This window comes from Sinohyriopsis cumingii, unplaced genomic scaffold (assembly GCF_028554795.1).
Source record: "Sinohyriopsis cumingii isolate HCF-2022 unplaced genomic scaffold, ASM2855479v2 utg002845l, whole genome shotgun sequence".
NCBI lineage: Eukaryota > Metazoa > Mollusca > Bivalvia > Unionida > Unionidae > Sinohyriopsis > Sinohyriopsis cumingii.
Genome location: NW_028316316.1, coordinates 89,003 through 161,091, shown reverse-complemented (window position 1 = coordinate 161,091; position 72,089 = coordinate 89,003). Strand labels below are relative to the sequence as shown.

The window sequence follows — 72,089 nt, the reverse complement described above, 5'->3', positions numbered from 1 at the left end:
GACACGATCAAACAAACACAGCAAAACATCGTAGCGGGGATTCCTGAGATCGTTAATAAAACCAATTTGCTTAAAATTTCAGCGGGAATAACTCCCGGGCATATTACAAACATCGTATACACAGTATCATAGGGATTTGCAACCTGGTCGCAGCAAAATAAAACTAACAAATATACCGCAACAGTCACTGGTGTGTACAGGCTGTCTGTGTTCAGTGCTGCAAAATTTGAAACATTTACAACGTATCCATGGCGTCATTCAACTGATAAGTTTTCCTGGGTTGTGTCTGTTGTATTAAATAGCGGAAGCGAAGAAATTTTTATTCTGGAAGCAGCTGATAAGACATTAAACGCAACATCTTTCTGGTGGTGTTTGGAATTTGTAGCTGAAACACCTCAATTATTTACTGCATAAAATATAAATGAGTACCTCAATCGACGATGCATCTGAATACAGGTACAATCAAGCGCGTGAATGGCACGCAGCGTTAAAAGATCGAGTCGAACAATACACGGTAAAAGTAAAAAAATATCGTCGACGACTAGTTATCGTCGACGTAATCGTTTATTCAGCATCCGCTGTTGTTGCTGGAACCGGTGTGATATTATCAACAATGGCAATGATGATACCAGTAGCTGTAACTATTTGTATTTCAGCTACAACAACGATTGCAGGTGTGCTCAATATCATTGCAAAAAAAAAATATGTTCTTGCACGAATGAAAAATTATCAGATTACATGATAAGATTACATACAGCGACGGTCGCATACTCGAAGTTATCGTCGTTGTTATCAGCGAGTCTCAGTGATGGAATTATATATGATTTCGAGTTTTCAGAAATGATTAAAATATATAACAGTGCTGTTAAACGTACAAGTATTAATAATAACGGAAATTACTTCAGCAGATCGTGACAAACACAACCCCGCACAAGACCACGATGATCTCGATAAGCTCGATTAATCCTGAATTTAGTATCAATTTTCCAACTGCTATTCGCGCAAATGAAATTGCACTAGCGCAATTACGAGTATACCATAGTTGGCCAAATATCAGATCGAAATCATTTAATGGTACACCAGCAAATAATTCGCTTGTATTTGCTAATAAGAATAAACTCGATGGAACACCTGACTGGATTATTGTTGGAATACCAACTGGTAGTTATGAGATTGAAGAGATCAATGAGGAATTTGCGCGTAGAATAAAATCAATAACCGGAAAAGAATAAAAAATATCGATTAACGTTCATGAGCCGACGCTATCTTCTACGGTTGAGATACATTCTCCTGATTACGTCGTTGATATTTATCAGTCCACGATAAGATCCGTACTAGGTTGGCCGGATGTTCCCATAGTGCATGAAGGACCACCAGAACCAAAATTAATTGAATTTCTCACGGACGAAGCAAAACTTATAACGGTTCCAGGATATCGATTTTCTCATCAGTATCCAGCATGGAGAGATTCTGTTGCTGCTGCTGGTGGAAAACTTATCACACCAACATTCCCTCATTTTGTTATTGTTGATGTGACAGCTTCAGCCACAAATGTTGGTGAGGAATATGTCAGAATTATATCCGACGAAATTAAGGCCGAGTTTACAAATACATCAACAACATTAACACAGTTGTTTAAAAATTATATCCTGGAGTATCCTAATAACGATCTGAAAGGAAAAATTATTGAAATAATACAACATCTGAATCAAATTATATTAGATCTTAAATATGTTAATCGATATTTTATTGATGTTATAAATGAAAGCATTATTCCGCTTAAGACGGGTAAAAGTATCAAACAAATTTATCTTGATTATTATAAGATAAATGAAGCGGATTTATTAAATTTATACTACCAGGATTTAAAACTGACGGACTAAAAATATCTCTCAATGATCTTGTCGCGAAAAACTTTTCTGAAATACTAGCTGTGTGGAGAAAAATAGCCCCACCAGCAACTGTTCTTAGATATAATAATGATCGACACGGCGGCGGTAGACACGTATCTCCGGGAATCGTTGATATAACATCGACAATCGCGGTTAATCTAGTTTGTGATGTGATCGATGGTAGCTATCAAATAGATCTCGGAAAATCAAATCAGGCTCAACAAGGATACAGTTTATACACGTTCACACCACAAGTTCCCCTGGGGATTTGATCGTGCAAGTACCAACCAATCCTGTTTATCTATGTACACATAATCAGTATTTGTCACAAATAAATTTCAAACTTACAGACCACATAGGACGATTAATTGACCTGCGTGGGGAGGATTTGATTGTCAATCTGTATGTGAAATCTTAAGACTTTTATCGTAGATTTATCAGAAATATTGTATTTATTCTGAAATATTGTATTTTATCAGAAATATTTTATTTTATCAGAAATATTGTATTTTATCAAAAATATTGTATTTTATCAGAAATATTGTATTTATTCTGAAATATTTTATTTTATCAAAAATATTGTATTTTATCAGAAATATTGTATTTTATCAGAAATATTGTATTTTATCAGAAATATTGTATTTATTCTGAAATATTTTATTTCAGAAATATTTTATTTCATCAGAAATATTTTATTTCATCAGAAATATTTTAAATTGATATGGTGGTTAATACTCAAAATCATGCAAATCGATCAGTTTGTTAATCCTGATGGGTATTTAGGTACTCAAAATCATGCAAATGGATCAGTTTTGCAAAAAATACTACAAAAAATATCCTATTATTGTGAAATATTTTTTTTAATTTTGAAATTGATATGGTGATTGGTACTCAAAATTAATAAAATCAATCAGTTTTGCAAAAAATACTACAAAAAAATATCCTATTATTGTGAAATATTTTTTTATCAGAAACTGATATGGTGATTGGTACTTAAAATCGTGCAAATCAATCAGTTTGTTAATTTTGACTAGTAAATGGGTACTCAAAGTCATGCAAATCAATCAGTTTGTTAATTTTGACTAGTAAATGGGTACTCAAAATCGTGCAAATCAATCAGTTTGTTAATTTTGACTAGTAAATGGTACTCAAAATTAACAAAATCGATCAGATTTTATGAAAAAATAAAAATATTTCAGAATAAATAAAAACATTACACTTGTTCGGTCATTTCACGGTCTAACATGATCTTCTTTAATTGTTTTATACGAGTACTAATCGTTTTATTTGCCTCGTATTCGTGGGATAACCCGGATCTAATTTTTTCTACTGCGGCAGAGAGAGGAACAAAGTCCTTGATCTGATCATTTTTTACTGCAGCTAGTGACCGGATCATCGCTGCCTGAATTCGTTTTATGAACTTGTATTCAGACGACAGTGTAAAACCACCATCATTTTTACGTTCTTGTAAGATTTCAAAATCAGAAATAATCTTTTCAGGATTCAGTTCATCAGATATATTAATACTGTCTTTTTCTAATTTTTTTAATAGTAACAATTACATCATTGATATTTTTATAGTTCATTATTTAGTATATATATATATTTAAAAGAAGAAAAAATATCCCCTATGAACCTCTATTCGAGTCTTTTAGCAAGTTCAGGAAGGGGCACAGCACAACATATAGCATTTACAAGGACAGTATAACCCAGAACTCGTAGCTTGCCACCGCATTCTACCAAAGTTCAACGGGCACACGAAACACTACCCCCTATGAGAGCCCCTAACCCGTCAAACAATGGTCTAGAGGCCCAAGAGGGTGCGTTTGGTGAAGACAATCCCCATTAAACTCTAGCTTGCCACCGCATTCTACTAAGTTTAGAGGATACACGGAACACAACACGTAGTATTTACACATTTACAACCCCCATAACTTGTAGCTTGCCACCGCATTCTACTAAGTTTAGAGGATACACGGAACATATAATCTTAATTAAGGACAACACAACATGTAGTATTTATAATATATACAATGAATGAGTATATACAACGAATGAATGACGGCACAAACATACAATGAATGAGTATATACAATGAATGAATGACGGCACAAACATACAATGAATGAGTATATACAATGAATGAATGACGGCACAAACATATATGAGGCCATTTTCTACGCTCAACAGAATACCCCTCCCCCAATAATCAGCCCGTGGGTGATACAAAACATGTATCAACCACCAGTGACGTGGTTGGAGGGGTTCTGTTGAGCGGAGGGGGGGGGGGGCTGGCGGTGCCCCAATTAATTATAAAAATCGCTATTATGCGTACCACCGACAGTTGTCAACCATGGGGATTCGATCGCCGGACCACAAGTATTACGGTCCGATACCTTACCAACTGAGCTATCGAAGCAACTAACAATATATGTTTCAGAAATTATTATATAGCTACGGTTTCTGAATAGATTGTAAGTTATACATATTTCTACATTAAAACAGCGGTTTCTGAATATTTCTACATTAAAACAGTGGTTTCTGAATATATCTGCATTAAAACAGCGGTTTCTGAATAGACTGTAAATATATAAACAGCGTGTTCCGTCAAGATTTTTCGTAACAGATTGTGAGTATATAAACAGCGTGTTCTGCCCTGATAAAATATATATATACATGCTACCACTGCATTATCAAACGTTTTATACAGATCGGTTCAAATATTTATGCATTATAACAGCGGTTTCTAAACAGATTGTAAATATATAAACTGCATGTTCTGCCTCGATTTTTCATAACAAATCTAAAAATAACTCCTTACATTGTATGATGGGAAATACGTTTATATATTTATTTTGTAAGCTAAAAAACATAAATATCCTTCTACGAGTATAATTATTGATATTAATTACGACGTAGATAGTTAATTGACCAATTACGACCATAAAAATCAGAAATCTACAGATAAATATATACATACAGAAGTAATCTCCCTTTCGCACGAGGCAAAAAATAAGTAGTATATGGGGGAAATACTGCGACCCAAAATAATAAATGGTTAAAAAATACTTAATAAATATAATTCGAGATAGTGATGATAGTTTATCTCATTAACAATACTGGAAGATGCTTTTTTGTTTATATTTACTGGAAAAAGTGGATTTATATATATTTTCCGCTACAAATTGTACCGAACGCGGATTAATATCAAAGTATTTCGCAGCCGCGTTCATTGAATGAAATATAATCTCTTCGCCAGTTTCTATGTTTATAGATTTTACCGCCCTCTTTTCAATTGTTTTACATCTCCTAGTATTACCACGTGCAGAGTTTTCGCTCTGTGTAACAACTCGAAGGTTGGATAAATAATTATTTTGAGGATTCCCGTCAATATGATCGATCACAAGACCGTCTTTGATCAACCCCTTGTGACATTCATACACAAATCGATGACAGAGATAAGGTTTCTTCCCAGCAGTAAACAATCGGTAACCAGTATTATTAATATAACCAACTGGTACTTTTTTCTGACAATTTCTGATCACACCATCAATATTTGATTCGTAGTTTGTTATTGTAGGATGTGGGACAAATTTATTTTGCTCCATTATAAAATAATATCATTTGTTTAAATCATAATTTGCCTGAAAACTTAGTTAGATAATCCTCCACGGATGTTATAGCGTTGTTATTGACTCTGTCAGGGTCGTTATTTTTTTTTTTGTCATAATATCTTTTAAGCTCTCTATATCGTTTACCACCACAACACGCACACAACTGTGTTTTTCCTCGTACTCCAGCACCATATCGCAGAAATGGTATTGGTCCTAAGCTTCCACGGTCAACGTTTTGTATGTGTTGTCCGCAGAATTCCTTTCTGCAGGGTTTATTACAACGAGTTAATGATCCGATCATTAACCATTTGCATTGAGACATTGTATATATAATACTTTTTATTTAAATACTTGTCTGAAATATAATATGGATGAGTTTAAAAAATTATCCCAAATAATGCCTTGGAAAACAAGTAAATTCAACCTCGACAGGATATCTCATGACGTACCAATACGAGATCTGGTTGATCGGAAAAATAAAGGTTTGGTCAATAAAATTCACGACGCCAAGAAAGAATTTCACGCAGACGGCGCAGCTCATGTCTGGTCAACGTGCAAGATTATTCGCAATGACAAAGTCAACGCCAAAGGTGACGACGCTACGATGAATGACAAAAGACCAGCAGCTATTATTAAACAGCTCGATGATAGAAGTTATCTTTTCAGAATAAAATTTTCATACTTGCAGAAACAGATAACTGGATTATCCGTGACAAATATGATCCTGTACACAAGGGTGAAAAAACTGTCATACTAAGTAGAAATTCCAAACCGGGTCTATTGACCGGTATTGACAAACCGTATTATGAGCGAGCGTATCCTGTAACAGCAGTTATTTATGGAATCTATGTGATAAATGAAAAACCTAGCGTTGATAAACTGGCGCCAATGAAATTTTCAAAAATAAACTGTGTAGCCGAGCAAGTAATAGAACATTTTACAAACGCGGCCCGTGGAAACGGTTTAACAGATAAAAGACGTAAAATAATAAACGAGTGGGGCGAAACAGTTAAAGATACCGGAGCGTCTATCAAAGATGTCACTGAGTTAGGAAAAAGATTAAAATTTCCAATAACCGTAGCGAGGATAACAGGAGAAATTTTGTATGAATCAAAGTATAAATCAAAAGGAGCTTCGATCGAAATTATTGATCATAACGCGCATGCATGGACTAGCGCAGTAACAATATTTCCACGAGATCGAACTGTTAAATTTTATGATGATAACATGTTTGATTTTATTAACAAAATAAGTAAAAACGATCCTGTGTCAGTGTGGTTATTTAAGAGCTCAGATGGTGAAAAATATGATCAATTTGTGCGACCTAACGGTGAAATATATCGTAAAGAATCCCTTCATGAAGAAATGAAAAATCTTGCTCAGAGATATTCAAAAAACATTGATGAGTTGTCAGTAACTGTTTTACTGTTTCATCTGTTGCAGTTCATGTTGCTAGAGAAAAAAACTCGAGGAAACCAACCCGAAATGAATTTCTTTCGGATATACAATCAAGTTGTGTCGAGTATGGCCACGGCGGATTATGGAATACCAAATATAATTACAACGATATGATATCTGTTGATATGGTTGCGTGTTATCCAGGAAGTTTTCTCGGATACGGAGATTGTTCTAATTATTTTGCAAGGTTCGGTCATCCAACACATGAAATGACGCGAGTATCGATAAATGGACCATTGCCGGATTTTGATCTAACTGGATTTGCTTGTGTTGAATCATTCGAGTTTGCTATGGATCTTCATACGATATGTTATGTTTGGCTTGGTAGACATTTCTCAGAAGAACGCTGGGCACCAATAGTTTTATTACGATACATGCTCGATTGTGCGATATTGGTATCGTTGGTGGTTAGTGAGGCAATTATATCATATAAGAAACAAACCGAGGTTTGGTTACCACCGAGGGAAAATATCAGTCTCGATGAGGTCATTAAGGAATTTAAAGAAAAATGCCCTGATGCTTCCCTTGATAGTATTATCAAAGAAGCTCCTAGAATCCTCGAGATTAAACTCAATAATAGCGATAAAACAGCAAAGGATCTTGGAAGAAAAATAATAGGAAAGTTTACTCAAGGTGGTGCATATGATCATAAACAACGTCATGCACGATTAATACTGGATGATACCGAATACGATTTTATAGTTGCTGATGCAGCAGCGAGAAATATATTTATAAACCGCGAGGATGTTTATTTATCAAATGAAACACGATTAGGTACGATTGTAAGCAATATGGATGGAGAATCGCCTCAGTATACACATTTAAGATCATCGATGTTGGCCTACGTGAGCATAAACTTGCTATATATGATAAATAAATTCCCTGATACCGCATTTGGGGTTGCAACGGATTCGTTCTATATTGATAAGAAATATGCAACGTTGTTGGATGATTTTACGGATGATAATGCACCGTGGGGTTCATGGAGAATAAAGAAAGAAAATACTTGATTATTCAGAATCAGCAGATGTTACGATCAAAGATGATTATTATAAAAACCAGCGATCAAATGTATCATCGACAACTTCGTTGTTACCATCGGTATATGATCCAATAGCTAGATATAAAACGATATACATAAACGGACTGGGTGGCTCTGGTAAAACCACTCGGCGATCGAACTATTTCAAAACTCAGATATGATCGTGCTGACACCTACACACAGACTCGCTCGAGAAATGAAACAACTAGGAGTACAATCATGTACTTATCACAGCTTCTTCCGATGGAAGGGTGATACATTGACATCTTTAAGGATGGGTGAAAAATACATTCCAAAGATCATCATTTGGGATGAAATATGCACGGTGCCGTTAGAAACATTAAAAACATTTCTAGATTGGTTGTTAACAAGAAATACTGCTGTAATAATGTGTGGCGATCATGGTCAACCACCACCCATAGTTGGACCATCTCCACATGGATGTCTAAAGAACTTTGTCGATTATTACGAAGAAATGAATGATGATCATAGAGCACTTGATACAACGTTGAAACAGTTTAAAAAATTAATAAGACTACAACCGAATAAAATTCAGTGTGAAGTAATGCGTGGAATAATTTCAGAAACACCCATAAACTACTTTCTACAAACCTGGTGACCAAATGATCTGATAGTTGCAAGTAGAAAGATAGTTCGTGATACACTTCAACGAGAGTTGTTTCAGTTACAACGAGAAAAGTTTCCAATGTTGCCAGTTCCGTTATGTTATCGACCAGCAGATACACGGCGGCAGAATATTGACGTTGATATACCAGGACAGGGGAAACAGAATCTTGTGCTGAATGATATTGTCACAGTTGATGTTGATGTTGTTGAAGATGCTCTACGTGCTGATAAATCCCCGTGGACGCTTGAATACACAATGACGATTCATTCATCTCAGGGATTAACTATTACTGATACAGTTGTTTGGATCGTCGATGATCACATCGAATGGTCGAACTTAGTTTATCTTGCAGTGTCTCGAGTTAGAAAAATATCTCAATTGAGACGAATCGTCATGGACTCGTCAGTGATTAGTGATGATATTGACAATGATATAATAAGAAAAAAACTAGCTGGTTATAAACAATCTGATAAAAAAAATAATCGAGAATTTGATCTCGACGTCGAATTTATCAGCACATTGAAACAACAACAGAACAATCACTGTGCAAGTTGTAATTGTATAATGTTATGGCGGTATCTGAAAAATGATCCAAGACAATTTACCGTAGACAGAAAAGATAACAGTCGCGGTCATACACGAGAAAATATCATGTTGACCTGTCTTGAATGTAACCGACGTCGCGGCGCTAGTTAAGTGATCGCGGTGGTAATTGTGTATCCTCGGGAATTACTTGTAATTGTTCACGTACAAATCCACTTTGAGGAGCAGTTGAATCCAGCCTGTAGATTGCGGGTCTACCTGAGGATCTTGTCACGGTGGATATCTTGTGAGTGGTAACACTCCAAATAGGATCAGTCGCTCTTTTTTACCACCTTCGAGTTCACCGGGCTCGTATAAATACCTGACAGTGATATTACTTAATACTGGCTGTGCTGAAAGATCACGTCGTTGTGTAGGTATATTTTTTTTTGGTAATTGCATTAATAGGTTTCATGTTAGTTGTTCGAGTGATCTCATTATTTAATGCAGTTATCACACTCGGTAATCTTGCAACCCATTCACGAGATCTCGTATCCTGAATAAATTCCAACGCGTATTGATATCCAAATAACCGCTCAGCGAGCGTTCGATTAAATCGTTCAACAATTGCCTGATCACGATGAATTGCAGTATGCCCTCGTCGTATTTTGGTATTATGTTGTTTCATCAGCGCTGATACTGGACCAAGAAATTCCTTGCCAGGATCAACCAGTAGCAGCTGTGGCCATCGTAGACCACCTCGTTGATAAATTCGTTTAAAAGCATCGGCTACTTCAGATGCTGTCTTCGTAGATAGTGGTTCTGCATCTTTATATCTACTTGCAACATCAACAACGGTTAGCGCGTATTTGTACGTTTTTCTACGTACAGTATCATGTGGTAAAAACAGAATATCAGCTTGATGAACTTCATTAGGAACACTAACATCGAAATGTGCAAATCGAATTTGCTTAGGTGGTGGTAGGTAAATTTGCCATATTGCCTGTTTGGATAACCACGCTTTAGCAGTAGAATGTTTAACCGCTGCTGCATCAGCAAGTTTACTAATTGCTGCTTTACCTTTCCAGTATCCAATTGGTGAATAATAAATCGATTCCATTTTTATATATTACCAGCCCCTAGCGCTAATTTACCTTTCATCGCGGATCTTACTAACCAATTAGCTCATTTTTCTTTGATATTTTTATTTTTTACAGAATTTAACGCATGAATTAATTTCACATCTGCAATATGCCTATGTTGTAGATCATTACTTTTATACGCAACATCATGAGCATGACATGCTTTATCAATAGCATTTATTGGTTCCTCGCCTGGTTTTGGTTGATCCTGATTATCAAGCCTGATATCGAGTCGAGTACCAGGACCGCAATAATTATATCCTGGTAGATGTTTTTCTCCTGGGTATTTAGCCCATGGAGTTCCCGGTAACTTTGTTAATTTTGCTGCAATATCACCTCCGCGTTGCTTTTTTTTTTACTTGACTTTGGTTTTGGTTTTTCACCTGACTGCACTGACTTTTCAGTAGAGATAAATTTGAATTTCTTTGTACCACACCGCGTGCACTTACCCGTAACCGCTGATTTGTTATTTTTTGTGGTAATAGTTGTTAGTGTATTCGTCGGTGTACGCGTCCTGCACTTCACACAGTATAAATCCATAGATATTTTATACAGCATGGATATAATTGATTTCTCAGCGACAAGAAAACGAGAACCTGTCAAGCATCATCCTGCGTTACCGAATTCCATCAGAATGATAATAATAGGACCATCTGGAAGTGGAAAGACACAGCTGTTACTTAATCTTATAATGAGATGGTTAAAGTGGGATAAATTGTATTTGGTAGCCCCGTCTGTTGATGATCAACGATGTTATGATGTGCTCAAGGATTTTAATGAAAACGCGCGATTACTGGATGACGATGTTATCAAGTTTATAACCGATATTGATGAAGCACTATCAGTTGATTCCATAGATGGATTTATTAATAATTTGGTCGTATACGACGATGTGATGCTGGATAAACAAACAAACCCAGCTAGAATATTTTCTCGAGGTAGACATAAAAACATTCATGTCATTTACGTTACTCAACGATACACACAAATACCAAAAGTGATCAGAGATAACTGTAATATTTTAGTTGTGTTTAATGGAGTTGATACACACACGATGAGAAATATTCATCAAACTTGGTGCAGCGGTGACATGTATATAATTAAATTCAGAAACTTCTTTTCACGAGCGTAAGCTACTCCGCATGGATTTATAACAATAAATTTGCACGATCCTAGAACAAGATATCGTGTAGGTCTTGATAAAATATTTGGATGAATGAATAGCAGCAGAGAGGGTGTAAATGTAATTAAACAGATATCATTAATATATGCACAATTGTTCATGGCTGATTCAAGGAACAACAGATAAATGCAACAAAAGATGCCATGGAGAATATTGCAGGAGACATAATTATATTTTATCAAAAAATCCTCATGCTCGTTCACGACGCTGTGTTGGATGTAACAACGGCGTTAGAGGATTATATCAGATTTGTAAAAAATGTGGTGGAGATCGATATAGAAGTCTGTTGGCGTATTACAGAAAAAGAAAAAGAATAAACCCAAAAATAGAAAAACCACCAACAGAAATAGAATATTATTTAAAATTTAAAGATCCTCAAGATTTTGATAAAGATCTTCAGGATTACTCTGATAATTTCCAGGATTACTCTGATAAAGATTCCCAGGATCATTTAGAATAACACAGCAGCAGAGAGGGTGCAACCGCATCCTTTGTTTGGGTCAAACAATGATGCGGTAATGGTAGTTACCTCTATGAAGTGTCACTATTTTTGGGGGGTCTAAAAAACGTACGTGACCGATTAAGTGGTCTGTTCACCCTCTCTGCTGCTATGTCTACCCAAGTGCCGATGCAGACCTGTTTTCACCTCCATATACATTGAGATCCACATTTTGTCACTTTAGCTGGTGGATAATTCAGGATATATTTCTGGCCGATGTTCCTATATTTGCCCCAGAACCTCGTTCTTTTCAGTATATTGACGGATGAGATCCCGGCTTGGATGCTCATCTAAAAATGCATTGGGCAGTCCTTTGAGGTCTAGGCAGGATTCTTCTCAGCATATTAATAACATCGAAATGCAGAACGTTTTTCTAGCACTACATTGATGCGTCAATCTTGTCAGACACAGCTCTATGACAGCTGTCACGGATAATATGTGATTTGTGGCTCACCTTAGATGCCAAGGATATACTTCTGTCTTTTCTTTTTGATAGATGTCTGGAACTGCGTTCGATGGATCTACTATCACATCATAGAGGGTCTCTTCTGCACAACAATTCACATATGCTCCACCTTCACTCCTGACTCATATATACCTATCATTGTCTAAGTCAATTTCTGAGCAAAGTTGCAGATTTCGTCGCTCAGGCTATTAGGCAGTCGACTTTAAAGTTTTACGATACCTAGTGGAGAGTATTCTGTAATTGGTGCAGTCATTTGCATATTTATCCCATCTTTGACTTCACCTGCTGACTTTCTTCTCTTTCTTTATGAAGAAAAAAATTATTGGTTTCCACCATTATAAGCTTTTGAGCAGTCATCTGTGATATCAACAAGTTATCAATAGATTCAATATAAGGTCGGACCCTTTTCTTTCAGAATTGTTGAGTATTTTGAGCTCCAAAAAACTAGTTTCTCGCTGACTGACGTCCAGATGGAACCTTTCTTGTGTTCTTTGGTTGTTATCAAAACTAGCATATGAACCTCTGAGTGAGACTTCTTTCGAGAATCTTCTCTTAATGATGACCGTCCTTCCTTTCAGGTAAGATCAAGAATTAGTGACGCATTTTAGGTGGAAGACGGTTGTCTCCTGGTTGCCTGCACGACTTTCTAGACGAGGATCAGCTACCATCAGCAAAATCTGAACCAATTCAAATTCTAAGTCTTATTTTAGCATGTGTTACGAATGATCAAGATAGGCGTCTTTGTCTGGTGAGAGCCTTACATTTCTATTTATCTAAATCCAAAGGGAAAATAAATTGTTGGAAGCATCTCTTTCTCCCTCAGATCAACGTCCGATAGCTCTGCAGCCACTCTTTCTTAGTAGATTGGTTTGACTATCAAAAGAGTTTATGATTCTTTGAGAGAGAGAGAGAGAGAGAGAGGGAGGGAGAGAGATCATTCTTTCATGAGAATCAAATCCCGTGAGATTGCAGTATATTGGGCCTTGCTTTATTATTTCGCCATTTGGCCGCCACAATCAACTTCTTTATTGTTCTACATTTATTCCATGCCACACCAGAGTTAACGCATTTTTGCATTAGGCCTGATTGTGGCGGCCCATCAAGTTTTCAGCAAGGCATCTTCCTGTCTGCAGTAGCATCCTGCTGAACGGTTGAAAATTCTCTCTAAAAGCTGTTATGTGGACATCCGCCCGGAAACGTCAGTAAAGTAAAACTAGCAGGGTTTGTATGGTTATTATTAAAGTGTACTTACGGTAGGTAAAACTAATTCTGAATTTTAATTAATAAATACTAAGCCGCTAATGTTACCAAATTTTCGGTCCATGTATTTACTGCAGACCACTGCGAACCACCTTTAAAAATATATTGTTCTGTATATCTATATTTTTTGTAACTCCTGGTACATGATTTTATTATTTTTATTCAGTAGTACAGAATATCTTTAGTTAAATTTTACTTACGTGATCTGATTATCTAAACAGTTTGAGTATTGCATAAGATCGATAAATATAAGCTGATGTATGTGCTGACAATAATCTTAATAATAAGACTTAAATGGCGCTTATGGCTTAATTTCTCGGTGACTGGTGTGGTTTCGACGTTTCTATAATAATTCTGAAACTTTCCATTGGTTGGGGTAGGTCACATGAATAGGCCAATTCGACGCAAAATGAGAAGTGTATTCTGTCACGTAGGGTCTTTTGCGAAATATAGTTGCAATAGACAGTGTATGAAAAGAGAGCAATTAGTTTCATTCGGATTTGGAATCATTCACATTTCTTGTGTTCGTGTTGCATGTGTGCAGACGTGTGTTATGTTGTACTTAGATTTAATTCTATAGGAAAAACCTTTGTTTGGATTGTTCTAAAGAATAAGAAAGTATTCATTATTTGGACTATACTATTAGTCTGGAATTGTTATAGCTTTTCGAATGAATTCTGGGCTATTCCATCTTGACAACGTCATGGTTCTTGGAGGACCCGTACAATTACGGTTTTATAAGGAACTATTCATTCATACCTATATAAGGATTAGTTTGGATTCACTTTATAATACTGTAAGCTCCTCTCACAATTTCATTTATAACTTTGATAAAAATTAAATTATTTGTTAAGTTCCTATTATTTGTTTATGACGCTTTTTAAAACTGACAATCATGGACAAAATGAAACTATGTAAAACTTATCTCGCTTTGTTAAACACAAGGGTTGCTTTTGCTTCAGATTATAAGTATCTGGCAAACTCAAGCAACTCGTCTTTTTCATAGACTCTATCCTCCACTGGTCAGGACTTTAAACAAAATTCTCTACGTTAAGTAATATTGTGAATGTTTACTGGTTTCACTAAATACTCCAAAAACCTCCACCAGGTACAATGAAATTTCCGAAACAAAGTGAATTTAAATTTTAAAGAAAATGTTTAATGTCTCTGAAATGTGTTAAAGAAATTCAGATCCCGAAAGAATCCTCCGATTATTGGTATGGTTATACTATGTAGAAGGAAGTGAAATCTTGAATGTGAGTAAAATGCAACAAAATAATTATCGTCCATAGATTACAAAGTGAAAATTTAAGAGTAAATTTAATTATTGTGAATTAAACCAAAAATAATCCTGAATGTCCTATCACAAGTCCAAAATCATAAAATGTTCCGAATGAATTCCATTAGTCTTGAATGTCTTGATCTATCACACTGATACCATCTAGACTGTCTTTGAATCAGTCCTCTTTAATCCTAAAGTAGTATTTTTTTCCAAAATGTCAATGAGCACTTTGTGATACAAAGAATAACTTAAGTAAATAATTCCTTTCAAATTGTATCTGAACACAACCAAAACGATTCCACAAACGGATCTTAAGACAGGAATGAAAACTTTGTTTAGGAAACGTCAGTATATACAGCATGTTCTGGAAAACGGATCATATCTCATGGAAAAATCGGTATTTGGTAAACAAGGTCCAATCTTGAAATTAAATTAAAGTAAACATTTTATTTACTTCTTAGAACCATGACAAATATCGGGTAAGAAAAACATAATAATAGCCAGGTAGGCAATTTCACTACCCTTAGTCACAGAAAAAGATCAAGGACACAATATAAACTAAATATACATAACCATGATATACATAACAAGTGCCATTTTAAAACCTGGATTATTGTTAAATTTCCCTTGTACCCATTATGTCATTCTTATGTTCAACCTGTAAGTAAAATATTTTTGACATTGCATTTCTCCTTTTAATCCGACTCCGATGTTGTCAAGTGGCGGTCTGATGTTAATGTTTCTTGTATCCAGATCTCCGTGTTTGTAGCCTGTGTAACCACCTCAATTTTGATCCGTTCCAATGGTGGCCTAATGTTAATTTTCCCTTTATTAAGATAACTCGGTTTGTACTCAGCTAGAAATACGATGACCATCTTAGGTTGCCTGAACTTGACTAATTCAATACTTTATATGCGAGCCCGGCTAAAATATCATAATGTCGCGTTGTCAGTGAGAAACATTCTCTCTCTCTCTCTCTCTCTCTCTCTCTCTCATAGACACTAATAAATGTTGTCCAGTGACCAGAATTTCTATGTACAATCATGAACTTTGACGAAGGTAGATTCTGTCCAGTACCTGAATATATATATATATATATATATATATATATATATATATATATATATATATATATATATATATATATATATATACAATGAGTGTACAGGTACTGGCATTTGAATTTCTGTAAATATTAGATGCACATAAATTTATGCGTGGACAAAGATTAATATTTATAAGTGGCCCAGTATTCTGGTTCTTCCAATTCATGTGTAGATTGCACTAAAGTGTACTATGATCCAGGTACTCGAGGGTATTTCTGTTTTATAAAAATACGAGTGGTCGAGAAATTTTTTTTATGTAGGGATACGAAATGTTAGAAAGACAAAATTAAAATGTGCAATTGACTCAATATTGTCAATGTATACACTACTCGTAATCTGAATTACTTATCTACAGGGAAGTTGATTCTTCCGGATCAATTACTTTTAAACAAGGGGCCCCGAGTGGCCGAGTGGTTTAAAGCGCTCTCCGTTACGGATCACTGCCATCTCACCTCTGTCTGCGGCGGTTCGAGTCTAGGATTCAGCCAATGTGGGTATGTGAGAAAGCTTGCCAGTAACTTCTCGTGGGTCGGTGGTTCTTTCCGGGGTTTTCCCGGGTTCTTCCTCCACCATTAATACTGGCCGCCATGTATAGCCTATCGTGTGCTGAAAAATGGCGTTAAGCCCCAAAACAACAACAACAACAACAACAACTTTTAAACAAACAAAAAAAAAAAAAAACAGCTATAAGGGCCGACCTGGTTTCACCAACTATCAGTTAACAGCGACAGAGCTATGCAGTTGTAGTTTTATTACATGATCAACATTTAACAAAGTACTGGTAATGTTCTGTGATCAGTAGTTCCTGCTCTTCGTTTCCTGTCTTGATTTACAAACTGACTGAATGATATTGCAGACGTCGGCAGATCGGCTTCATCTATGAAACTTATGTATACGAGTCCTTTCCTTTGTCATCACCGCTGCACGTGATATATAGCATTGTAAGTATAATATTCATCTTCGCTTGTCGATGAAAGCTAGATAAGGAGAACTACACATACGTAGTTTTTCCAATAAAGGTTTGTTGAACATAGTAAACGTAGTACATTTATTGCGTGTGAGTGCTTGTACGGGGTGAAGGCATATACATCACACTTATAAGCACATTCCTGTAGATACACTCATGGTATTGTGTTGGGCATGGATGACTGCTAATTCTGTTGATACTGATTTGACTGATATTTAGAACATATTTTCACTACCACAGACAAAGTATAAGCAAATACAGGTTGTTTTTTTTATTTTTTTATTGGGAATCGCATACTCCATAGCGTCATCACAAAGATGTATGTAGGCATGAAATGTGGATTGCATAAGAGACGAAGAAACTTGCATGCTTCATGGTGTTTTAAATCGATTTTCCACAAATATTTATACAGTTGAACTAGACTGCTACTCAGCTACGGAGACCTTGATATTCTTTTTTTTTGTATGTAATCTTATCTGACTACCTTTTCGTCAGAATATTAATTTATATACGTATAGCAATGTATGTTGACTTGATTTCTTATGGTGGGGTGGGGGACTTGACGGTTGGAGAAGTGTAATGTTACTGTAACAAGAGATCGCTGTCAATGCATTGGATATTAGCTGTATTGTTATGTTTCGCACATTAGTTGCAGCTTGGATATGGCTATTGGAGAAGAAAAGTGCTTTATATATTCAGTTAGATACTAAGGAAGATAGGGGAGACAGTGTGGGTTAAGCTTTGTTAATTCGTAGTGTGTAGGAGTCTGATAAAACCCTAACATTGATGTTTTTGCTGCCGATCTTGGTTTGTTTGAGACGACGGCGTTCCTGCATCAATAGGTCATCTTGAATGTTGAGATTCCTGAGTGTGTGTGTGTGTGTGTGTGTGGCATTTTAACGTAGCTTTAACGATTGTTCAGTCATATCTCTACGATGTCTGCAGTGTGACAGTTTATAGTGATGTCTAGCACTGGGCATAATGCCGCAGACATGTATCCTGACACCAGATCGACCAGTCCTAACACTAACCTCTTAATGCTGAGCGCCAAGCGAGGCACCTGTTCGTACCATTTTTTAAGTCTTTGGTATGACTCGGCCGGGGTTCAAACCCACAACCTCCACATCCGAGGCGGACGCTCTAACCACTAGGCCACCGGAGCGGTCGAGATGCCTGAGTTATGACTCGGATAATATCACATCGTTATATTGCACCAGTAAGAGTTAAGTGCTTCCTCGTACAGATTTTACAAGCAATGCTCGCAAGAGCTTATCAAGGCTAATGTCATGCGCTGCTTATTGTAAAATACTTGTACAAACCCCGGCACTGGTGATTATTAGACCAGCAATCTCGACTCAGTTTAGTTCTCTGCATATGTGCCCCACCCCACCTCCTCTGCACTGGTAATGGTTAGGCAGGATATTTTGACATGTTTTAGTGCCCGGCAGCCATTGCAAAAAGTCCACAGCGATTGGTAAATTTCGTTCGGAAATTTTGTGTGCTGGCAAAAAAGATAAAGATCGCTCCACTATCAGGAATGAACTGAATTTCCTAAAATGACATTAACACACATTATTTCAGAACAACAATTCATATTTAATTTAATATAAATAAAGAATGACTTCCTTGACCTACACATTAATGCTACCTAGTCAGATGAAAAATTATAGAATTTAAACTATTCTAACTCTTAATGTTTCATAGGTTTAAGGCTAGTCCGATAAATCAACTCTTCTATACCCAAACCTTACTGATAGTGATGGGTGTTGTAGGGGCGGATCTCACCTCTTCATAAAATCATGCTATTGACACATAAATATCTGTCCATAAAATTTCAGTGTTTGTTTTCTACACTTACCAGTTTATCTCGCGGTTTTAAGTTAAGGTCAACTGCAGGAGCCTTTCAGCATTATACGCAGAATACGTTCGAATAAAGTCCTACGTTAGACCAATTGAAAATCCACGTGGAATAACAACCATACATCCTGTCACAATTTCCAATTTCAGCTAGGTGTGGGTGGGTGGGTGGGTGGGTGTGGGTGTGGGTGTGTATGTGTGTGTAAAATATAAGTTCAGTGAATCAGCTGGAGATATTGTAAACATAGCGACAAAAATTTGAAACAGTTCTGAAAACTGTTAGCCTAATTTAAGTATAATTTGAAATTAAGTCATCGAAACTGTGACATAAACATCAGTGCACTCGGTATTCACATTGATTCTGTACGATCATATGAACGAACACGTTTAATCCATATGGCATATTTGTATTTAGCACATAGTGTATAATTTTCTCGTGTAGAGGTTTCCAAATAGTGGGGACATATGTCATAATTTTTGGATCTTGAGTTCTGAAAGAAAATATTTAAGTTGTCGTCGGTAAATGACCTTAGCAAGGGCACGGCCAAAATCGAAAGCTGGGTTATTTTCATGAAATTACTTAAAAACTAAGATGTGGGTGTACTTATTGAAGCCTCAATTGTGGTACGTGTAACGTATGTGTGTACCTATTGAGGCCTAAATTGTGGTATGTGTAAGATATGGGTGTACTTACTGAGGCCTAAATTGGGGTACGTGTAACGTATGTGTGTACTTATTGTGGCCTAAAGTGTGGTATGTGTAAGATATGGGTGTAATTTATAAGGCCTAAATTGTGGTACGTGTAACGTACGTGTGTACTTATTGAGGCCTAAATTGTGGTTACAAGCTCTTAATTGCAACCAATCCAAAAGCTTGCAAAGAATTTCCTTTTGACTGATTGCTCGTCCTCCAGTACATTTTCAATATGTTGGACACATAAGGGTATTATTTTAAATTTAGTTCAGTTTCCTGTCCATTTTTGACACAAGTTTGGTGATAGACAAACCGGTGTGTGATGATTATTAAAGCACCATATTCTTTCTCCAGGATCCATATCTGGTGGATTTACAAATTTATCATGCAGATTACTGTATTGTTAGCCTATTGGACATCTTTTATAGCAAGGTCTCTTGGAACTGGTTTGGTTTTCAAGTAGTTTTTCCAGATGCCTTTGAGTAGATTTCCCAACAGACGGCTCCAGAGTAGTGGTATGTTCCCTTAGTAGGGATGGCATCAGAGTAATGGTATGTTCCCTCAGTAGGGATGGCATCAGAGTAATGGTATGTTCCCCTAGTAGGGATGGCGTCAGAGTAGTGGTATGTTCCCTTAGTAGGGATGGCGTTAGATTAGTGGTATGTTCCCTTAGTAGGGATGGCGTTAGATTAGTGGTATGTTCCCTTAGTAGGGATGGCGTTAGATTAGTGGTACGTTCCCTTAGTAGGGATGGCATCAGAGTAGTGGTATGTTCCCTCAGTAGGGATGGCATCAGAGTAATGGTATGTTCCCTCAGTAGGGATGGCATCAGAGTAATGGTATGTTCCCCTAGTAGGGATGGCGTTAGAGTAGTGGTATGTTCCCTTAGTAGGGATGGCGTTAGATTAGTGGTATGTTCCCTTAGTAGGGATGGCGTTAGATTAGTGGTACGTTCCCTTAGTAGGGATGGCATCAGAGTAGTGGTATGTTCCCTCAGTAGGGATGGCATCAGAGTAATGGTATGTTCCCCTAGTAGGGATGGCGTCAGAGTAGTGGTATGTTCCCTTAGTAGGGATGGCGTTAGATTAGTGGTATGTTCCCTTGGTAGGGATGGCGTTAGATTAGTGGTATGTTCCCTTACCTTAGTAGGGATGGCGTTAGATTAGTGGTATGTTCCCTTAGTAGGGATGGCGAGATTAGTGGTATGTTCCCTTAGTAGGGATGGCGTCAGAGTAGTGGTATGTTCCCTTAGTAAAGATGGCGTCAGAATAGTGGTATGTTCCCTCAGTAGGGATGGCGTCAGAGTAGTGGTATGTTCCCTCAGTAGGGATGGCGTTAGAGTAGTGGTATGTTCCCTTAGTAGGGATGGCGTCAGAGTACTGGTATGTTCCCTCAGTAGGGATGGCGTCAGAGTAGTGGTATGTTCCCTCAGTAGGGATGGCGTCAGAGTAGTGGTATGTTCCCTTAGTAGGGATGGCGTCAGAGTAGTGGTATGTTCCCTCAGTAGGGATGGCGTCAGAATAGTGGTATGTTCCCTTAGTAGGGATGGCGTCAGAGTAGTGGTATGTTCCCTCAGTAGGGATGGCGTCAGAGTAGTGGTATGTTCCCTTAGTAGGGATGGCGTCAGAGTACTGGTATGTTCCCTCAGTAGGGATGGCGTCAGAGTAGTGGTATGTTCCCTCAGTAGGGATGGCGTCAGAGTAGTGGTATGTTCCCTTAGTAGGGATGGCGTCAGAGTAGTGGTATGTTCCCTCAGTAGGGATGGCGTCAGAATAGTGGTATGTTCCCTTAGTAGGGATGGCGTCAGAGTACTGGTATGTTCCCTCAGTAGGGATGGCGTCAGAGTAGTGGTATGTTCCCTCAGTAGGGATGGCGTCAGAGTACTGGTATGTTCCCTTAGTAGGGATGGCGTCAGAGTAGTGGTATGTTCCCTCAGTAGGGATGGCGTCAGAATAGTGGTATGTTCCCTTAGTAGGGATGGCGTCAGAGTAGTGGTATGTTCCCTTAGTAGGGATGGCGTCAGAGTAATGGATGTTCCCTTAGTAGGGATGGCGTCAGAGTAATGGTATGTTCCCTTAGTAGGGATGGCGTCAGAGTAATGGTATGTTCCCTTAGTAGGGATGGCGTCAGAGTAGTGGTATGTTCCCTCAGTAGGGATGGAGTCAGATTAGTGGTATGTTCCCTCAGTAGGGATGGCGTCAGAGTAGTGGCATGTTCCCTTAGTAGGGATGGCGTCAGAGTAGTGGTATGTTCCCTTAGTAAAGATGGCGTTAGAGTAGTGGTATGTTCCCTTAGTAGGGATGGCGTCAGAGTACTGGTATGTTCCCTTAGTAGGGATGGCGTCAGAGTACTGGTATGTTCCCTTAGTAGGGATGGCGTCAGAGTACTGGTATGTTCCCTCAGTAGGGATGGCGTCAGAGTAGTGGTATGTTCCCTCAGTAGGGATGGCGTCAGAATAGTGGTATGTTCCCTTAGTAGGGATGGCGTCAGAGTAGTGGTATGTTCCCTTAGTAGGGATTGCGTCAGAGTAATGGTATGTTCCCTTAGTAGGGATGGCGTCAGAATAGTGGTATGTTCCCTTAGTAGGGATGGCGTCAGAGTAATGGTATGTTCCCTTAGTAGGGATGGCGTCAGAGTAGTGGTATGTTCCCCAAGTAGGTATGACATCAGAGTAATGTTTGTGTGTGATTTTGATTTTTAACTTAGCTTTAACAATGTTTCTGTTATATCGCTACGATGTCTGCATTGTGACACTTTATAGTGATGTATAGCACTGGGTCATCATGCCGCAGACATATAGCATGATGCCTCATGCAGTCACATTATCCTGACACCAGTCCAACCAGTCCTAACACTAACCCTTAATGCTGAGCGCCTGTTAGTACCATTTCTATAAGTCTTTGGCATGACTCGGCCGGGGTTCAAACCCACGACCTCCCGCATCCGAGGCAGACGCTTTAACCACTAGTCCTCGGAACGGTCCAGAGTAATGGTATGTTCCCTTAGGATAGTAGGTATGGCCACAGGAGTCTGACGTTTTATCAATAAAGTACGGCGAAATATCTGACAATATGAAATCCCCTTATCGGTAATATAAATAAACACAAGGAGTGCAAGCGTGACCACAACCCTTCGCTCGATTCGATTTTTTCTCACACGTCTTTTATCGCTTCAAAATCGCAAGAAGACTGAAAAACTTAACATATACATTCAAAAGACAGTAACGTACCAACGCATATCTCTTAAATGACCGTTTCCTGAATCCAATCCGGCGAATTAACCTTTATTTTCACCACTACGGTCAAAATCCCTTTCTCGCAAAATCGGCTAGACGGAAGTAGCACATTCTACCAGTTTCTACCCTGCAGTAAATATGCTGAATAACATGATGAAAGTAATTTCACAAGATAAAATGTTTATCTTGCTTTGTATTTCAGATTGTATCTTTTATAATTTTATTTAAATTTCCAGAACAGAAATATGTAGTCAAAGTTTTGATAGTAGAAATAACGGTTGATGACGTCATCAACCGTCATAAATTTCCCTAATATTCAAAGATAACAAAGATTATACGCCGTATTCGGTACAATTATTAGACCCTAATGCATATTTACTGCAGGGTAGAAACTGGTAGAATGTGCTACTTCCGTCTAGCCGATTTTGCTAGGGTTCTGGTCACGCTTGCACTCCTTGTGTTTATTTATATTACCGATAAGGGGATTTCATATTGTCAGAGAAGTCGACGTACTTTATTGATAAAACGTCAGACTCCTGTGGTATGGCACAGCAGTTCATTTTCAAGTTAATTATTTTCCTGGATTGTCATACATTTTGCCATTTTCTCATCTTCAGGGAATTATTGATGTCTTAGGTACGTCATATATTGACCTTTTACGTCTCCTTTACATTATCTACTAATTTATTTTGTGTGCGACATATACTGGTCTATTTCTTGCTCGTGCTCTTGCATACATTTAAGACTTACAGTATTTACAGAGAGGACTTCTTGTACATGCTACACGAGAGCTTGCTTGATATATATTCAGTGACACTAGTCATGACGCACATGTTATCTGCACTTCAACTTGCAACGACCGCAGATATTGCATGCGCTCAGTCCGACCAGTAGAAACAGAAATACATGACAAGTATAATTTATTGAATCATCTACTTTTCCTACGATAAGACTTGTTCATCTGCTCATGGGTTTAGATAATTTGACCCATCAGGATATTCCCTCCTAGACACAGCGTCTGCAATGTGGTGTTTACCTGGTTATGCACTTCTTCCGAATTTCAAAATATTTTCTTTAACGTGTATCTTACGACTGCATAGGTTTTAGCACGACTTATAAATAGTCATGGAATCATGAAGCTGGCTCAGGGGAGGCAATTTCATAATTACTATGTCCTCATCACAAGAAGTAGGTGCTTGTGAGCCATTTATCCATGTATCACTGACTAAATTGTGTTTCAGTTATTCATGCTACAATTATTAAACTTATTAATTGGAATCATTTCTATTGGTAATACACCCTTGCCAAAATGGACACTGTCACCTACATTTCACATCTGACTGGCTTAGTTTAAGTATTGTTTTTAGCTATGGCCGTATGTGTTGTTGTCTTTCATGTTATATATATGTTATAAGTGCCTGTATCAGATTGTAGCAGATTCTAATTGTTAGTAGTGACATCAGAACACTATTCCCAGCATTCTGGATATTTGATACCAGAGACAGGTTCTGTGCTGTTGTTTATCTTCCCATGGCTAACTGAGCCTGGATAAGGCACAAATGTTAATGTAATCAAGATCCCTAATCTCTAATCCTTACTGTGATGTGTGATGTGATGTGATTTTGATTTTTAACGTAGCTTTAACACTTTTTCAGTCATATCGCTACGATGTCTGCAATGTGGCAGTTTATAGTGATGTCCAGCACTGAGGCATCATGCCGCAGACATGTAGCATGATGTCCCACCCAGTCACATTATCCTGACACATAGCCCACCAGTCCGAACACTAACCTCTTAATGCTGAACGCCAAGCGAGGCAGCTGTTAGTACCATTTTGTAAGTCTCTGGTATGACTCGGCCGGGGATCGAACCCACGACCTCCCGCATCCGAGGCGGACGCTCTAACCACTAGGCCACCGCAGCGGTCCAATCCTTACTAAAACAAGAGCAGAGTGGTAGAGCAGGCAGTTCTTAGTTGGGCTTGGTTCTGTAAGCAACACTGGTCTTCTAGTTTATGTGAAGATTTTAGCTTTATTTTACATAAACGTTGTAGGACCCTTACTAGGTGTTTGTGTATTCTTTGAACCCAAACATAACATTTTAACACGATTCCAACGTATTGAAAAATTCCAAATAATTCACACAGAATTACTGGAATCCGTACCGCTGCCACCAAGCTCGTCCAAGATTAAGGCACATTGGCAGGGACCTTATCGTGTGGTCCGAACGGTAAACGATGTTAACTACCAGGTAGCTTGCACCAGGTAGGTGCGGTACGGTAACATATCATGTAAACTTACTGCGTGGATACAAGCGTGCTGTGCTGCTGGCGACGAAGGCAGACGAGAACGATGGTGTGGATATTGATTTTCCTCCAAGAGCAGGTGACATAAAAGTTATAGGACCCTTACTTGGTGTTTGTCCACTGGTGTTGTTTTGTTCCACACTATATGCATTATATAATATCTAGAATCATGAAACTAGGTGAGGGTAATCATATTGATAAGTAATATACCCTCATCACGAAAGTAAATCAGTGTGACCAATATTTCATGTATCTGTTAATAAAATTTAGTTTTAGTTGTTGATGCATGAGTCATTAAACTACATGACTGCATTCATCTAAATTAGTACCAAACCAGCACAGAAAGATCACTGCAACCTGAATTTCGTTTTTCTCTGGCTTAGGTTGGGTGTATTCTTATGAATTCTAATCACCTTTGCTGAAGTAGTCATTATGACCATATTTAGCGCTTTATTTTGTATTCATTTGTGTTTTTGATCTCTAGTTCGATTCGAACGTATTCCAAGCCGTACGCTCCAGTAGGCGCCCAAATGCGTGTTGAAGCAAAACGTACCTGCACGTGCATTCTGAATTCTGTCAGTTCTTTACAGCTATGTAGCCTGGTAACCTCAGCGATGAAAATCCATCGCACATCGCAATGGAGTGACTTCTCTCTTAGTGTGACAAGAACGCCCACTCGGCGCCATAGCCGCTAAATAAGCGAGTCTGCTTTTTGGCGATTTATTATCCTCTTTTGGATATCATCCCTACGCCGACCAACTCAAAGGTCACTTCTGCATATTAAAATAAACAAAATAGTTCCGAACACTTGACTCCAATCCATCATTTATTATTACGACCTGCTAAAGTCATCTGAATATATCTCTGGATTGCCTTTCGAACCATATTCAATTCCTGGAAACAGAATACGTAAAAATGTCTTTTAGCATATGTAAAATTGTTAATTCTTACTTGAGCACTCTCGTTCTCAAATTTTCAATTTCGAAGGTGCCTACTGTTACGCTATTCAATTTCGGAGATAAGTAAATCTTGCATATAGTCCTCAATCCCATAGTGCCTAAATTGAAATGATCGGTTTCGAAAAACACCTGAACTCATAAAGGTTGCAAAACGCCCCGATTTATTTTCTCTTATGATCCGAGTATGCCCACGTCAATTAATTTGTATGGGAGCCATTTGGAAATCATAGCATTTGCATCATGCTAACACGACAAATTATGGAAATTAATTAACATAATAGTTTAATTATATATATTTATATATATATATATATATATATATATATATATATATATATATATATATATATATATATATATATATATATATATATATATTAGGACTCAGTGGTTAAGTAATAGAAAAGAGTGAGAAGCAACTTGCTTTTGTAAATTTTAACAAACAATTTATTTCCCATGATACAAAGTGAAAATGTAAAGAAAATGAACGTACAGTACTGCGAATTAATTAGAGACGTAAGTCTTAATAATTAAAATTCTCAACACACTTTAGTGTAAATCTAATGTTGAAGGTGTTGATTGGCTTGTTGTGTCCCGTATAATGATGGTGTATCAACGGTCTTTTGTTGGATCACAATAATAAAATCCAAGAATTAAATTTTCAGTTGAAATTTCACGATAAATTCAAGTCTCTCTTTCCAAGAATGTTATTTTTGAAGAGCACTTTGTATTTCAAGAAAAGAATCACTAGAATTAAATAATGTGAAGAAATAAATTTCAGCCCAAAATAAATCATTGGGCACAACATAATACAGTTGATTCTGCCAAGATTAAGCACGAATGAATAATTTTTCCAGTAGCAAGACTGTATAGTCTTCCACCTGACCTCAGGTCACAATTAGCATTTTCTAAACAAGACCCATTATTTAGTGGAAAATAACCTTCTGAAGGTTTAAAATGGTACAAAATAATATTTTAGTTACAATTTCGATTTTGTTATTAAAATTATAATATAAAATGTGTCATAAATAACGGATAGAGCCGGCAATTCATTTCAATTCATAGCGAATTTCCAAAGTTCAAAAATCAGATTTAGATAAACATGTTTACAACAAAACCAAAATCAATAATTCAGGTCAGGTAGAAAATGAATTTGATTTTGAACAAAGTCCAACATACAATGTAACATGATCAATAGGATTTAATGAAATAAAAAAAACTAACAAACAAATAATGTAAATCTCTCTCTCTCTCTCTCTCTCTCTCTCTCTCTCTCTCCAGATATGTATTATTAGTGTTATTGTTATTTATTTATTTTTCAGGAGTAGTGAAAAATCTTCAAACGACGGAATTCATCTTTGTGTTATGCTGATATGAATAACCGTTCCACAATGGTTGGTATCATAACCAATCCAGCTTATTGGTAACCATACTGTCAAATGCCTGCTCTTCTTTAAGCTCACCTAATCAAAGTGAACTTATTTTATAATCTAGCGTTCGTTATCCCTGGTCATAGGCCATAAGAGCTGTTGTCCATAGTCCGTCTTCCAGTCATCCGCCGCTATCATTGCTCCACATAAACCGCTTAGAGGATTACCTTGAAATATTGCACATGTACATTCAACCCATGGTCAATCTTGTCCTAAATGAAAAGGGTGCTTCTCGGACTTAAAATATGGCCGCAACAGTGTCCCTCTTCAAAATCTTGTTATCGATACTCACCCCCACCCCCATTGTATATCATATCAACATCTGGTTTTTAGTAAAAGAGTTCATATGATGTCTAGTTGGCTCCAGATGAAGTGATGCCTATTTCACTTTCAATATGGCCGCCACAGTGGCCATCTTATAACTCTTAATTTGTATGATGCCTATTTGATCTTAAAAGAGAAGAGTGTCGATCTTACTTCCGGTTTGGCAGCTAAGGCAGCCATCAAGTAAATGTTTTGTTGTTTTTTATCGGAACTACTTAATGAATGGTCATATGGAGTTTTGCTATAAGACTTCTATCCTACCTGAAAATGATGCCGATCTGACATCCAAAATGGCCACCATATCAGACATCTTGAAACTCTTATTATCGTTACACCTCCTGATTAGATGGTCATATCAGCAATGAGTTTGCACTGAATGACTTCTTATGATGTGTAGCTGGTCTATATAAAAATGGTGCTGATGTGACATCTAATATGACCACAGCCACCTACAACTCTACTTGAACAAGAAGACTACATATGATGTCCATTTGGTCTTAAATGAAAATGGTACCAATTTGATGTCCAATATGGCTGCCGTAGTAGCCATCTTAAAAATATTGTTATTGCTACTCCTCCTAAATGGAAGTCATATCTTGAAACTATTTTATCCGTACTCCTTTCCAAGTTGATGGCTATATCAACATCGGGTTTTCACCATTAGACTAACTGGTCCACAATGAAAATGGTTGAAGTTATACATCCAATATTGCTGCCAAAACTGTCCTTAAAAATTTCTTATCCCCTTGAACGGATGCTCTTTATTACATGGAGTTTCTACCAAAACAGTTCTATCGATGTTTACTTGTCCTAAATTTGTCCTTAATAAAACTTGTGCGAAGATGACCTCCTTTATGTTCACCATAGCAACTAACTTGAAAATCTTGTTATTGTTATAAAATATTAGAGATGGTTTCACTACGTAGTTAAAAGAAAACAATTTTAGTACCTTAAAATTCCTGGGATTTCTTTTCTTCCTATAGAGTTTCTGGCCATTCGAGGGACTGTTCTTGTTAAAATTTAGTATATAAGATGATATCATCTTTATCTCTGTTATTTCGATTATGAGTTTTATCTGCTATATTAATGCGGTGAACTTGCATGCGATTGGCTAGGACAGCAAATCATACAGAGGCTATATTTCCGATCATAGTTTGTTTAAATGTGATGGGATAATTGAATTTACTAAGACATTGGATTAATTCAATTATAGGTGTCATTCAGGTATATTCATGAGGTTATCATGCATCTGATTGGTTGAGCTTCTGAACTCTCAAGGGACAACATGTCCGATTGGTTGAGCTTCTAAACATTCTAGAAACAACATTTCTGATTGGCTGAGCTTCTGAACACTCCAGGGACCACATTTCCGACTGACTCCTTATATAGGCTTATATCATCAAGATCTCCGATTGGTTTGATTATGATTAAGATATATGAATATAAATGAGATGATCTTGTTTCTGATTGGCTGAACTTGCGAACTCTCTTAAGATTATATTTAGTATTAGATTTGAATTACACTTGACATGTAAGTTTATATAATTTGGATATAAGTTTATATTACTGAGAGGACAGTTTACATCACTGGGAGGTAAATTTATATCATTGGGATGTACGTTTATATAATTGGAATGTAAGTTTTTATCATTGGGGTGTACGTTTATATCATTGGTATTTAAGTTTATAGCATTGAGGTGTAAGTTTATATCATTTATATGTAAGTTTATATCATTGGGCTGTAATATTATATCATTGATATGTACGTTTATATCGTTGGGATGTAAGATTATATCATTGATATGTACGTTTATATCATTAGGATGAAAGTTTATAGCATTGGTATGTAAGTTTATATCTTTGGTATGTAAGCTTATATACTTAGGACGAATGTTTATATCAATGGAATGTAGTTTATATCATTGGGAGGTCAGCTTATATCGCAGGGAGGTAAATGTTTATCACTGGGAGGTAAAATTATATCATTAGGATTAAGTTTACTTCATTGGGATGAAAGTTTATATCATTAGTAGGTAAGTATATATGAATGGGGTGTAGTTTATATAGTTGGGAGGTCAGTTTATATTGCTGGGAGGTAAATTTATATGATTGGGATGTAAGTTTATATCATTAGGATGAAAGGTCATGTCACTGGGATGAAAGTTTATATCATAGGTATGCAAATTTATATAAATGGGGTGTAGTTTATATCATTGGAAGATCAGTTTATATCACTGGGAAGTAACCATATATATCATTGGGATGTAGGTTTACATTGTTGGGATCTCGGTGGATTTCGATTATGAGAGACATCTATTCATGGTAACAAGGTGAGTTCGCATCTGACCGAGAGAGTACGTGAACTCTATGGAGGTCATGTTTCTGATAGGATTTTGATCAGGCCTGGTACGTAAGCTTATAGCATCAAGATCTCAACGTTTGAAAACACTATATGTCACATTTCTGAATTACCCAGCTTTTAAAAACTGTAGATGCCACATTTCTGAATTACCCAGCTTTTAAAAACTGTAGATGTCACATTTTTGATGTTCCCATCTCTTGAAAACTGTAAATGTCACATTTCTGAATAACTCAGATTTTAAAACCTGTAGATGCCACATTTCTGAATTACCCAGCTTTTAAAAACTGTAGATGCCACATTTCTGAAAAACCGAGCTTTTAAAAACTGTATATGTCACATTTCCGAATTACCCAGCTCTTATAAACTGTAGATACCACATTTCTGATTTTCCCAGCTTTTAAAAACTGTTGATGCCATATTCCTTATGTTCCCAGCTTTAGAAAACTGTACATGTCACATTTCTGATGTTCACAGCTTTAGAAAACTGTAAATGTCACATGTCTCATGTTCCCAGCTTTTAAAAACTGTAGATGCCATATTTCTGAATTACCCAGCTTTTAAAAATTGTAGATGCCACATTTCTGATGTTCCCAGCTTTAGAAAACTGTAGATGTGACATTTCTGATGTTCCCAGCTTTTAAAAACTGTAGATGCCACATTTCTGATGTTCCCAGCTTTCATAACTTCAGATGTCACATTCCTGATGTTCCCAGCTTTCATAACTGCAGATGTCACATTTCTGAATAGACTTTGATCATACATGCTGTGCAAGAACGTATTATCAGACTTTCAATTATGAGCAAGATCCACGCATAGTATCGGGGCTTCTTTCTGATTAGCTTGCTGAAATCGAACCCGCAACTTTCTGATAGTAGGTCTAACGATTTAACCACTAGTTTTCCGCAGCTAGCATTTGTTGGGGCTCTCAATAGATACCCCGACATGCATCCGAGGGATTTCCCAAGAGGAAAGAACATACTCAAGAATCTATGCTGACTGCACATATTTTCCTCTCTTGTAATGACAATTAAGTGTCGCATTTTGTTGAAGGATAGGATTATAAATCATCTGACCATACACTTCCTGATACTCATACACTTCCTGATACCCATACAATTCCTGATACCCATACACTTGCATATACCCTTACAGGTCCATATACCCATACAGGTGATACCTCTAGTTTCTCCTGTTCCCTCCTTAATTCCTTCTGCCCTGCTATAACAGGTGCTTGTACATTGCTGACTGATTTAGGCCCCTCATAAATCCTATCTTATAACTCATAAATCCTATGAAAACTTACTCGGGAATTGTTGCATTGCAGGTGCAAACATGAAAGTAATATGGAACACATCGTGGAAATTTAACGCCTTGATGTCTTGCTTTAATCATGGCAATAGGTTGAAGAGGGTGCCAGAAAATGGTTATACATTTATTTTACGTTTATGAAATAGCTGAAGATAATAAAAGCTCTCCAATACCATGCGCTGAATTTGTTCACCCCGCCTCTTCGGAAGATACACTAAATCTTCCATTGTCGAAACGTGTGAGTGGACTTGACATGCAGGCAATGGACAATTACTTATTCTATTTTTTTCCTTCAGATCCTGCCTCTAAACCAAGCACTTGCAAAAAGAATGCATGAAACAGTAACTGTTCAAGTCATGCAGGTGGAGGTACAGGAATTGACAAGAGAACCCACCTTTATGATGGCAATATTAGTAGCAGATCAAAGTAGAGCTTGTAAACTCACCATGTACAATGCCAAATATGAAGAAAGATTCGCAAATGCAGATCAGCATGGCCTTCTAATCGTGAGTGCCATAAATAAGGAATCTCATCTAACTACGACTGCAACAACAATCATCAGCATTGTCCCAAAGTTTACAATTCCACCTGCAGTTCTTCGGAGTATTAAGGGAACACATATAACGGTAGAAGCAGCTACATCGTCCCCTGAAGGAAAGTTAGTTTCTGTTCAAGGAAAAGTATCCAAGGTAAGGTTAAAAAGTAAATGACAGAACATGTATTGAGCAAGTTTGAAAACTCCAGCTGTTTGAGCATTCAGTCATATTTTATAAATGCGTTTGTTTAACATTCAACTGAGCCCATGTTGGCAGAAAAGCTTGAGCTTGATTCGGGATTTTTTTTGGGGGGGGGGATGACAGTCACATTATTGTTAGCTTTGTTAGCTCATTTGGCCATAAAACCAAGGGAGGTCTTTTGCATGATTCTTCATCTTGTATGCAATAAATGTCGCTCGTGTTACACCGCCAGTCATCACTTTTCAACTTATTCTCGAACCTCACACAAAAAGATTTTACTAAATTGAACATTTAGTATCCAAATATCAATGTATCTCACAATTGTGAAAATTATATTGATATGCTATTAGTTATACAGCCACTGGTATATTTTAAAAAAAAAACACAACTAAATCGATCTTTAAGCGGCATATAACAAAATTCTTAATGTTTTCTGACCAAACTGAATAGGAAATACATTTGTACAAAACCATTCAAAATTGTGAAAATTACGCCAACCTGCCATCAAATATGGCCACCAATAACAAAAGCATAAAAGCTTTAAATGCTTTCTTCTCGAAAAATGCTCAGAATAACCAGAACCTATTTTACAGAAACCATTCTTATAGTATAACCTTTCAAAGTTGTAAAATTAAGCTATTCTGCCAACAAATAAGCCACTATTAATAAAAATGGATAACTTTTAAACTGCTTCTCAAAAATCAGTGAAGAGAATTTGACTAAGTTATTTTTTCTAATAAAAAGCTTGATTAACAAAGCCCGTTCAAAGTTGTGAAAATCATGGCCATCTGCCATCAAATATGACAGCCGTAAATACAAACATTACAAATTTAATTCTCAGCAGAATATGATATAAAGGCATTTCAACGTTGTAAAAGCCTATGCAATTATGCCACCATATATCAATGTCATTTGAAAATACTAGTTAAGGTTTGGTAAAAGTTTATTTTTTATATAATCACATGATACAAACCTTTAAAATAGATTAATTCATATTTGGGCGGTAGAATTAACCTGTAGTAAGTTTTCCACCTTGATATATATACATCCCTACCTTTCCTTGGCCTTCATGCTAGGTCAAGGGCATTTGAACCCCTTTATTAAGTTTTGTGTGTAAGTTTCAATGTATGTTCAGATTAATTCCTTATTTCGTTGGAAAGCTAGCTTTCATGTTTGACCTGAGGAACTAGTATGTCCTGACCTTTCATATTCATGTACCACTACCCACCCTGTTTCACTCATTAAAGGTCAATGTCATTTGAGAGTCAAGGTCACGTAGGATAGCAGTAGAAACATAATTCTTTGGAGTGCGTTCGTATACAAACGATACCATTCGGAGTTTAAATAAGGATGTTACTAAACGTTGAAGGGGAAAAAATATGTGAGTGACCATACCTCATAAAGACCTGAACCCATTGTTATTATTTCTGGAATGACTCCCATAGTAACCGTGCGACGTATATAGCAACCATGTAAAAACATTTTCGATTTGTCAAGAAGAGTTGAGCCAATTCGAATCAATCTTTAAAGAATTTATGTAAGGACATTTGCGTACCGGTGGGATCTGTCGTCTTTCTTTCCATTATCCACCGAACCGTCAACAATTGCTTGTGACCAGTCTGGAGGCCATATTTCTAATTAGACCTAGAACAAATTTTAAAAATAAACCTACATCATCCAGATCTTAGAAGAGTTAGATAATGTCCAAGATCAAGGCATACTAATGAGGTGATGTTGCATCTGACTGGCCGATGTTGTTTCCTCTCTGGTAGTGAAATTTATGTTCATGTTGCATTTTGATCAAACTTGGATGTGGGTATGTGAGAAAGCTTGCCAGTAGCTTCTCGTTGGTCGGTGGTTCTTTCCGGGTTTTCCCGGGCTCTTCCTCCACCATTAATACTGTCCGTCATGTATAGCCTATCGTGTGCTGACAAATGGCGTTAAACCCCACAACAACAACAACATCTAATTTGGAATACAAATAATGACTGAATATGTATTAATAATTTTATCTCATCATGATCTTGGACGAGTTTTGTAATGAGTGAGATCCATTTATGTAATGAGCTGATCCTGTATCCGATTGGCTGAACTTGTTAACACTCTGGAGGCCATATTTCTTGTCTGATTTTGAGAAAACATGGAATATACAATCTCATTCAAGGTCTCAGACGAGTCTGATATATCACGAAAACCATGCATATTAATGAGGTGATCTTCCATCTTATTAGCAAAGCTTATTTCCATTGAGGAGGTAATACTTCTGATCCCAAATTTTGACTAAACTTGGAATGTGAGCTTATTTAATGAAAGTCTCTCCGACGGATTTGATTATTATTGATTGTTTGATTGCAATCAAACTTGGTAGATATGTTTATATTATTAATCTCTTAGATGAATGCGTGTTAACTAGTACGATTCATGGATACTGATTAGACATATTTTCGTCTGCTTGGATGAGTTTTCCAAATGTCTATCGACTTTGTTTCTGATCAGAGTTTTTTCAAACTTGTTTATTAGTCTTGTATCATGAAGACAGACGAGGTTTCCAAATGTTTATCGATTCTGTTTCTGGTCAGAGTTTTCTCAAACTTGTTTATTAGTCTTATATAAAGACAGATGGGTTTTCCAAATGTTTATCGACTCTGTTTCTGATCAGAGCTTTTTCAAACTTGTTTATTAGTCTTATGTCATAAAGACAAATTAGTTTTCCAAACGTCTGTCAACTCTATTTCTGATAAGAGTTTTTTCAAACTTGTTTATTAGTCTTACATCATAAAGACTGATGAGTTTTCCAAATGTCTATCAACTCTATATCTGACCAGAGTTTTTTCAGACTTGTTCATTAGTCTTATATCATAAAGACGGATGAGTTTGATTATGCTCAATATCTACGTTAATTCGTTACGTGGTCTTCTGGCAGGCTGGAAAGCAAACGTTCGCTCAGACGTGGTAAATAAACTTCTCGCGATGCTCTTAGATGGGTTCTATAAAAGTGCATATTAATTAGGTGAACCTGTATATAATTACTTCTCATCTGACGACGGTAACACGTGTTCAGGTCTATACCATCATATGAACGAGATCCATGGACATTAATTATGTCTTTATATTTGGAAATAGTTTTAACAGACGATGGTAAAGTATGTAAACTTCCTATCATATAAAGGCTTGGAGGTCGTATCCTAACAATACTACATTTGCCTGCTGAATAAATTGGTCAGTTATTAGAGTATGCAGGCCAGGTAGGTTTCCGTAAAGTTATAGCAACTACACTTGGACCTCTTGTTAATACCTTAACTTCCTGAATGGATTGCGTTCGCATTTGTGGTGCGTAATTATGAAGTGAATACAATTCATTTTACGAAGCTTGCTCGTATCTCAGCCATGGGAGTAACTGTTACAGACCAAGAAGATTTGCGTCAAAGTTTTTGTTCAAGCAAGAAAGAGTTTTTATTGGCTTTTATTTCTTTTGCCCCTTTGTGGATTTTGTTTATTCTTGAGATGTGCCTCATGACCATTGGGGTCAAGGACACACTCATCGAAAATTCATGTTAACATTTTGGTTTAAGTTTAGCTCCCCTGACCATGAGACCATACGAGTTCACGGTGTCACTATCATTGTGTATGGTCCCTCGTTCTCATCCAATTAAGAAACAATAGCACAATAGCATGTTACCACTCTGGGGACTATAATTCTGATCCTATTTTGATCAAACTTGGAATGTAAGGGTGTATCCTTTAAGTCTCAGATGGATTCGATAATGAGTGCGAGTCATCCATATTAATGACTTGATCTTGCATCTACTTAGATAAGTTAGTAACCACATATTTTGATCAAACTTATAATATGAATTTATGTCAGCAAGATTTCATACTGGTTCGATGCTAAGCGAGATTTGCACATTTTAAAGAGGTGTTGAAATATCGGATTCAGTGAAACTGATACAATTCGAGAGACCATTTTTTCTGATTCAGTTTCACTGAAACAACCAAAACTAAACAATATTCAACGTTGTAACACCTTCCATGGAATCTCATTTAACGGTACCCAGCAGACAGATCCATCGTGGATTCGTGAAGATCCACTTGAAACAAACTTCAACGTTCCTATTCTCAACCGTAGAAGCCTGTGTGAAGATTTTTCCTTTCGAATGACTGTACATAACCCTGCCTAATCAGTCACTTACTACGTCTGTAAAATCAACTCACCATTGTGATCCAACAATGACCTTTACCCCAGCTTGAAGGAGCCAGCTAAAGTTTCAACTATGATCGATAAAACAGACGTTTTGATTTATGTGCTAGAACTTGTGGCATTCTTTTGCTGATAACGTACCTATGTTTATGCAAGCTGAAATGCGACAAAGTGACATATGAGCGTAGCAGATAATCTCCCGTGGCATGTGAGAATGAATGTAAAGCATTGGGAAAGCGCTAACGAGGAAACCACGGTTACTCCATAAATGTATGAAAGAATAAACAAATCATGGTTAAATGCACTTTTGTTTTAATGTTTGGTGCAATAAACGTTACTGATTATATTGTTAAAAAAAATTCGTAAAAGCCGCGGTTATCCAATGTAAGGGAAGTAATCCCACGGTTTCAAAGATTTAATAAATTTAAGTTACATATAATTTTATTTGTTTTCTTGACAAAACAAATTAAATTAATTAAAGTAAAAAGAAATAAAAAAAACAGTAACTAATAAGATATTATAAATTATTTTAAGAATACTTTATCTATATTAAAAATTTATAATTTAAATTATTTCGTAAATTTCTCAGCGTTTAAAATAACCAAATTTAAATCCGTTATATTTAAATGCAAGACTACACTTACGTACGGACGACGACCATCCCATAAGCTCGTATATTATTACGACGCTCTACTGGTATTGAAACCAAATTGATTTTGAAGTCTCTCAATGAGAGATAAAATAAATAAATAAATAAAGGAACGATTAGGTGAAGATTGATGAACAACAAGAACAGTTTCATGTTACTGCACATAAAGCGTATGTGACAGTTCTTTGTTTGTAAGATATTTTCCAAACGTAATACAAATCCGATATTCATAGATGACAGAGGTTTTAAGGCTTATGTGCCCTTTTTAACTTGCACCATATGTTTGACCACGTGACTTTAAATGCACTCAGTAAAATCTATGTATAGTAATTAGTTCTAACTCCCTATATTATATTATTGCAATACAAATAGGTGTAACCGCCCCGGTGGCCTAGTGGTCAGAGCGTCCGCCTCGGATGCAGGAGGTGGTGGGTTCGATCCCCGGCCGAGTCATACCAATAGCTGCCTCGCTTGGCGCTTAGCATTAAGAGGTTAGTGTAAGGACTGGTCGGCCTGGTGTCAGGATAACTGGGTGAGACATCATGCTACATGTATACGGCATGATGCCCCAGCGCTAGACATCACTTTAAACTGTCACACTGCAGAGATCGTAGCGATATAACTGAAAAGTTGTTAAAGCTACGTTAAAAATCCAAATGACACACATACACAACACACACACACACACACACACACACAAATAGGTGTATTATAGTTTTGGAAACTTTTCCAAAATCTAAAAGTTTACAATATGTGTTGAATTAAAACCCTAAACATGCAGTTGTCAAGTTGAGATTATGTATTAGACTACGCGTGGGTGGAATATCCCAGATATATATTAGGTTGGTGCGACGAAAAGGGTTACTGGTAGAGAAATCGAGGGAGCAATTGCATCTGAATATTTAATATTCTTTGAGTCCCACACCCTCTAATTTCACTGGTATTTAACGAAAGAATATTGTCCAACTGAATCATTGTATGACTGCGCCTTTCTTTCCAATGTTCATATGATTAAATCTATTTTCCAAGTGACATCATTCCCTTATAAGGCTATTCCCAGCATCCCGTCTTTTTTTCTTTCTTTCTTTCTTTTCTTGTCATTTGTCAATATACGTTTGACCAATCATTTTCTACTGCTCACATGATTATACCAAGTTTGGTAAAATCTCGAACATTCATGTGTTGCTTTTTCATATGCTGAAGGAAAATTGACTTGAAAGTGCACTAGTTTTTAACAGTTAATCCTAAATTTACCTGCAAATATTGCTTTGCATATTTATATTGTGCAAGAATGAATTTTGCAGAATGTTTCCAGCAGAATATTGCAAAGATTAGACGAATAAGTTGTTCTCCGTCTTTTTATTTTTCCTTCATATTTTTCTTCATGGCTGGCCACAAGTGTGTGTGCGTGTGTGTGCCGGCCGGATTAAACCTTGTGGACGCCCTGGGTAATCGAAGTATTGGACCCCCCCCCCACCCCCAAGCAAATGATCTCCTAGTACGTTTTATCAATATTATTTTGACCCGTTCTCGCCCCATAAGCCGGTGTCTACTCTGCCTGTTTGGTAACCCGGCACTGTGTGTGTGTGTGATGACAGCCTTTGCTAAAGCGTTTTTACGAGCATTTATCTCTCAGGAAAACACTTACCGGACTTGCTTCATGATTGGAATATAATATCATCACATACGCCCATTCTTGCAGTAACACTTCTGCTGCTGTGTTTTGGCTATGGGACAGGATGTGAAATAAGCATACATTTAGTTAAAAGTTTTGGTTGAAGTTTTAACTATCACCTGTTGTCTGACCGCGGCTTTCTCTTTAGTTCTTTCTCCGCGCCTTGAATTATGGTCATCCACATGTCTCTCATTGTAATGGTGTGATAGTGGTAACGATTGGTTCTACAGGATACACCTCACAGCTTCTGACGTTATTAATCAATAATCCACATGGTAACACACGCCGTGGACTATCAGTTACTAGCAGCTAGACTAGCCCATCCGAGCATAATTAAGAGCACGTATTCGACGAAGGGGAAGTAACCCCCCTAAGGCATGGCAGAAAAAATAAACTACAGTTTAGTACATTTTTTTAAAAATTTTGGTTAAAAATTAACGTTACTAATACTTTTAAAAATAAATTTTAGAAGAGCTAATAAGCTTCATTTCAAAATAAGTTCATCAAGAAACGTTAAGAGAAATAAAATGCACGATTAAAGCTGATTGAATGCTTACGAACGTTTCAAAGAACCAAATAGACTCTCTTTATAAGAAATATCAGTTTTATACATTTACGGACAACAGCCATCCCATAAGCTCGTATATTATTACGACGCTCTACTGGTATTGAAACCAAATTGATTTTGAAATCTCTCAAAGGGAGATGTAGCAACTAAATACAAATAATAGAGAAGTCGGCAATAGCGAGAACGATGAAGGGATGAGGGTATTCCTTAAACTTACGAAGAAAGACACGACTCCAATTATTATGATTACCTATTAATCACTTTTGATATCATCGTGTTTTGCATCTGAATCATCGCCCTTAGACTGGCACATCAAGTAAAGGACAAATGGATAAGCACAGCTTGATAGTAAGAATGACTAAAGAATATACGTTTAGACAGATTAAAAACAAAGATGGAGATATCGCCAAGCCAAAAATTAAAAAAATGAGAAACTAGTATATAAATAAATGAAGGTGGTTCAACTATCGGGATAAATGAAAGGGTCTTAAGGCTTATGTGCCCTTTTTTAATCTACACCATGTATTTGGTCATGTGACGTCAAAATAAGCACGGTATAATCTATATATTGTAATTATAATTAGTTGTAAATGATAGAAATGCATGTATGTTATTAATGACTCTTTAGTTCCAGAGTTTTCTCTCTCAGTACCCTTTAGGTCTCCCACCCTTCAGTTTCACTGGTGTTCATCGAAAGAATATTGTCTAACTGATTTATTATATTTCTTTCCAATTTTTATGATTAACTCTCTTTTTCTGCCCCCCCCCCCCCCAGCGATATTCTCCTACGCGCATAGTTCACAACATCATGTCTTTATTCTCTCTAACGTTGCATCAGCTAATGTGGAGATGCTGTGATGCTGCCATTAGTTCATCTTCTGAAAGAAAATTGAGTTGAAAATGCACTAATCTCAATTCAGTCAAACCTAAAGATACATACATTTACTAAAACCGTACAGGAGTAATAATCTACTAAGTACAGCAATCTTTTCAGGCAGTTTGGTTTACGACAAAAAGTAGTCCGTCCTCTCTAAGAGTAGTGTAATAATAGTAGTTTTGACTTTTTTAAGTGGCAATCGGTTTTGTTATTTTATATGTAACGGCCTTCTCTCCCCCGTGACCGTTAAAAGCCATAAACACAAGGAACCAGACAAAGATATTAAACAATGTTTTAAAATACCTAACGGAACTTGACCAACTATGAGAGAAATCATCTTATAATACAGACCTTTCATTATGGATGGAATAATACTGATGTGGTGCTATACGGGTAAAGATCCAAAAGATACGGGTTAATATCCGAAAGAGAGAAATCTTTAAACAATTGCTATCGAAACAATCATACCGACCCAGATTTCGAGGCCAACTTATCTTACCCTTGGCTCAGAGATATGTCAGCCAGATCTGCGATTTCTGGGTTTCTTGTCATCACTTTAGTTTCTAAACCTCATCATCGATTCATCTCATCGCATACTGTTTGTCTGTCAGTAATACCCCTGCTCCTGGTTTCTACCTCTGAGTGAGCTCATTGAGTCATATAATTAGACCTGTGTCACGAAATGCTCAAACAGTATGACGTACTTTGCTATAACCAAGCTTATTCCATTAGTTTAGTCTGGTTTCGACTTACACGTCAGTTATTTGGGGGTAATATGATTATAACCTGCATGCACTTCCTTTCATCAGGGCCACAAACGTTGCCTAGCATTGATACTTATATTATTAACTAATGATGCCTGTTGGCAGAGTTTAGTCTTTCTGTAAGTATTTTGCGCCATTCATCGCTGCAACATGATGTCTTCACAAGATGCAGTTTGAGATGAACTGTTGATTGTTTGATTGATTGTTTTTTTTTTTTTAACGGCGCATCAGCACTCTTAGGCTATTTAGCGCCAAACAAAGTGTTACTTGTATAATCTTTTAAAACTTATAAAAGGTTCTACATCGACCAGCGATATAAAAGAACAAATGGTTGAAATTAAAAACGGTAAGATGGTAACGGTGCAAAATAAAGCTTCCCGATCAACGGGAGATGTAAAAAAGATGAATAGGTATTAAAATGGGACGGAGATGAACTGTAGATGTTACGTTATGCTGTTGAAATGGCTGAGAATGAATGGGATCATTCAAAATTGGTGAAACGCAAAGTATTAGATGTACTCGTGCATTTTGGGGTAGTTTTACACATTCAGTGTCTCAGTTAAACATGAACGAAAACCTATGATGATATTTAGGATATGTTCCGATGTGCGAGAACCCTGCATGCAGCTGAATGGGACATGTTCCGTTGTGCACTAACTGTGGCTGCAGCTGACTAGGACATGTTCCGTTGTGCTCTAACTGTGGCTGCAGCTGACTGGGACATGTTCCATTGTGCTCTAACTGTGGCTGCAGCTGACTGGGACATGTTCTGATGTGCTCTAACTGTGGCTGAGGATGATTGAGACATCTTCTGATGTGCTCTAACTTTTGCTGCGGCGGATTGGGACATGTTTCAATGCGCTCTAACAGTGGCTGCGGCTGACTGGGAGATGTTCCTATGTGCTCTAATTGTTGCTGCAGCTGATTGAGACTTGTTCTGGTGTGCGCGAACCGTGGATGCAGTTGATTGGGATGTGTTCCAACATGTCCAGATTATGGCTTCAGCTGTATAGGACATGTTCTGATGTGAGCGAACTGTAGCTAGAGCTGATTGGGACATGCACACATGTACGCGTACCGTGGCAGCAGCTAACCATGGCAGCAACTGACTGCAAATGAATTAACCTTGGCATAATTGGAAAATGTTTGCCGCTTCCATCATTAGGTAGGATAGCTAATTCTGAACTTCTTGTGGAAAATGCAAAAATCTAAAATCCTTGTTCTTCTGACTAATATGGTAGCATTGACGATACTGCAGTGGCCTTTCTGTCTTTGTCGGCATACACGAGTCAGATCAACATGATGGTGTATATACAGATTATTACATCTTACTTTTATATGAAAAGGTACAGAGACTTGAGAACGAACATAAACACACCTCTGTCTACTATGTTAGAAACTCTGATGAAACCGGTAAACTTTGGGGTAGGTGCTATTTATACCATAACCATATCAAAATCAATTGTCCAAAATGACGCATGTGCTTGATCAATCATGTGCTGAAATATTTTAAAATACAGTGAGCAGCAAAACAAACACAACAAAAAAATACTGAACAAAATGTGTCAAAATCTGTAATTGAAAATCACATGTGCCAAAAATATGAATTGTACCTCTGCTAAGACACTAGAAGCTTATCTGATTAATTCAGACACCAAAATACTTTTCTCAGTCCTCTTTATAAATTAAACAAATACAGTGTGTGTTGAACGAGGACGCAGGGCTTGTTGAATAAAGATACATGGCTTATTGAATGAGGATACAGTCCTTGTTGAGCGAGGATACAAGGCTTTTTGAACGAGGATACAATGTTTGCTGGACTAGGATACAGATATTGTTGAATGATGATACAGTGCTTGTTGAATGATGATACAGTGCTTGTTGAACGATGATACAGTTCTTGTTGAATGATGATACAGTGCTTGTTGAATGACGATACAGTGCTTATTGAATGAGGATACAGGGCTCGCTGAATGAGGATACAGTGTTTGTTGAACGAGGATACAACAAGGTTGTCGAATGAAGACACAGGGCTTCTTGAATAGCGGTCTTACTATCCTGGGAAAAATAACATTATAAAGGGATTCTTCCTCAGACTTGAAACAGAGAGGTGAACTTTATTGCAATTATTGCCCAACCGATTTTTTTTTAAATATTTTATTCCGTTTAATGTTTCCAAAATTATTTGTAAAACCTGTTTCTGTTGTACGAAGTCAAATAATTTTGTATTTGTTCTTGCAGTATTTTACTAACATAACTTCCATGATAATAAGTCAGAATTTTATCAAAGTCAGAACTGTCGTCCTCATAATCGTGTTTCCAGTTTTATCTATTAAAAAAAAAAATAGCGCCACCTCCACAATTATTTGACAAATCCTGACACTGTTATATTATATAGCGCGTGCACGGTCACTTTTCGCATCCCTGATCGTACCCCAAAACAGACTCTAAGCTAAGACTGAAACCCAAAGTCCGTTCTTTATAACTAATGCTTATTTCCACTACATCTCCACACAAAACGTTTGGTGGTAAAATATGGATTCTGTGACTCTAATTGGCATGTTGTGAGACCTTTGATTTTATCCCGATAACCCCATTGTTCCCCAGACATTAATGTAAAAAAAAAGTAAGGAAGAAAATGAATGGTCTGATTTCCCAAAAAGTCACTCAATTGGAAAATCTCGGTAAATGCATACAATAAGAGCTTGAAGACCCTCCCACGCATATTGTTAACCAAACCTTACTGTCGCACCGGTATAGTACAAATGTGTTTCAGCACTTGAATCGCCCCCTTGTGCATAAAACATTACATCATGCGATCATGAATACAGTATAACAAACTTTTGTTAAAACCTCGTGAGCGTCTAGAGTTGATGGTGTGCGTTTTTCTAGCTACACATAACGTTCTGGTTGCATGTACTATAGTTAAATAAATGTTTGACCACACTACATCTTGTTGGCTAGCCTTACGCTACATGAGATTAGTTATCTAACGTCATGACGCGTTTAGTATTCATTAGTACGACTCTGTGGTCTTGAACTAAGTAAGAGCTAAAACCAACAAGCTTTGTAAAATTTAACAAATAATTTATTTCCCTCGAATTCAATGTGACTTTAAAAAAAAATACTTAGAGTAATGCGAATTAAATACAAAAATAGTCAAGAAAGTTCTAAAACAATCCGAATGAATAATGTTCTAATCAAAATTCCATGGTTGTCGAAATAAGATCCAACGCTAAATGCATTGATGCACCTTTTGACGATTAAAAATAATATTATCCAAGACGTCCTTGCTTGAATTCACTATGTTGTTGTTGTTGTTGTGGGGTTTAACGCCATTTTCAGCACACGATAGGCTATACATGGCGGCTAGTATTAATGGTGGAGTAAGAACCCAGGAAAACCCCCAGAAAGAACCACCGACCCACGAGAAACTACTGGCAGGCTTTCTCACATACCTACATTGGCCGAATCTGAGACTCGAACCCACGCAGACAGAGGTGATGAATTCGCTATAATTCCAAGTTAATGTCTATGTCAAAGAATAGTACTGAGCACTTTTGAAATTGCAGAGAATAGTAATTTGAATAAATAATTTCAGTCCAAATGAAATACTGATCACGGCAGATGATTCTGCTTCAAGGATCTTAAGCACGAATGAAAAATTTCTATATAAGCAAGATTATAAAGCCCTCGACCTGAACTAGGTCACACTTTGCATTTTCTGAAAATGCTTTCTTAAATTAAACTTTCCATTCTATAACAATATGTTACTTAAATTATGATATCTAATGTGGTAAATATCGGGTAGGCCCGGCATTTCGTGGGAATTTCCAGTGGTATGTTATAGAATGTGGTAAACATCGGGTAGGCCCGGCATTTCATGGGAATTTCCGATGTTATGGACTCAGATCGAGATAAACATATTTACAAAACCAAAAGCAATGTTTCAAGTCAGGTAGAAAATGAACTTGATTTTAGACTAGGTCAACTATAAGATACAGTTTTACATAACCCATAATAATGCAAAAAAAAAATTAGCAAGCAATGCAAGTTAAATATACACGACACTTATGCACTTCTAAACACTTACTACGTTTAAGTGCATTTGTATGACATTATGCACGTCACTAACTCCTGTTGACAGATATCAGAAATACTTTCAAGTGGTGATTCATTTTATCAGATTGAATTTTTATGGCAGCAGTCGGTATTAATAAAATATATCTTATGTTAATTTCTAATATAGGGTTACAAATGGGATACGATAAATATTCACCCGTAACAAAACATCTCTCTCTCTCTCTCTCTCTCTCTCTCTCTCTCTCTCCAATAAATTGAATTATTATTAGATAAATCAAACTCAGAACTTTAAGACTAAACCAGGTGTGGCCAAACTACGGCCAGCGGTCCGTCTAACAATTTCTTCCAGCTTATCGTGACTCTCAGCAATTCAGGAAACACTTGATTGGTGGGTAATTCTATTAATATTGTAGAAATGTGCGGCCCGTGATGACTTGCCAAAGTTCAACCAATGGCCTGTACCAAATGCCAAAATATTAGCCTTACCTGGATTAGCCTTTGCACGTGATATAACAACATTGTTCAAGAACGAGTCTTATTTAAACAACCTGTAAATGGGAATCGTTCGATTTAGTGTTCTATGCATTCTATGAGCTTGTCCATGTCTATAAATTGGAATTATTCTGGTTAGTGGTCTGCACAATCTGAAAGCTTGTTCATGTCAATAAATGGGAATCATTCTAGTTAGTGTTCTAGACAATCTGAAAGCTTGTCCATATCTATAATTGGGAATCATTCTAGTTAGTGTTCTAGGCACTCTAAAAGCTTGTCCATGTCAATAAATGGGAATCATTTTAGGTAGTGTTCTAGACAATCTGAAAGCTTGTCCATGTCAATAAATGGGAATCATTCTAGTTAGTGTTATAGGCATTCTAAAAGCTTGTCCCTGTCAATAAATGGGAATCATTCTAGTTAGTGGTCTGGGCAATCTGAAAGCTTGTCCATGTCTATAAATGGGAATCATTCTAGTTAGTGTTCTAGGCAATCTAAAAGCTTGTCCATGTCAGTAAATGGGAATCATTCTAGTTAGTGTTCTAGGCAATCTGAAAGATTGTCCATGTCTATAAATGGGAATTATTCTGGTTAGTGGTCTGGGCAATCTGAAAGCTTGTTCATGTCAATAAATGGGAATCATTCTAGTTAGTGTTCTAGACAATCTGAAAACTTGTCCTTATCTGTAATTGGGAATCATTCTAGTTAGTGGTCTGGGCAATCTGAAAGCTTGTCCATGTCAATAAATGGGAATCATAATGGTTAGGGTTCTATGCAGTCTGAAAGCTTGTCCATATCTATAAATGGGAATCATTCTAGTTAGTGTTCTAGGCACTCTAAAAGCTTATCCATGTCAATAAATGGGAATCATTTTAGGTAGTGTTCTAGACAATCTGAAAGCTTGTCCATGTCAATAAATGGGAATCATTCTTGTTAGTGTTATAGGCAATCTAAAAGCTTGTCCATGTCAATAAATGGGAATCATTTTAGGTAGTGTTCTAGATAATCTGAAAGCTTGTCCATGTCAATAAATGGGAATCATTCTAGTTAGTGTTATAGGCATTCTAAAAGCTTGTCCATGTCAATAAATGGGAATCATTCTAGGTAGTGTTCTAGGCACTCTAAAAGCTTGTTCATGTCAATAAATGGGAATCATTCTAGTTAGTGTTATAGGCAGTCTAAAAGTCTGTCCATGTCAATAAACGGCAATCATTCTAGGTAGTGTTCTAGGCCATCCGAAAGCTTGTTCATGTCAATAAATGAGAATCATTCTAGTTAGTGTTCATGGCAATCTAAAAGCTTGTCCATGTCAATAAATGGGAACCATTCTAGGTAGTGTTCTAGGCAATCTAAAAGCTTGTCCATGTCAATAGATGGGAATCATTCTAGGTAGTGTTCTAGGCACTCTAAAAGCTTGTCCATGTCAGTAAATGGGAATCATTCTAGGTAGTGTTTAAGGCACTCTGAAAGCTTGTTCATGTCAATAAATGAGAATCATTCTAGTTAGTTTTCTAGGCACTCTAAAAGCATGTCCATGTCAATAAAGGGGAATCATTCTAGTTAGTGTTCTAGGCCATCCGAAAGCTTGTTCATGTCAATAAATGGGAATCATTCTAATTAGTGTTCTAGGCACTCTGAAAGCTTGTCCATGTCAATAAATGGGAATCATTCTAGTTAGTTTTCTAGGCACTCTAAAAGCTTGTCCATGTCAATAAAGGGGAATCATTCTAGGTAGTGTTCGAGGCAATCTGAAAGATTGTTCATGTCAATAAATGGGAATCATTCTAGTTAGTGTTCTAGGCAACCCGAAATCTTGCTCATGTCTATAAATGGGAACCATTCTAGTTAGTGTTCTGGGCAATCTAAAAGCTTATCTTTGTCCATAAATGGGAATCATTCTAGTTAGTGTTCTAGGCATTCTAAAACTTATCTTTGTCTATAAATGGGAATCATTCTAGTTAGTGTTCTAGGCAATCTGAACGCTTGTCCATGTCAATAGATGGGAATCATTCTAGTTAGTGGTCTGGGCAATCTGAAAGCTTGTCCATGTCAATAAATGGGAATCATTCTAGTTAGTGGTCTGGGCAATCTGAACGCTTGTCCATGTCAATAAATGGGAATCATTCTAGTTAGTGGTCTGGGCAATCTGAAAGCTTGTCCATGTCAATAAATGGGAATCATTCTAGTTAGTGGTCTGGGCAATCTGAACGCTTGTCCATGTCAATAAATGGGAATCATTCTAGTTAGTGATCTGGGCAATCTGAAAGCTTGTCCATGTCAATAAATGGGAATCATTCTAGTTAGTGGTCTGGGCAATCTGAAAGCTTGTCCATGTCAATAAATGGGAATCATTCTAGTTAGTGGTCTGGGCAATCTGAAAGCTTGTCCATGTCAATAAATGGGAATCATTCTAATTAGTGTTCTAGGCAATCTGAAAGCTTGTCCATGTCAATAAATGGGAATCATTCTAGTTAGTGTTCTGGGCAATCTGAAAGCTTGTCCATGTCAATAAATGGGAATCATTCTAGTTAGTGGTCTGGGCAATCTGAAAGCTTGTCCATGTCAATAAATGGGAATCATTCTAGTTAGTGGTCTGGGCAATCTGAAAGCTTGTCCATGTCAATAAATGGGAATCATTCTAATTAGTGGTCTGGGCAATCTGAAAGCTTGTCCATGTCAATAAATGGGAATCATTCTAGTTAGTGGTCTGGGCAATCTGAAAGCTTGTCCATGTCAATAAATGGGAATCATTATAGTTAGTGTTCTAGGCAATCTGAAAGCTTGTCCATGTCAATAAATGGGAATCATTCTAGCTGTTAACAATAATGATACGCCATTATATATCAAAGGACTTCAATGATCAGTACTTTATTTTCTAAAGAAAAAATTCCAGATGTTGTTATGAACTTTTTTCACTGGATTTTCTGTTTACATTCCAAGAAATGTTTTTGTGAGCAGTATATAAAAGTCACAATAATAATAATAATAATAACAAAGTTTTTAATAGGCTCTATCACACTGTATTGGGAGATTGGCCCTTAACGTTAACTGACCTGTTAAGTTTCTAGTTTGAATACTATTCGAGGCAAGGCATACAGCCTATTATTTATTGGCATTTCATCATTTTCCAAAAGACTATAGCATATCCCGCGCATGCGTATTGCATCTGGCACGGTGCAATTTGTGGTCTATGCTGAATATATTCCGATCTGAGACCCAGTGTCTGCTTAAATGAATTATTATTCTCCGAAAGAAAACTAAACGTATCTATGACTGATTTTCCCGAAGTATGTTACAATACGTCTATGTCCGGTCTTTCAAGCCACCATCAAAGAATGTTGGTTACATCAGCACCACGTGTATGAATGTCCACCATGTCTACAGTCAAAAGATCGCCATATTTAAACGTCGAAGCAAGAAAGTCTATATCAGTATTAATGTACACGATTATTAAGTAGTAAATACCAGGCAATCCAGTCAAATAATATACTGATAAGTATTCGTGGAATAGATTATTAGGTTAATATTTTCATGTTACCATGGAAACACAGTGTACCATAATGCTTGTCTAAAATGGAGAGAGTTGCATCATGGGATACGATCATCAATAATATACAAATTGAGAGATTTGCATCAAGGCAAACGATCATCAGTAGTATACAAACTGAGAAAGTAGCATAATGGGATACGATCGTCAGTAGTATAAAAATTGAGAAAGTAGCATCTTCGGATACGATCATCAGTAGTTTACAAAATTGAGAGAGAGTTACAGGCATGGGATACGAGCATTAGTAGAATACAAATTGAGAGTGATACGACATTTGGTACCGTCGTTATGAGTTATTATATAAGCAAGCGGTTGTGCAATTTGTCATCTGCACGTGACTCTTGTAAAATTTAACTGACTGTATACTTTGATGAAAAGAAACAAGTAAATGTGACCAACATCAACACTAAGTATGTCTCCTCATCCATTATGGATCACCTTTGTTGTTGATAAATACCACAGGAGTCTGACGTTTTATCAGTAAGGTACGGCGGAAACGCTGACAACATGAAATTCTTATCGTTAATAACCGATAAGGTGATTTCATGTTGTCAGAGTTTTCGCCGTACTTTATTGATAAAACGTCAGACTCCCGTGATAAATACAAACCCCTTGTGTACATCTGTCATGCCATGGAATGAAAAACGCATTTCCGACATCACCGACATGAGCATAAAAATGTGATTTCCAGTAATTCTTTATAAATCAAAGTGATAGACAGAGACTGGGAGGGGGCGTGATCAATACGCAATGCCTGTGACCTGTGTAATAGTAAACAGTCGTGACGGATATATCTTCACTCCGAATCATTAATACTCATGGAAAACTGTCACCTTCATGCAGTTTATGCAGTGATTGTCACTGACGCAAGGCAGATAGGGATAAATAGCCACCAATCCAGAGATTATTTATATAACTGACAATAGCTGAAGTGATTTGCTTGTCCGCTGAGCATTGCTGTGGGAGAGCCCATTCGGCTAATTTGGGTAGGTAAAGTTTACGATCTGGAACAGCCCAGTTCTCTGTAGGTTAGGAAAATCAGATTCATGGTGAAGAATCGATAGTTATAATAATTCGTTGCCTTGTACGAGACTGCTGTTAATGAGTACTGGCTTGTTCGTAATTAACAGCAAAGTTTCTTTGAAGTAGAATTTTACTTCACTATTAAGCAATGCCGGATTAAACCCTGTGGATGTCCTTAGTCAGTTCTTAGGCAATCGAAATCTGGTCCCTCCTCCCTCGCAAATAATCTCCTATCAATATTATTTTGATCTGTTGTCGTGGGGCCCCTAAAATGTGTGGGGCCCATAGGCCGGTGCCTACTCTGCCTATTTGATAATCCGGCACTGCTATTAAGTAAGACTGAATAAAGCATGATTATCCATCATACCACAACAATTGTAGAGCATATGGCCCTTACACTCCTTTGTCCATTCATAAATCGATCCCACCACAACAGTTGTAACGGCATATTTTTTTACACTTGTCTGTCCATCCATACATCCATCCCAACTTAATTAAGTTCTGTTTACTGTGCTGGGGCATCAGTGCTCAGTTAGCACATTTGTAGCCTTATTTAGAGAATGTGTTCTTGTCATTGTTTATGTTTTGTGCGTCGGTGCGTGCGTGAGTGTATGTGTATGTATGTGTGTGTGTGTGTGTGTGTGTGTGTGTGAGAGAGAGAGAGAGAGAGAGAGAGAGAGAGAGAGAGAGAGAGAGAGAGGTGATGATATATGAAAATGCTACGCTGACCAGTTTGTTTTGTTTGGAAACACATTTTTAACTCCTCAATTGAAATTTGAATTTCCTGTCGTTTTCTTAAGTCTTTTATGACTTGATTACTTAATAAATTGTACAGTGTCGCTTACTTGAAGCATACATACTAATCCCACCCCCATTCACGCACATAGTTTTAGTCTCAAACTCTACCAATACCACTCCTTGTGAAGTATGTGCAAGCAAGATTCGATGTCTGCATCCTATTATTCTCTGGCATTGTCCATTTTGGTCTCGCCTGCAATACGTGCTGCAGAATGCAAGATTTCTAAATGCATCAGCCTCTTTGTTTAATCAGTGGATCACCTTCATACTCTGTCCCCAAATGCAGTAGGATGAAAGGAACTTCCCTAGAGATTAAAGACTAAAAAGGTCGTAGGTCAAGGTCGCAATTAGCAGCTTAAATTTGTATTTGTTGGTCAAAGGTTACACTTTTCTAACTGAATCAGTATTGTATACTAATATAACCATGGAAACATTGTTATAAAACGTAGTAAAAATTTCTTCCATGGAAAATACAATATAGCTACTGATATGTAGGTCAAAATGGCAAAGGTCAAGGTCACATTAGTTGGTTCGCAATATCATTTTCTTTGAGGTATAGGGATTATATGTCCTGTGTCTGTGGATAAGCACTAGATTTTAAAGAAGATTTTGCCAATTACCATGGCGGTGTCCCGTCCAAATGTGAAGGTTAAGGTCACATGATGAAATAGTGCTAGGGTTTGCTGACCAAATTCGGAGACCTGTACAATGCGTTTGCATTTTCTTGTATTTGTTATTATATTTAACATATATTTATCAAGAGAGGAAAGGGGTAATCTGAAGTCAAAGTCAACTGAATTGTTTGATCACATGTTACTAAGGTCAGTGACATCGTCGCAGACAAAACTACACACTGATATATTTTCATGGTCTATCTGTTGGCTACATCATTTCCAGTCCTTGATTTTTCAGTCTTCAAGGACATTTGATTAATCGTCACCCACATAAACACCATGACTAGACAGTGTACAACAAATCATAGATCACTTTGTCAAAGATCATGTTCACTCAGACATTAAAATGGGTAATTCTCCAGATTTTTATTTCACCATGTTTCAATGATACACTTCCACCGCATTTCATGATCGGTTCTAACTTTAAACGCTTTAATTTTCGTCATCTGTGCATTATTTCAAATACTTTCACGATTTTATGTCAACGTTTTGTACGTGTCTGGTGTTTTAAAAAGTTTCTTAACTTGCAACACAGTACAGTTTAAAGGTTTTACTGAATACGGCTTTTATTCGAATGTCATATATTAAAACATCGTAGTACATACAATTCAAGGAGCTTGTACAGTGTAACTTTTTGGAAACTCGTGGAACTTACATGGCAGTTTAAAGGCCTTACAAAGTGGTTTTTATGGCAAATTTTATAACTTACTTTAAAGTACAGTTGAAAGGCTTTACAAAGTGCTTTTTATGGCAAATTGTATAATTTACATTAAGGTACAGTTGAAAGGAGCTACGCCATCGTCTCCCGTAGACGGACGGATGCCAAGAAGACAGTTGAAAGGCCTTACAAAGTATTTCTTTATGGAAAATTGTATAACTTAGATCAAAGTACAGTTCAACGGCCTTTCAGAGCATGTTCTTCATGATTTTTTTTTTTAAAAAATATCACAGTACGGTTGGAAGACCTTACAACTCATGCCAATCTGTCCCTTCATACTGCCAGTATTTTTCCACAGCATAAGTTAAGCAGGGATAATTACATTTCAATCAAATTTGGTTTATATCAATTTTACATCATCATATTTAGTGTCGTATTCAATGAAGTTATAAGCCCTAATTCGTGATACGTTCACACTTTGGTGAAGTTAAAAGCCCTAATTCTCTATGCTTTCACACTTTGGTGAAGTATAAATGCCTAATTATCTATACTATCACAGTTTGGTGGAGGTAAAAGCCCTCATTCTCTATACTTTCACACTTTGTTGAAGTTATAAGCCATAATGCTGTATACGTTCACACTTTGGTGAAGTTAAAAACCCTACTTCTCTATGCTTTCACACTTTAGTGAAGTATAAATGCCTAATTATCTATGCTATCACACTTTGGTGAAATTAAAAGCCCTCATTCTCTATACTTTCACACTTTGTTGAAGTTAAAGCCATAATGCTGTATAACATTGACACTTTAGTGAAGTTAAAAGCCCTAATTCTCAACGCTTTCACACTTCATTGAAGTATAAAGGCCTAATTATCTATACTATCACACTTTGGTGAAGTTAAAAGCCCTAATTCTCAACGCTTTCACACTTCATTGAAGTATAAAGGCCTAATTATCTATACTATCACACTTTGGTGATGTTAAAAGCCCTAATTCTCAACGCTTTCACACTTCATTGAAGTATAAAGGCCTAATTATCTATACTATCACACTTTGGTGATGTTATAGGCCCTAATTATCTATTCTTTTTTTTTTTCGGCAGGAAAACTTTGCAAGTTTGTATCAGATTAGTGTGGTTTTATGATGACAGATTTTCTGGATGAGTTTGATTGTCAGAATTTGTTCTTGAAAACGTATTTTTAAAACCACACGCTTTTGTTTATTTTCTTGCTGTGATTATTCATGATCATATACAAATATTTCTTGTTTTTCGTTTGTTTTTTTTCTGGTCAAAATTTAAATATTTTTATTTCAATTCCATTATCTGTACATGATACATATATCTTTTCTACATCAAAAGAGAAAACCAAAATCTAAAAGAAAAAAATTGAATTATAACTCTTCCAGTCTGTGGGGAAAATTAAAGCCTTTCGTCTCGTTTTTGTCGAGGCTGAATTTAGTTCAGCATAAGAAAAGAGTTAAATTGTACGTTTCACTGGCACCTACCTTTGCCATCATACAGTTTGCTATATTTTTCTAGTCCAATACAATGACAGTAGACTGTTGCGCTTGTTACAGGCAACACTTATAATTCCTTTTTGACCTTTTTGTTTTTGAAACTGACTTGGTGGAATCTCAATATAGCATGATACAGCGTCGCTTTGGTATCCGTCTGGCTGTACGTTTGTTCATCAATCCGTACATTTGTACAGACAATCGATTAAGTTCAGTCGTAAAGGCTTTACTTTAATTTTAATTGAAATACCATTTTATCCCACCATTTTTGGATTTTAGAATTTAGTTAGAGCGATCTTGACATCCACGCCGTGATCAGGTTAGTTATTTTTATATTTCAGATCAATGTGTCCCCATGTAGGAGAGAATGCCACAGAAGAATAGAATCGTTTGCGGAAGTTACTCTTAAGGATGACACGGGTGCAGTGAATCTTGCTTTGTGGGGCACAGTCGCAGAGAAAGTTCAGAAAGGACAAGTACTGTCTTTGAAAAATGTGAGAGTGAGGCTTTTTCAAAATGAAAAGAACTTGAGCACCACCCCAACTACGGCAGTTGAGGTAAGTGCCTTTGCATACATATTTGATTTTGCTGGATGCTTTTAGTCTACGTTTATATAGCTGAAATCTGATTCATGTATGTATGTATACTATGTATGTATGTATGTATGTATGTATGTATGTATGTATGTATGTATGTATGTATGTTGTATGTGTGTGTATGTATGTGTGTGTGTGTGTGTGAGTATGTATGTATGTATGTATGTATGTATGTATGTATGTATGTATGTATGTAAACTTTATTTATTTAATTTATTTAGTTTTTATTACACAGGGAGGTGATATGTATGCATGGAGATAAAATAACTGAGCCAGTCGCGTCGGTGGCTTCGAGAAAAGTAATTATGGTAAAATATTCAGAACCGGTTAAACTTAAATCAACCCAAGCACCAACTGTCCAATTTATTAATGTCATAGCACCTAAATCATATCCAAAATTGCCAGGGCGTAAGTGAAAATGACGTGACTAATATCCGTGGCGTAAGTGACCAAATCATGGCACACAAAGCGCAAAAAGCGCTCTAGAGAAAACGCAGCATGAAGCTGTCAAAAGACAACAAAGCATTCTTGAGAAAACACACAATGAAGCTGTCAAAAGACAACAAAGCACTCTACAGAAAACACTCGATGACTCTGTCAAAAAAGATAACAATCATGAAACTTGATACGTTTCGGTCTCTGACGCCTCGGCTCCGTATCTGTGCTCGGAAACGTCGGTGGTTTTCCATTTCTGCCGGTACCATCTCGAACTTACCCATGCTAATTGTTTTGTCCTTACTATATCGATTATAGATTTGTACTTGTGCTGAGACTGCCTTGTGTCACTACGAGAAGTTCCAAATAAATGCGTCTTCGCTAATATAAACGCAGTGTAATTATTTTTCAAGCGCCTCCGGTCAAAGATTTTGATATTCATATGCCTTCAACAACGAATCCGATTGGTGTACGTATGCCAGTTGCCATAGTTACGATTCCGCCTTGTAGGTTCAAATTAATACCCTAAATGACCACGTTGGAAATTTTACAGTTTTCACGTTTGAACTTGAAAAATCACAAGCTGTACCGGGTCGACGTCAACAACAACCCTGCTGGTAAACTCGATCAAAGCCGCTTTGGTGGCAAGCCTTTTCAGATCATCGACACTGCGCTCTTACGTCTGTAAATGTTAACAGATCCATCCCGGCTACGATTCCATATGACCCCAACACAGCCGTTTTCGCAAGTGCAGAAGCCGCAGCCACCAACAAGACTGGAATGTTCGCAAGGAATGGAAATGTGTGTGTGTGTGTGTGTGTGTGTGAGAGAGAGAGAGAGAGAGAGAGAGAGAGAGAGAGAGAGAGAGAGAGATTAAACATAAGAATTAAACTTCGGATACATGCATATTATAATTATATAATCCTCACTAGAAGGCGTGTCACATGCCACATCTGGAGCAGAGTCTTAATATCGTCAAGGTAAACTTTGTAGGCATATCATAAACATAATAAGTTGTTTTGACAATCGTTTTCATGGTCCTGTCATCGGCACAAATGCATGCCTTTTACCATATTAAAATTGTTTAGCAACCAGAACAAAGTCAGCGTGAATTTGATGAGATGGCTCTATTTGTGAGTAATAATGCCTCAGAGTCAATAAGTACTTACGTTTGAAACGTGCAAGAAAAACAAACATTAAAGTTGTTCCTGTAACATAATTTATAATGATCGAATGTGCCATGATAAAACACAGGCTGCGGTTTCGGTGGCATCGTCACGCTAACAACTTTGCGATAAATGCTTCAACCTAATGTTTTTTCATTTGAAAGGGGAAACAGTCTTCATGGTGAGAATGCTTCATAATTGTTTTTGTCAAATTCAGTTGAGTCGTTTCAAGCATGCTGATTTTACCTAGTATATGCTACTTAAGTACTTCACGAAACATTTATAAAACAGATGACTCACCCACTGTTGAAACAGACGACTCATGTTGAAACAGATGACTCATGCTGAAACAGATGACTCATGTTGCAACAGACGATTCATGCTGAAACAGATGACTCATCCACTGTTTAAACAGACGACAGATGTTGAAATAGATGACTCGTAAAATGTTGAAACAGACGATTCATGTTGAAACAGACGACTCATCTTGAAACAGACGACTAATCTTGAAACAGACGACACGGTGCTTTCTGTAAATACTTCTACTGAGGAAATTCTACTTTAGTAGCTTATATTTTACTTCCAATTTTGAGATAAATTTTGTTTAATTTTAATAATATTTTTAATATGGAGTGGTAAATGATGTTTATCTTACAGATAATAAGGAATGAGACTCTCGGTCAGCTTTCAGAAGACGACGATAATGAGGAAGACAGTTCGAAAGCAGGAACAATTTTAGGACTTATTGAGGTAGAACCATACTCCTCTTGCCCAATGTCACAGTGTAAAAATGCAAAACTTAAAACTGAAGAAAAAGATGGGAAATATTTGCTGAGATGTCATAAACATGGACAAATTGTTACCGATGAAGCTGCAGAATTGTACATGTATGCAAGGTTCCATGTTCAAACCAGTGACGGCAAAATCTGTACTCTTGTAGCCTTTTTACCAATATTGAAATTGCTTTTCGAAGCAAAATCGAAGAAACTTAATCTCACTTTGAACAAGCAAATCATTGAAAGAGACATAAATAGTCTCTTACCTTTTCCTTTACGTTTTCATGAAAGAAATGGGATAATTGAAAGTGTTTGTTTTAAACGAGCTGCATCCCACCTTAACGCATAGAATCCCTACATTCATCAAATTGGATGATGGGGGATTCATTTGCATGATCGCATTGTCAGACACTTCATGTCTCATTGTCCCAGGTAAACTTCATAAGATCGGAGGGGGGGGAGGGGTCAGCTGAATAAATTGTCTCAATATTCTATCTCACCATCCCATATAACCAATATTTTTCGCGATTTGACACCAGAGTGAGTATGATTTATTTCTTCTTTCACATACTTTGTAAATATTTTATCATATCTAATAAAATAAAATTAAATGCGGTATGCTTGTATCACATAATAGTTGGTACGGGAAGTGACATTTTTCCTATTAGTTTATTGGTTGCGCTGTCAATATCAGCTAGGACCATGCTTACTTACACTCATCAAAATTGTTACCTGGATGCATGTAAATAAGAGTAGGTCAGAAAACTAGGTCATTGTTGCCAATTTACGCATTTGCGTAATTTCTAGTAGCAGGCCATGCTAGCCTAAAACATGGCCCTACATATGCCATCCGTCAGTCCACGATTACTATTATCGACGTCTAAAATGAGCAGGACCTATTTAGATCAAACCTGTCAAAAGGTCGTTGGTGGAATTTTTCATGGCATTGGTATACTTTACCCAAGACACATCTTTGTTCCTACATTTGCCGATTGGACCAGTTAAGTGATATTGGGTCCACAAATGATTATCATTATATTTTCAGATATTATTTTGATATGCCCACAATATCATAGCCCTTATTTTGCATGAATTCGTGCAAATTGGTGTGTATAGAACTCTACAAGAGTAACTCAAATTAGGTCACTGTGAACAACTTTTCTTGCTTGAGCGACTTTTTCTTTCAGCTACCCATTCGTTTTATCCTTGTTATTTTGGACCCTGTTTAACCCACACGTCTGAAAAATGGTACATTAATGTCTCTCAGCAAGAGTAATTTAACTTTGCTAAAATTAGGTCACTGTCACCCAACGTTTACTTTCCACTATCCACTAAATGCTGAAACTCTAATCTCCATATACTAATAAAAAAAAAACAGTATGTGAGTGCATCTCAGGGAAGGTAACTTGGCTATATCAAACTTAGTTTGGTTGTGGCTAATTTTTTACACTTGAGTGGTTAGTATATGTGTTGACTTTTCATTCATCACACCATCACTGTATTCGATCATGCTTCAAATACACCCACAAAGTGTGGTAATGTGGATGCATCTCAGGACGAGTACCATAACCATATCAAACTTAATTCACTTCTAATATTTGCGCTTGAATAAATTTTGTATTTTTACTATATTTGTTACGCTTTCCGTAACTTATGCTTTTACCTGTACTTAAGAAATTCGAATCAAAACGCTTTTTAAATGTGAAATCAAACCATATCAAAAGTTAGTCACTTCGACCTAATTTTCAGGTTTTAGCAGCTTTAAACTTTTTACCATTTTTTGGCTAAGCTCTTAATATTTAAGACACATATTTCATTTACAAATGCAAATTTATATGCATATGAATTCTCAATGTTTGTGACCGAATCATACCGAAACCAGGTCCCAATGATCTAATTTTCACAGCTGATTGACCTTTGTACATGTATTTTTAGTAATTCGTTATAGCCCCAAAATCTCGACCTTATTTGACATACACTGTTGAACACTTTGATAGACACATCCCAAGGAGACTAACTCAACCATATACAAAGTTGGGCACTGTGAACTAATTTTCACGCTTGATTGGCTAGTGCATTTCCAACTATTCAACCCTATTTCACCTCACTCTTGAATTCTGGTACATATCTTTATCTCGTGGACAGCAATTCAACCGTTTCAAAAGTATGTCGATGTGATCGAATTTTCACGCTTGAGTGACTTATTCATTCTCAGTTATTTTTTAATTTCATTTTCTATATGTGTAACTCTAATTAAGTTACACGAATGAAAACTGTCATGTAAATGCATCTCAGGGTGAGTAGCCCAACCATAACGAAGGTAAATCACTATGACCTGAATCTTATCATAGTAACTATCATATTTTCTTCCATTAGTCGTTAACTTAGACGCCCAACCAGTGGGTCTGATTCCAATCCTCACGGCCGTCACTGCGTATCTGTTTGCAATGCTCCTAACTCCAACTGCCCCTGCATCAATCCTCCATAATGTTGTCTGAGGAAACACTACTAATTTAATGTTGTCAGAAGAAACACTACTGACTAATTTAATGTTGTCAGAGGAAACACTACTGAATAATTTAATGTTGTCTGAGGAAACACTGCTGACTAATTTAATGTTGTCTGAGGAAACACTGCTGACTAATTTAATGTTGTCTGAGGAAACACTACTGACTAATTTAATGTCTGACGAAACGCTGCTGATTAACTTAATGTTGTCTGAGGAAACACTACTGACTAATTTAATGTTGTCTGAGGAAAAACTACTAAAGAATTTAATGTCTGAGGAAACACTAATAATTTAATGTTGTCTGAGAAAACACTACTAATTTATATTGTCTGAGGAAACACTGCTGAATAATTTAATGTTGTCTGAGGAAATACTACTGAATAATTTAATATTCTCTGAGGAAACGCTACTGACAAGAATATTTATGAATTACTCTCCTTTCGCAACTCGTCCTTGCTAGTGCACAAGCCATCCCAAACACACTGATAGATACTAAATTGTTAACAGTAAGTGAACGAAAACTTTCGAGAAAGGATAAAATTATGTACAAGCTTCATACAATATATGACCCCGTTTTTCTCAAGGAACTAGTTCATGCAAGAAAACAGTGTAACACTCACAATTTAATATCAAAATAAGCTAATCATATCTCCACTCCACCATCAACCCCACCCCACCCCCAAAAAGAACTCTGTAGGGGAAAAAATATTATTTGAAAAGACTAATTTGTGTAGAATCCCAAAAGAAATTAGAGAAAGAAAATATATAAATAAAAAGTACGTTTCGTTATTCTAATTCAATGGATGAAAAGCTGATCCATTTGTTTTGACATCAATATTGCAACAAGGATAAATGATCAAACCTTCCACTTTGCTGACGTATATGTTCATAGTGTAAATATCTGTCGCGTGCTCTTGTAAAGTTTCAATTTTATTAAGCTAATTTGGTTCGTTATTATTACTTCTGACTTTCTATTCAGTTTGCAACTAGTATAACACTAAAGACAGAATTAAGAGTTGTTCGTGCTTTTCTTGACTGTATGAAACTAAGTATGTAAATTTTCATGAAATTATGTAATATGTATAAAATATGTATGGAAATGTATAATATATGTGTAAATTGTTATCAAATTATGTAATATGGATAAAACTGTAATATGTATGTCAATTATAAAATTATGTAACATTATGCAACTTTATGAATATCAGAGGGTCACAAAGACAAAGAATTCCATGCAACTACTCGTGTCGCCCTCTTTAAATAAACGTTATTATTGTTATTATTATTATTATTTACAAGTATATGTGCTTTTCTTTACTGTATGTTCAACTATGTAACATGCATGTAAAATATGTACGTAATCGAGGGCAAATAAAAGAAGGCCACAATGAAAATAAGTTCATTGCAACTAATTGTATCACCCTCTTCAAAAAAAGTTGCTATTATTATTTTGATTGATTGATTGATTGATTGATTGATTGTGATGTAAACCAAATTCATTAAAGATTCTGATGGATAACAGCTTGACATAATCAAGATGGGACTGTATCAGAAATCATTTAAGGCCAAGCTACCAATTTTTGACACATAAGACTTGTATATATTACACAGTGCTTATTTTACCTACGTTGTTTCTTAATGATGTTGTATGTTCATGAACAGTTGTTTTCCCCAGGGAATTGCCTTGACTGTATGGACCTAACTATAACTGATTCATTAGATCCATTAGTTCCCAACTTATGCATACAAGCATATGCTTTGTGACAAGTATTTCCATGGTAATTTATAAAGTTCAGACTTTTGTATATATGTATATATTTATCATAGTTTTGTTTCCATAGAAACACCTCATACTCTATACACTTTACCAGTAGTTGTCTTTATGTTTATTCGTCAAACGTATAATTGATGCGGTAAATCCAGCTCAAAATTCGGGTTTCTTCTATGCATTGTAATAACAGTAGTTTTACATTTAGGAGACATCTGACTAATTGAGATCTCTCGTGGATCTAATTTAATATGGTAGTCAGTTTGACCGATTAGAATGCTTCGAAAAGTATTCTTTTGCCCCTGCTTATGTTAGAATGTGAAATATTATGTTGGATCTGTCCATCCTTGCATCTGTATTTCCCTATTTTGTTTCCGCATAAAAAACTACTTTAATAGTGTTGCCCTTTCAACAAAATTTTGTACGTAGCTTGATAACGCAAGCATCAGAAGAGTGACTCAACAATACCAAATGTAGAATAGATTGGCACATTTTTCAGGCTTGTGTGAATAGTATTTTTTTTTTCTGTACCAGTTCCTGTGTCGTTGTCTATCCAAATGTGCTCATATTGGTGAGATATAACATTGTTTATTGTTGACTCGCTCTACACCATGGTGCTAAATACGAGACTGCTATCTGGCGATTTACTATCCAATTTTGGATTTGATCCCTACGCTGATCAGCTCTGAGGTCATGTCTGTATGTTAAGAACAACAAAATAGTTCCGAATACGCGGCCCCTTTAATTTGTTAATTTTCGTGACTTATTGAAGTTAGTCTAATACATCTCATGAAAGTAATTTTAAACTAAGCACAATTCTTTCAAAACAAATGTGTTACTATGTGTTTCTGCAAATCGTAAATTTGCCCATGCACTTCCGTTGCCAATTCTTAATATTCGGAGGTGGGTAGTTTTTGCTGAATTTGATCATCTGCACTCCACGTCATTATTAATGAACTTATGACGGCAATTATTGCATGCATTCCCTTTCATTTATGAACAATCACACTTACTTTTAACCAGATTTGGTTTGCGTACTAATTATGACTAAATTTTAACCAAATTTGCTTTGCATACTAATTATGACTGAATTTTAACCAAATTTGCTTTGCATACTAATTATGACTGAATTTTAACCAAATTTGCTTTGCATACTAATTATGACTGAATTTTAACCAAATTTGGTTTGCAGCTGAATATTGATGGGACCCCAGCTGCGTTCAGTTGTCATTGCTCCACGTAGAGTTATTTCTTTTGATTTACTAAGCCCAACCAGTTCTGTTTCTGTAAAGCAAAATGGTGGAGGAAGAACCAGGGAAAACCCCAGAAGAACCGCCGACCGACGAAAAGCTACTGGCAAGCTTTCTCACATACCCACATTGGTCGAATCTTAGACTCGAACCCACGCATATAGAGATGAGATGGCAGTGATCCGTAACGGAGAGCGCTTTAGACCTCTCGGCCACTCGTGGCCCCTTGAAATAATTGATTTTATCTCTACTGACCATATGCCAAAGAGCTTATTGAATGGTCTGTTGTCCGTCGTTCATCCGTCTGTATTTCTCCCGTAATCTCTCCGTTCATTAACACAAGTTTTTTATCGGTATTCCTCTTAAACGATGTGGAGGATTGCCACGAAACTCTAGTTTGTTATCCTTATTCTTCCTAAAATGTTTGGAGAATTACCACGAAACTCTAGTTTTATTTATAGGTATTCCTCCTAAACAATGTCGAGGATTGCCACGAAACTTTACATATATTTTATTTCTAGGTCTAGTTGAACATAAATTGAAATGGTACTGCTCGGACATGTCTGCCATAGTCACCATCTTTGCAAGCTTAGTATCGCTAATCCTCCTGCCATAGTCACCATCTTTGAAACCTTATTATCGCTAGTCCTCCTGTCAGTCACCATCTTTGCAAACTTATTATCGCTCGTCCTCCTGTCAGTCACCATCTTTGCAAACTTATTATCGCTAGTCCTCCTGCCATAGTCACCATCTTTGAAAACTTATTATCGCTAGTCCTCCTGCCATAGTCACCATCTTTGAAAACTTATCATCGCTAGTCCTCCTGTCATAGTCACCATCTTTGAAACCTTATTATCGCTAGTCCTCCTGCCATAGTCACCATCTTTGAAACCTTATTATCGCTAGTCCTCCTGCCATAGTCACCATCTTTGAAACCTTATTATCGCTAGTCCTCCTGCCATATTCACCATCTTTGAAACCTTATTATCGCTAGTCCTCCTGTCATAGTCACCATCTTTGAAACCTTATTATCGCTAGTCCTCCTGCCATAGTCACCATCTTTGAAAGCTTATTATCGCTAGTCCTCTTGTCATAGTCATCATCTTTGAAAGCTTATTATCGCTAGTCCTCTTGTCATAGTCACCATCTTTGAAAGCTTATTATCGCTAGTCCTCCTGTCATAGTTACCATCTTTGAAAGCTTATTATTGCTAGTCCTCCTGCCATAGTCACCATCTTTGAAACCTTATTATCGCTAGTCCTCCTGCCATAGTCACCATCTTTGAAACCTTATTATCGCTAGTCCTCCTGCCATAGTCACCATCTTTGAAACCTTATTATCGCTAGTCCTCCTGCCATAGTCACCATCTTTGAAACCTTATTATCGCTAGTCCTCCTGCCATAGTCACCATATTTGAAAACTTATTATCGCTAGTCCTCTTGCCGTAGTCACAATCTTTCAAAGCTTATTATCGCTAGTCCTGCTGCCATAGTCACTATCTTTGAAAGTTTTTTCATCGCTAGTCCTCCTGCCATAGTCACCATCTTTGAAAACTTATTATCGCTAGTCCTCCTGTCGTAGTCACCGTCGTTCAAAGCTTATTATCGCTAGTCCTCCTGCCGTAGTCACCATCTTTCAAAGCTTATTATCGCTAGTCCTCCTGTCATATCTGCATACAGATTTCACAAAAAGATGTTGTATTATGTTGAGCTGGACCTGATTGAAAAATGTTTGATTTTATTTCTAATCTACCCGCCACGTTTGCCATTTTGAAAATTGTGTAATCGCTACTGCTACTGAACAGGAAGTCACATTGCCATAACTTTTTCTCACCAGAAGATTTCTTGTCATATCAAGCCGGCTTTAAGTAATAATAGTGCATAGCTGACCTCCAGTTTTGCCATTAGCTTAACCACTATGGTGGTTATCTTGAAACTCTTGGTATCGCTACTCTTTCTGCACGGATGGTCACATATACTGACAGTTAGGTCCTAAAAGAAAATTAGTGTCATGTTACATCTAACATGGCCAGTGAGACAGACATCATAAAGCGAATATCAGTGGCTTAAACACTGGAATTTTAGAGTTGATAAATGGTCTTATCTCGGATTTATCGAAATTCGTTTCGTCATGGTAGTATCAGTCCCTTTGAAGGATTCTTCTTGTGAGCTTCGGTGTATTCATCCGCTGATTCGGTATGTCTTTGCTGAGTTACATGTTCAACATGCCATATAATTGATTGCATCTGTTTGGTGCTGCCTTAAGGAAATTAAAAATGGCTGCGATGATTCTATCTTGAGAATAAACGATAAAACGAATTGTGGGTGTTCCAAAATCTTTAACACATCCTTTTTAGATTGGTGTGTACGGTCTGACACCATTCCTGTCAGCTTACCAGTTCTTAATAATTATAGAATGGTAACTTGTGCGTGAAACATCATGGGAGGCCCACAGGGGCTCGTATTGTTGTTTACAATTGACTTGTCATACATGTACTATATTATAACTACAAGGGAGGACAATTGTCTTCTTGCTCGCGCGAACTATTTAAGAATAAACGCTGATATTTCAAGCTACGATTTGCGTAACTTAGTAAATTTGGTACCGGTATTTAGCTCAAGCATTCGACTGTGTATCCCTATAAACAGTTTGACTTAATATCATACCTTTACGGAATGCCAAATCATTTTCCCACGCTACTCCTAGACATGACCGTGATCGCGCCCGCTTAATATGCAAATGAGATCCTGCTGAATGAGATATTGTACTCTCAGTAGTTAAAAGAAAATGACGTCCTGTATTTATTTATAACTTATTTTCAGTTGGCCAATGAGAAGGTAGTATTCCATTCAGCGCGTTGTTCTTGCATATTAAGCGGGAGCGATCAGGGCCATCTCTAGCGTTAGCGTGGGAAAATGATTTGGCTTTCCTTAAAGGTATGATAATTACTCAAATGTTTGATAGGGTTACACGGTCGAATGCCTGGGCTAAATATCGGTACCAAATTTATCAGGCTACGCAAAGCGTAGCTTGAAATATCAGTGTTTATTTTTCTTAAATAGGTCACGCGAGCAAGGAGACAAGTGTCCACCTTTGTAGTTATTATATAGTACATGTGTGAAAGGTCAGTTGTATCAATGATACGACCCCTGTGGGTATGAAAGGATTCAAGGTTACATACATTGTTCTAATGTAACCAGTCGTTTAATTCTAGGCTACTGAAAGGGTTTTAATGAATAACATCTACTGGCATATGACAGCCTGGGAATGTAGACAACTACTGTATCACGATAATCACTCACGCCTGAGAAAGTATAGTTCTACTGTTTAGCTGCATTCACATTACGCCTCTAAAATAGAGTGAATTAACTTCACTCTGCGCCGTAGTCGCTAAATAAGCAACTCTGCTATCTGGCGATTTACTGTCCAATTTTGGAAGTTATCCCTACGCCGACAAACTCAGTGGGCATGTCTGCATGTTAAGAGCATAAAATTAGTTCCAAACATGTGGTCATATTACTTCGTTAATTTTCATGACTTACGGAAGTCATTCTATACATCTTTGGAAGTAATTTTAAACTAAGCACATATCTTTTAAAACAAGTGTGTTAATACGTGCTTTTGCAAAGCTTAAAATTGCGGTTGCGTATTGGAGTACTTCCGTTGTCAACATTTCGTTATCGGATGTGCGTAGTTGTAAAGCTCTTCAATTTTGGAGCTAAGTATATCTTGTTTGCAGTTCTCAAATCCAAATTCCTAGCTAAATAGAAGTGATAGGTATTATTTTAAAAATCACCGGAACTTGAGAAGTTTGGAATTCACTCATGACTGATAATAAAATTTTAACTAGCCAACACTCACGCCCACATAATCAGTCATGAGATGAAACCATCACGACAAGAAATACACTGATTTACAAGTCAATCACTTCTGTGAAAAACCTCTCCATAAGCGGTGAAGAACATGCATCTTAATGTGTTTTTTTTATTTTAGGAGAGATTAGCCAGATCACTCCGCGTTAAAACTGACATTTCATCATCTCATTGCTAGATAACCATTAGGCCTACATTTTTAAAGACATTTCACAGCCCTTCCACTGAAATGTCCTGTTAGCATTGTTTACTTTGAAATCGTTTGACTTTTAGGTACCGTTGGTTATCATGCAGGGACTGTAACAGCTGTTTGGTTCTTGTTTACTTGCAATTATTTGTTTGCAGGAGAATTTGATTTATTTTTTATCTATTGAGGGGCCTAGGATGGAGTTATCTGCGCTTACCAGTGTTTATGCCAGCTGGATTGTGTTTCGTTTCGAAGATCGAAATAATATTTGTAACTTTAGTTTTGCCTTCTCATTCCTTTTGCTTTTTTATATCGCATTCTGGCCATTGCGGTTGGGAGGTTTGTACTTTCTACTGGTGTAGCAACGCTTATACGACAGTTGCGGTCTTCTGTCCAGATTCTTGGAAATTTTGAGTGGTACCGTCGGCTTCCGATCCATAGTGTAGACCTTCCGGTGGTCTAGTGGTTAGAGCGTCCGCCTCGGATGCGGGAGGTCTCGAACCCCGATCGAGTCATAGACAAGTCTTACAAATATGGTACTAGCACCTGCCTCTCTTGACGCTCAGCATTAAGAGGTTAGTGTTAGGTCTGGTCGACCTGGTGTCTGGATAATGTGACTCGGTAGGGCATGATGCTACATGTCTGCAGCACGATGTCCCAGTGATAGACATCATCAATATGACTCAAATTGTTAAAGCTGCGTTAGAATTCCAAATCACACACACACACACACACACACAAAGAGTAAAGGACTTTAAGCCGTACAGATAACGCGTAAACTTTTGGAAAGTTCATTCAGCTGCAAGGCTTATTCTTGTTTGACCGATGTTTTTTTACCGTGTCGTTTCTTTAAAATAAAACTGCTTCTTTTATATTTATTTTGTCTGTGCTAAAAAAATATATATCGGGTTTTAGACTTGTCCTAATTGGTCAGCACTAGCCCTGAGGTCAAGAGTTCCTCCTGAACCCAATAAAAAGTGGGTTTTTTTTCTGGCCTCCAGTACCAAAGATTGTTTGATATCAGCCAGTCAGTTATAAATCTGGTTGTTGGTCGAATCTTAGACTCGAACCCACGCAGGCAGAGGTGAGATGGCAGTGATCCGTAACGGAGAGCGCTTTAGACCACTCGGCCACTCGGGGCCCCTATAAATCTGGTACTTTTGTACCAAATAGTTTTTCAAACTAATGTTTCATTGCAGTAATTTAGGATTTTTTGGAGGCTCAACTTCTCATTTCTTCGGAATTGAACTCGTCCCCTGCCCCACTAATGACGTACAAACTCGCCCCTGCCCCCTAATGATGTACAAATTTTCCATCTATGACTATCGAAATTCACATTTTTTTTTTTTTTAGTTTCAGATATGTTCATGTTATTAGGTGGATTACTTGCTCTAAGCATGATTGGTATCTCTCGGACATTCAGCAAAATGTCATCCTTTATCGCCTCTGATCCGTCCATGCCTTGATGACGTGGATAAAAATTAGCATAAAGCTGCTTAGCTGTGTTTTATTAAAATGTATATACTACGTTTCATTTATCAGTTAACAGATTTCAGTACAATTTTCTAGAAAACTAGATTTTTTACCCCGATTTCTGATTTCGATATAAAAAGTTAAAAACGTTTACAATTTCATTTCTATTTATCAAAGAATGTATTCTTTCAAATTATCTTTTTAATAAAAAAAATGCTATGATATCATTTGTCTACTTGTATTTTTTAGTTCATTTGCTTTTCAAGTTTAAACCTAAAATCTATTTTATAACAGAATTTTGATCATGACGTAATACTGAAATTATCGATATATATCTTTTTTACTAAATGAATTCCTTAATTAATTCATTTTATTAAATGTTAAGAAAGTTGTTTTATTACATTTTAATTTAATATTAGTATTAATTAAGTTTTTATTTCTCATATCTATTTTCGAGCTTGATCAAATAGGGGGAAAACGTTAACAAAAGAATGTTCCTAACAGTAGTAGCTTCCTCTTCGTTAACCATTTTAAATGTAATGAAAATGTCAAATGTCAAGCTTGAGAACTGACATCGTTTTCAGTTTTGACCTTTAGAAGGAAATATGAACATAATAAGTCCTTTCACTGACAGAAAATTTACAACCGGAGGATTTTCTTGAAGGATACTCTTGATATTAAGACAATTCTTATTTAAAAATGAAAGTTTGTTAAATAAATTTTAACTTAATGATTACGAGTGATAATTGGTTTAACCCAAATATCTAAATATATTCAGGAATTTTCAATGCTTAAATTTAACTGATTAACTAGTCAAAATGGCATTGCTGTTTAATTAACTAGTCAAAAGTGGAAAATGTCATGGCTGTTTAATTAACTAGTAAAAAATGGAAAATGGTATATGGTTGTTGAATTAACTGGTAAAAAATGGAAAATTGCATTGCTGTTTTTATTAACTAGTCACAAGTGGGGGAGGGGAATGACATGGCTGTTGAATTAACGAGTTAAAAATGGAAAATGGTATAGTTGTTGAATTAACTAGTAAAAATGGAAAATTGCATTGCTGTTTAATTAACTAGTCACAAGGGGGAAAATGACATGGTTGTTTAATTAACTAGTCAAAAATGGAAAATAGTATAGTTGTTGAATTAACTAGTAAAAAATGGAAAATTGCATTGTTGTTTAATTAACTCGTCATAAGGGGGAAAATGACATGGTTGTTGAATTAACTAGTAAAAAATGGAAAGTTGCTTTGCTGTTTAATTAACTATTAAAATATGGAAAAAGGCATGATAGTTGAATTAATTATTAAAAAATGGAAAATTGCATTGTTGTTTAACTAGTCACAAGGGGGAAATGACATGGCTGTTTAATTAACTAGTCAAAAATGGAAAATGGCATTGCTGTTCAATTAACTAGTCACAAAGGGTGAAATGACATGGCTGTTTAATTAACTAGTCAAAAATGGAAAATGGCATTGGTGTTCAATTAACTAGCCACAAGGGGGAAAATGACATGGCTGTTTAATTAACTAGTCAAAAATGGAAAATGGCATTGCTGTTCAATTAACTAGTCACAAGGGTGGAAACGACATGGCTGTTTAATTAACTAGTCAAAAATGGAAAATGGCATTGCTGTTCAATTAACTAGTCACAAGGGGGAAAATGACATGGCTGTTTAATTAACTAGTCACAAGGGGGGAAATGACATGGCTGTTTAATTAACTAGTCACAAGGGGGGGGGGGGAATGGCATGATTGTTTAATCAAATAATCAGAAGTGGGAAATGGTGTTGATATTTAATTACCCGAAAAGAAGACAAGGGTAATCACTTCAGACCTGTGAATAAGAATTCAGCATGACCTTGCTAAAGATAATAACGAAAAGTGAAAAACAAAATTCGTACATACTGTTTATACAATACGGATGAGGAAACTATGGCAGGACACGATCCCACACATCCACATTCTGCTGATGAAATACCACATGACCAGAATGTCAGACTAACGATGACCAAAGAAGATCTTATATGGGGAAATGAAGAAGGGAACGCTGTCTCAGGGGTTCACAATAAACGCCTGAAAGCCTCCATTAAATCATCCTAGGCAGACTTTAACAGTGACGTTGAGTCTTGGGAAAATCTTTGACAGGATTGTTCCACCTGGTGCAGTCTCATCCATGATGGTCCTATGGACTATGGGCCGAGTAGAATCGCAGAACGGCGAGCAACGTAAATATATGAATTGCGGAACGTGCTCTTTTCATCAAGCAATCCCAAACGGCGTCTCCTTTCAGTGTGTCACATATAGTTCAGAATACAAATTGTTCTGTTTGGTGCATTATGGCGCAGCAACACTCTTGAAGGTTTTATGTGTATCTATATTGTGTACTTGACTTTTGTCATGATTGCAGATTGTACTTCAAGATTTGTGACATAGAATGTTTACATAGCTAACTTAATTCAGTAACTATAAGTTTATAAACAAAGTATTTGCGTAGCAAGAATAAATGGTCAGTCTTGTTTACAGTTTGACAGGTTTTTCCGTTGGTAATGTTCACATTATATTACGTTATAGTTCATGTGAAAATGTGTATCAATAGGGAGCTGATAAGTCATTCCTATTTTCGATCGATCTTTGAGAATTCATTCGTTATGATAATTGTACATGTTTGTTACTCAATTATTCATTGGATATACTAAAGTTTTCATTCACTTTTTGAATTAATACACTGCTGTGGAATCATTGTGAATTCAGTCAAAGATATTCCGAAGTGTATCATAATGGCATATGAGGACATTAAAGACTATTGAAATTCATTTGGAACATTATATATTTATAGACTTCTGACAGGACATTTATAATTATTTGGGATTTAATTCCCAATATTGTAAGAGTCTCTTAAGTGTTTTCTTTGTAACTTAGAGATATAAATTATTTGTTGATTTTACTTATATTGTTTGTTTCACTTCTACACTTCTATTTATAACATATTTTAAGACCTAGATTGGTATATATATATATATATATATATATATATATATATATATATATATATATATATATATATATATATATATATATATATATATATATATATTTATTGCCACATTTACAACCAATTAGTTTAAAACCAAGCACCCTAATTTAGACTAGTAGTAAAGTTCCAACTCTAACAGAAAAAATGTTCTTTCTCTGCCTAACCGCTCCGGTGGCCTAGTGGTTAGAGCGTCCGCCTCGGATGCGGGAGGTCGTGGATTCGATCCCCGGCCGAGTCATACCAAAGACTTACAAAAACGGTACTAAAAGCTGTCTCGCTTGGCGTTCAGCATTAAGAGGTTAGTGTTAGGACTGGTCGGCCCGGTGTCAGGATAATGTGACTGGGTGGGACATCATGCTACATGTCTGCGGCATGATGCCCCAGTGCTAGACATCACTATAAACTGCCACATTGCAGACATCGTAGCGATATGGCTGAAAAATTGTTAAAGCTTCGTTAAAAATCCAAATCACATCACATCACATCTTTCTCTGCCATTGACTACCTTTGACTTTGAGAATTACCAGAAAAATCGTTTGATTTTGCTTCACCTCTCACTAATAGATTCCTTTTTCAATTTCATTGCTAATTCCCGATAAAATTCCTTATGACTCAATGAAATATATAATGCAATTTCATTTAGGTATGTGCGTGTCACATTTCCAGTACTTTGATAACAAATTATATGAATCACTTAATAACTGTCCAAATGATGTAGTATGCGGTTAGAAACAGTTCTATTTGTGAGCATTGTGTCAAACTGATTGGGTGTGGCGGCATTCATTTAAACTATGGTCTTCAACCAAATATGCCAGACCACAATACATCAAAATCACATTTTAAGGATATGCATTTCTCATCAATTAAGCGATTATAAAATAACCGATTCCCAATATACAAGTATTATCTTAGTATATTTTGACTTCATCCAGTGTCATTTGTAAGTCATAGTTATTAAGTCTTTTCTGTTATAAATGGAAAATTGTGGGTTCCTATAACGATCCATTTTTGTGTGTTCAGTACGATTTCTACACCAATATATTCTTTTACTTCAAATAATGATCTGGTTTCCTGTCCCCAGCTATCGGAGAGAAACTACAAGTCTTCATTCTGATTTTATGTCTGTTATCCGAAAATAATTATTATAAATATGGAAAAACCAACAAAAGATTTACATTAAGGTGAGAACTTATAGATAACTATTTTTTACACTCGGATGAAACAAAAT

General features: G+C 36.7%; 1 protein-coding gene across 2 annotated transcripts; it reads left to right on the top strand.

The window, feature by feature from the left end:
• The first annotated feature begins 16,495 nt into the window (after positions 1-16,495).
• LOC149770024 (uncharacterized) lies at positions 16,496-64,609 on the top strand. Of its 2 annotated transcripts, XM_089949518.1 has the most exons (5): positions 16,496-17,035; positions 27,433-27,504; positions 31,831-32,223; positions 54,133-54,348; positions 56,646-64,609. In XM_089949518.1, the coding sequence occupies exons 2-5, from the start codon at positions 27,484-27,486 to the stop codon at positions 57,111-57,113; spliced, it is 1,098 nt and encodes a 365-aa protein (XP_089805644.1). In that variant the 5' UTR covers positions 16,496-17,035; positions 27,433-27,483; the 3' UTR covers positions 57,114-64,609. The 2 variants fall into 2 exon arrangements, with proteins under 2 accessions (XP_089805644.1, XP_089805645.1); XM_089949519.1 differs by lacking the exon at positions 27,433-27,504.
• Positions 64,610-72,089: the final 7,480 nt, after the last annotated feature.

What these genes read in the sequence shown, in the direction of transcription:
- LOC149770024 (XM_089949518.1), top strand. Translation starts at nt 27,484, where the DNA reads ATGAATAACCGTTCCACAATG. An exon ending in TTCAAGGAAAAGTATCCAAG is followed by an intron (nt 32,224 to 54,132) that starts GTAAGGTTAAAA and finishes TTTATATTTCAG; the next exon opens with ATCAATGTGTCCCCATGTAG. An exon ending in CCCCAACTACGGCAGTTGAG is followed by an intron (nt 54,349 to 56,645) that starts GTAAGTGCCTTT and finishes TTTATCTTACAG; the next exon opens with ATAATAAGGAATGAGACTCT.